Below are 72,089 nucleotides of genomic sequence, written 5' to 3'. Positions count from 1 at the left end.
GTCTTAGACTGCAGTACTGGCAGTGACCACCCCTGTATAAAAGGCCCTAGCAGGCTTCTGTAGTTTCAGTTTCAAGCTGCCTCCTGTTCAGTAAAGTACCTGTTAAACTGTTCTCCCGAAGTCCGTGTATTATTGAGGCGCGGACTTTACAACCTTCTCCGCACAGGAAAAGTGAGTATGACTTTCCCGTCTCCCTCAATCTGATCCCCATCGCCTCTCCTCACCAGCACTCCGCTTTGCTAACCTCTTCCTCCACATCCCACTTGACACTTACATCCCTGCACCCTTACCCATTGCCTCTCCCTCTATGGTCACATTCACTTAACTATTCGACCATGTAGCCCTCACACTCCCTAGCACTGTGATGCAACAACAACAACAACTTACAAAACACAGGGAGGGCCCTTTGTCTCCTTCTAAGCATCTATGCTATGGATTCTCTACACTCACTCCTTCATTCTCACTCAAACTCCATTTGTGTCCCTCATTGCAGGAAAAGAGAGCCCACAATAAGAGGGAAAGAGCCATGACAGGAGGAGGGCCACCCTCAGTAGTCCAGCTCACCGCCTGGGAGGAGGCGGCCCTGGAAATCGTCGGGATCGAGGAGGATTCACAAGTGGGGGACGGACAGACGGGCGCATCACAGCAAGCTGGTGACAATAGTTTGGCATCTCTCTAATTGACATTGCATGAGTCACTGATAATGACTCTGATGCTCTAACAGATTGACTTATGATCATCTGCACTATTCAATGTGCATGTAACCTTGACCTCACATCTCTCACTCTTTCTTTTACTCCCTCACAGGACCATCGAAAGCCCCCGTCCACACTGTCCAGGATGAAGAGCCTGAGCTTCCAGACTCCTGAGAGGAAGCTGCAACCTCTGAGGGCGCAGCATCAGCAGAATTCAGCGCACCCAGCACCAGCACAGACACTCACACCTCAGTGGAACCTTCGCGAGATAGAGTAATGTTGGCACCTGGTGTATCACAACTTACAAGTGAGCATCAGCAGATGGTGGAGACAGGGACAGCAGTGGAGGGCGCAGGGCACTGCCTGCTCGGCTCGGCTGCATGTCGAACCTGTGCCTCCGGGTCCATCCAGAAGGAGAGCGGCGCTTGAGCTCCAGGAACAGGTGCAGGAGTCTCTGGCAGGTTTTGTCTCCAGTGTCACTGCGAGTATGGGGCGGATGCAGGAGTCCATCACTAACATGAACAGAGCATTTGTGGAGGCATTGGCGCATGAACGCAGCACCACAAAAAGGATGGCAACGTCCGTGGAAAGGATGCCTAACTCTGTGGTAAGGATGGCTACCGTAGAGGAGAGGATGGCTATGGCCATGGGGGAGCTTAGTCGCCAGGGTCTTGAAAACATGGTCATTGTTCAGAATAGAATATCTCTTGAGGAGCGATGGTCAGTTATTGAGCATAGAAACCAGACCTTCATGGAAGTCCTCTGGAGTAGGATTTCCAGTGCAGAAATGGGTCCTCATGGCCCCCCTGAAGTGCAGCAAGGTGCTGTCAAACCACTTGCTAGTTCTGAAGTGGAGCTGACCCATGAAAGGGATGTTGGTGGCAGACAACAAGGAAGTGGGGGCTCCTCTCCAAGCACTCACATGACCATGCCATTGCAAAGCCCTCAGTCAGAGCCCCACCAGAATCCTCACCCAACTGAGATTGACGTCTCAGCCCCTGCACAGCCACAGGAGCAGCAGACTGTTGCCGAGCCCTCACAGGTTCGCAACCCCAGAGGACGCCCGCCAAAGGCGTAGAGGCAGGAGCAGCAAGAAAGTGAGCATCTGCTGAAGCCACAGGGGAAGCACCACGTAGGTTAACACATAAGAGGAAGATAATGCACAAGTAGTCACAAGGGTAGTCACTTGGCTGCTGTGATGTATTGTATTTGGACCAGCCATCCTTGTCATGGTATCATAAACAGATTTGATGGCCAGCTGTTGAAGTTGTGGCCTGTGTCATTTCGGAAATGGGACTTTTTTTTATTCATTGATGGGATGTGGGCGTCGCTGGCTAGGCCTGCATTTAGTGCCCATCCCTAATTGCCCTTGAGAAGATGGTGGTGAGCCGCCTTCTTGAACCGCTGCAGTCCATATGGTGTAGGTACACCCACAATGCTGTTAGGAAGGGAGTTCCAGGATTTTGGCCCAGCAACAGTGAAGGAACGGCGATACAGGTCCAAGTCAGGATGGTGTGTGGCTTTGAGGGGAACTTGTAGGTGGTGATGTTCCCATGCGTCTGCTGCCCTTGTCCTTCTAAGTGGTAGAGGTCGCGGGTTTGGAAGGTGCTGTTGAAGGAGCTTTGGCGAGTTGCTGCAGTGCATCTTGTAGATGGTACACACTACAGCCACAGTGCGCTGGTGGTAGAGGGAGTGAATGTTGAAGGTGGTGGATGGAGTGCCAATCAAGAGGGCTGCTTTATCCTGAATGGTGTCGAGCTTCTTGAGTGTTGTTGGAGCTGCACTCATCCAGGCAAGTGGAGAGTATTCCATCACACTCCTGACTTGTGCCTTGTAGATGGCGGAAAGGCTTTGGGGAGTCAGGAGGTGAGACACTCGCCGCAGAATTCCCAGCCTCTGGCCTGCTCTTGTAGCCACAGTATTTATATGGCTGGTCCAGTTCAGTTTCTGATCAATGGTGACCCCCAGGATGTTGATAGTGGGGGATTCAACGATGGTAATGCCATTGAATGTCAAGGGGAGGTGGTTAGAGTCTCGCTTGTTGGAGATGGTCATTGCCTGGTACTTGTGTGGTGCGAATGTTACTTGCCACTTGTCAGCCCAAGTCTGAATGTTGTCCAGGTCTTGCTGCATATGGACACGGACTGCGTCAGTATCTGACGAGTCTCGAATGGTGCTGAACAGTGTGCAATCATCAGCGAACATCCCCACTTCTGACCTTATGATGGAGGGAAGGTCATTGATGAAACAGCTGAAGATGGTTGGGCCTAGGACACTGCCCTGAGGAACTCCTGCAGTGATGTCATGTGATTGAGATGAATGACCTCCAACAACCACAGCCAACTTCCTTTGTGCTAGGTATGATTCCAACGAATGGAGAGTTTTCCCCTTGATTCCCATTGACTTCAGTTTTGCTAGGGCTCCTCGATGCCACACTCGATCAAATGCTGCCTTGATGTCAAGTGCAGTCACTCTCACTGTAAGGGGTTTTAGATCGCAGAGGTTTCTCTCTCTAGAGGCCTCTCTCTCTTGCACAGTAAAACCTTGAGTGGTTCGACGCACTCGCCCCTTAGATTCTATACTCTGGACTTTGGGGCAGGAACTACAATGTAGTGAAAACTCTTGTAGACCAAGTTTGATGAAACAAAATGAAATTTTATTGCATAAGGAAAAATAAATCAAATGCAAGCAGATAAGAGAGTACATGGGAGGGAAAAACACAAACAAATCATAATGACACAATACTAACTAAGGCAAATACAGGCATCTTACACTCTACAAAAATCATCATGAAATAAGGAAACACACAGAACATCGAGGGACAATAACTCATGTTAATTGTACCCTTAAATCCACCCCCTTATTAAACCTATCTAGATCTGATTGTGAAGGGCCAGAAACATGCTCACCAATCCAACTAGGAAGTGCAAGGTTTTGAACCAGTCTGTGTTTTGATCCCTTCAGGCGCCCCATCTTCTCATTTCGGCAACGGCCCGGGGATGGTCGATGATCTCCCGATGTGTTTCCCCGGGGCGGGACGCCGGCCCGAGCGGTCTTCTTGATGTTGGCTTAATTCTTCTTCCTCCTCCGATGGTGGAGAGGAGTTTGCTGATCTTCTCCCGAAGCGACTCCTCTTCACCCGCTGCCACTCGGTCGTGTGTCTCTCTCCGAGTGTATCCCTGTCTCCAACTGTAACTCGATTGTCTGTACAACTCCAACTCCTCCAGTTATACCTTTTCTTCAGAGGCTTCCACTTCCCGCCCAAAATCAGGTCAGTCTTTGTTTAACTTTTGGCGGGCTGGGAGCACAGCGGGGTAGTTATTATATTTTAAAATGTTTTAGATGGCCGGTAAAGGCCCATCTCTGGTCTGGAATTACCTTCTTTGTTTTTAATGTCCTGCTGATCTTGTTATCTAGTCCTTGGTGCTGTGCTCATGAATATGAAATTGTCCCCTTTTGTCTGGGTCAACATTTAGATGGCCTCTGTCTCCAGGCCGATCTTGACTGGATCTGCATCTAATCCATATGTATATGTGTGGGTCTGGTTTCGTTCTCTCAGAAACGGCTTCCAGAACTTACTGTGGGTTGAATCCACAAAGCTGTCTGAGGATTCGCAGGAACCATTTTAAAATGTCCCAATAAGCCGGTCACATGGTATGGTGGCCATTTTGTATGCCCCTTTTTCTGCGCTTCTTTTAAAACAGTCTTTAAAATCATGGCCTCTTCTGCCACTTGACCCTTATTAATACAAAGTCCAATTTTGCGAATCCTACACTCCCCCCTGATGATACTGTAACTTGCTTGAAGTATCATATTCTGGGTGAGAAAAATTTTCTGACTTTCCACAATCTAACCATCCCCAGTATTTACCTATCTATGACCCCATGACACCTGCATTTCCCATTTCAGAAAAATCTAATGCACTTTAAGCATCTATAGATGGCAATACCTTGGAGTTAAAAATCTAACAACTTACTTCCAGGCGTGGAGGGGGACCTTATACCCCTACATCACCTAGTGCATACACATTACCCTTTTAATAATAACATCACATCTAATAAGACTTCAATAATAAAATAAAATACATACGAAAATCACAATGCACATGAATACATATCAAAATAATACAGAAGACGGAGGGGAAACTTTAACTTTATACAAAGCAGCAAAATCTAAATGGGTGTCTCTTCTTCTACCCGCACATAATGCTCCCTCCATTCCCCTCTATTCTCGTACTTTTGCGAATGTTTGACCTTTTTACAGTGTACAACCAGTAAATAAACTACAATGATAACCTGGCACACTACAAGAATGTGGGAGGCTATCCTAATCCAGGAAGGGACTTCTATATTAGTGAACAGGTCCCACCACGGTGGGGTCACTATATCCAATGTGTCTGCCCCTATCTCTAAAGTCTTCTGCTCCAGTGTGTAGAAGTGTTTCTGTGAAACAACAGTGGCTTTTAATATCTTGGTGAGGTGTTCAGGGAGAGGGGGAATGATATATCCAAAATGTGCAACGAATCGCTACAGATCGGTGAAATTCTCTTTAACAGTGATGTGAACAGTGGAAGGTTCAGGAATGGGAACAATTCACTCTTGGGCCACTTGAGCTTCTGCCCTGGGCTTGAAACAGAAGCTGCTGTCACTGACCGGACACCAACCGTGCTGTCCATGCTGGTAGTGGGGCGCTGCAGTGGTGACACAGTATGTCCCACCTCCTATATATGCCACCTGCGGGGGCACATGGCCTTGTGCCATTGCCTCCATGGTGCAATTTATAGGCTTCGTGCCAGCAGTTCTGAACCCACACTGTGGTTTTAAATGGGCATTCAAGTGCTGGGGACACAGGATGATGTGTGCTCCCTGGCCCCGGCACCCGAGAGGTTGGTACCCGTCATCGCATGCTCCCATCGAATGACGTAAGGTGGGACCCCTGTGTAGCGAATGTGCGCACCCCCCTGAATGACTCCAATGTTCTCCACCCTGTATACCTGGGCGGGTTTTGCTGTCTTTCCCATCACCGGCATTCTTACCACTATACCCATAATGGTGTGATTAGACCGTCCACAGTCCACTGAGACTGGGTAGGCCTCTGAAGGTAGTCTGAGCTGGCACGGACTCAATGTATTCTCAAAAGGGTGGAGGGCTGCGAGGTGCTTGTTGCTGATCCAGGAGGGGACTAAACCTTGCTTTAAATCCTCCAGGTTACTGCGGCCCTCGCCCAGTAGCTACGCCCCGTATAGCACACAAGCTTCGTTCTGCGCAGCCTGGTCGGACGCATTCCGACCCTCCCTAATGAGGGCATTTACCATTTTGGCGTGTTTCTCCAGCTCAGCTATTATCTCTTTTAAGTGTAGTGTCATGGCCTGGCCCTCATGTAACTCAGAACCCACTACCTTATTCTCATCAGTCAGTATCTTTCTTAGCTGTGTTTTTAAACCATTGATTTGGGTTTGCAGCTCCACGTCGTCCAGTGTGTTGATGACGGAAGTTCCTGTGTTAAAAGCTGTGAAAATATCATTTACTGCACCCCTTCTTTGTCTCCCTACTCTGTCCAAGACCTCATGTGGTGTGGTGTACAATTCGGCTCCGTCGACATCGGCAAAGTCGAATTCGTAAAACTGTTTAAACATATTTGTTAACAGGACCTGGTATAATTGCTCCATTTCCCTGGGGCACCACTCTGGCAATCGTACCTCGGTGAGGTTTAAAATCACCGAAGCCACCACATAGTCGACCCCTTGGTACAGTACCTGACCTGTGGGTACCAATACCAATCCGTTCCCGGGTCCCTTTGTCATGGTGGGGCACCCTTCCTTGAGGGCTTTAGCTACTGGAATTGTGGGCAGGGGCTTGCGGGGTCGGGTGGTGAGCTCAGTGGCGTTTACTGGGATCTGAGAGTATGGGACTCCGCACGCCCATGTGCTGACGTTGTAATGTATATACCTTTAAGGGGGGGAACTACTTTTTACAGCTCATGTATACTGTAGTACCGGCAGTGACCACACCTGTCTATAGCACTGAGTAGTAATCTGTACAGTCAGTTCAACTGTGAGCCACGTTGAGTAAACACCTGTTGTACTGTTTCTGCTGCAGTCTGTATCTTATTATACCCAGACACAACAGACGTCCCACCTCATTCCTTGTCCAGCATCCTGCTGTTGTCTTTGTAAAAAGATGGAGATGCCTGTGGGGCAAGCGCGTTCTGAACCCCACTTACAGATGTAGATCCCCTCATCTGGTTCCCACCATTTGTCCCAACAGACACTCAACCCCCCATGAGTTCCCGTAATCATCCGATGGGTGTTGTTACCCAATCTCTCCCATTCCACAGTGGAGTTCTTCATGGTGCTGCTCAACTTGCGCAGCCACCACCAACGGTCCAAAGGTACATGTCCCAGACAGTTCAAGCAAATCTTCTTTCCCACGGTGACGCTGATCCTGGGTGCAATGATCCGCACCCTGGGGCACATCAGAGACGTTTCTCTGTACGCAAACCCCGTCTGGCTGGAGTATTCAGTAGAGTTCGACCCCAGCCAGCCTGGCCATCTTCCTTCATGGAAGTAGGCAGCAGTCTCTTCAGCGTCCCGTGGGCCGGTTCCATCAGTCGCGATGGAGCCTCTGTCCCCAGAGCACCCATAAGTGGTGGAGTCCTTAGTGTGGCCCCGATAGGCCCAGCTCCACCCAATCGTCACGAACGCGACGACGATCCTTCTCATCTTTCTCCTGGTTCCTGCAACAAATCACACAATATAGCCAGGCTCCCGAGAGATTCTGGCTTAGGTGACGGCATGATCGGGTCTTTCGACCTCGATCCAAAACAACACACATACTGGGTAGATTTAAAACTACTTAAACTCTAATCCCCTTAATATTGTAAACCAGGGTTGATCTCCCGGCTTGATGGTAATGGTAGAGTGAGGGATATGCCGAGCCATGAGGTTACAGATTGTGGTTGAATACAATTCTGCTGCTGCTGATGGCCCACAGCGCCTCATGGATGCCCAGTTTTGAGTTGCCAGATCTGTTCGAAATCTGTCCCATTTAGCACGGTGGTAGTGCCACACAACACGGTGGAGGGTATCCTCAACATGAAGACGGGACTTCGTCTCCACAAGGACTGTGCAGTGGTCACTTCCACCAATGCTGTCATGTACAGATGCATCTGCAACAGGTAGATTGGTGAGGACGAGATCAAGTAGGTTTTTCCCTCTTGTTGGTTCCCTCACCACCTGTCGCAGACCCAGTCTGGCAGCTATGTCCTTTAGGACTCGGCCAGTTGTGGTGCTACCGAGCCACTCTTGGTGATGGACATTGAAGTCCCCCACCCAGAGGACATTTTGTGCCCTTGCTACTCTCAGTGCTTCTTCCAATTGGTGTTCAACATGAAGGAGTACTGATTCATCAGCTGAGGGAGGGCGGTAGATGGTAATTAGCAGGAGGTTTCCTTGCCCATGTTTGACTTGATGCCATGAGACCTCATGGGGTCCTGAGTCAATGTTGAGGACTCCCAGGGCTACTCCCTCCCGACTGTATACCACGGTGCCACCACCTCTGGTGGGTCTGTCATGCCGGTGGGACAGGACATCCCCAGGGATGGTGATGGTGGTGTCTGGGACATTGGTTGTAAGGTATGATTCGGTAATTATGACTATGTCAGGCTGTTGCTTGACTAGTCTGTGGGACAGCTCTCCCAATTTTGGCACAAGCCCCCAGATGTTGGTAAGGAGGACTTTGCAGGGTCGACAGGGCTGGGTTTGCCGTTGTCGTTGTCGTTTCCGGTGCCGAGGTCGATGCCGGGTGGTCCGTCCGGTTTTATTCTTATTGTTTTTCGTAGCGGTTGTTTACAACTGAGTGGCTTGCTAGGCCATTTCAGAGGGCATTAAGAGTCAACCACATTGCTGTGGGTCTGGAGTCACACGTAGGCCAGACCAGGTAAGGATGGCAGATTTCCTTCCCTAAAGGACATTAGTGAACCAGATGGGTTTTTGCAACAATCGACAATGGTATCATGGTCGCCATTACTAAGACTAACATTTAATTCCAGAATTAAATTGATTTTAAATTCCACCAGCTGCCGTGGTGGGATTTGACCCCATATTCTCAGAGCATTTGACTGAGCCTCTGGCTTACTAGTCTAGTGACATAACCACTATGCCACCGCCTCATTGAGGGCTTAGGGCGACATGTAATTGTCAATATGGTGGTCAGAATGATAGGAATTGGCAGGTTCTTGTCCATTGTCGATGCTCTGGTAAGAAGGTGTGAGACAAAAATGTTTGTGCAGGCCAAGCAAATCTGGCGAACATGAGTGCATCCCTTGCATCCCGGGCAGCAATGTGGTCGCACTCTGGCGCCTTCTGGCCTGTGCAGTTTCAGGTGGGTGAGCAGCAGCTTGGCACTCCTGTTGTTGCTCCTGCTGTTGGTGCTACTTTTGTTCAGGGTGCTGCTGCTGCCGCGACTGGTTTTCATCTGAATCTGATGTCCAGGAGGAAAGGAAATAAATGGTTCCCATGCTTCTGCTATATACCTAAGTTGAGGAAGCGGTCAGTCAAGGTGGGGAGAGGGGTTTCCCAGGAGGTCAGACTGCAGGTGGGTGTCAGGCTCCAAACTTCCACAACAATGAGTAGGCCTGCTAAAAATTCCCCCAGACCTGAGACAACAAAGTTCTGCCACCTGCAAATGATGATTGCTGAAAACTCCTTTTTAATGGTGGAGCTGCAGCTCAACGTGCCCAAATTTTGTTCACCAACCTCTTGCATGGGACCTTATCGAAGGCCTTCCGATAATCCAAATAAACCACATCTACCGGTTCCCCTTTGTCTACTCCACTAGTTACATCCTCAAAAAACTCCAATAGGTTTGTCAAACAGGATTTCCCTTTCATAAATCCATGCTGACTCTGCCTAATCTTACTATTAGCTTCTAAGTGCCCAGTTATTGCATCCTTTATAATAGATTCCAGCATTTTCCCAACTACTGATCTGAGGCTAACAGGTCTGTAGTTCCCCATTTTCTCTCTCCCTCCTTTCTTAAATAGCGGGGTTACATTTGCTATCCTCCAATCTGCAGGAACCATTCCAGAATCTATAGAATTCTGGAAGGTGACAACCAATGTGTCCACTATCCCAATGGCCACCTCTTTCAAAACCTAGGATGTAGGTCATCCGGTCCTTGGGATTTATCGACTTTCAGTCCCATTAATTTTGCTAGTACTGTTTTTGTACTAATAATAATTTCTTTAAGTTCTTCATTCTCGCCACACCCTTGGTTTTCTCATATTTCTGGGAGGTTTTTTGTGTCTTCCTCCGTGATGAAAGATACAAAGTATTTATTTAATTTCTCTGCCATTTCCTCATTCCCCATTATAAATTCTCCCATCTCTGACTGTAAAGAACCTACATATACCTTCGCCAGCCTTTTCCTTTTCATATACCTATAGAAGCTTTTACAATCCGTTTTTATATTTTTCGCTAGTTTGCGCTCATATTCCATTTGTCCTTCGCTTCTGTACCTTCTCAACAAGGCTGGGCATTCACTTTGCACAGCTCTATGTGATTGATATCCTGGGGACCCTTCAACCTTGATTGTAAAATGGGATTTTTTCCCTGCCACTGCACCTGGACATATTAGGTGCGATTTTAACTTGAGGTACACAATGTGCATTGAGTGAGCAGAGCAGCACCCACCTCTCCCCCCTCTCCCACCCCGCCTGCTCGTTGTTACCGCTGTGAAGCCCGAACCTCATTTAAAGTTTACTTTCTAAGATGCCCTGCTGCAACTCACCAGTTATGAGATGGCGGGAAATCAGCCAACGCCCATCCTGAGCTAGGTGGCGGGTTGGACCGAGGAGCAGGGCTTGGGAGGGGTTGGCTGGGTGGAGGCAATCCTGGGGGAGGGGGATGCCAGAGCGTTTCTTTGGTTGTTTGCTCCTCTTATCCCTGCAAAAATAAAAGTCAAAAAGAAACTTCGGCCATTTTCTAAGCAGCCTCCAATGATCCCTTTAGGGACTGCTGGTTATGTCGCTCACTTCAGCCCACACTCCACCCATTTGTACCTCTAAATTGCAGTCAGGGTGCTATGTACGTCATAGGATCCTGATTAATTATTACATGTGGCCTCCCAGCTGAAACAGGTAGGTGCTCTGGACGCCCATCTCTGGACCCTACCCAAGATGGTGACAGTGAGAACACCAACATAAATGGGAAGGTAAGTGACCGGATGCCAGTTTCAGGCCATTACCGTCCTGTTTACGTCAGGTAGGGTGGCCTTAAAATCAGCCTTATTGGATCACTTGGGTGCGGCAAGCAAAGGAAAATCTGGGTGGGGAGGATCATCCAGGCACAGGGACAGAAAAATTATAAATGTTTGCAAAACTTCTGTGTATAACTTATTCGGATCAGACCCTTGACCCCTCCATCCTTCCAAACTACCGCCCCATCTCCAACCTCCCTTTCCTCTCCAAAGTCCTTGAATGTGTTGTCGCCTCCCAAATCCGTGCCCATCTTTCCCGCAATTCCATGTTTGAATCCCTCCAATCAGGTTTCCGCCCTTGCCACAGTACCGAAATGGCTCTCATCAAAGTCACAAATGACATCCTTTGTGACTGTGACAAAGGTAAACTATCCCTCCTCTTCCTTCTTGACTTGTCTGCAGCCTTTGACATTTTTGCCCGGAAATAAGGGTTCTAAATTGGGGGAAGGCCGATTTTAATATGATAAGGCAGGATCTGGCCAAAGTGGACTGGGAGCAGCTGCTTATAGGAAAATCCACATCAAAACAGTGGGAGACTTTCAGAAGGGAAATAGAGAGAGTACAACGCCAACATGTTCCTGTAAAGGTCAAGGGTGGGACCAACAAGCAAAGGGAACCTTGGATGACAAGGGATATACAAAAATGCATTAGAAATAAAAGGGGGGCGTTTGGCAGTTACAAAAGACTAAAGACAGAAGAAGCCCTAGAGGAGTATAAAAAGTGCAGGGGCATACTTAAAAAAGAAATTAGGAGGGCGAGGAGGGGCCATGAAATAACACTGGCGAGCAAAATAAAGGAAAATCCTAAGATGTTTTATAAGTATATTAAGGGCAAGAGGATAACCAGGGAAAGGGTAGGGCCCATTAGGGACCAAAGTGGCAATCTGTGTGTAGAGCCAGAGGATGTAGGCGGGGTTTTAAATGAATTTTTTGCATCTGTGTTCACTATGGAGAAAGACGATGCAGACATAGAAATCGGGCAAGGGGACTGTGACATACTTGAACATATTAGCATCGAGAGGGAGGAGGTGCTTGCGGTTTTAGCGGGCCAAAAAGTGGATAAATCCCCAGGCCCGGACGAGATGTATCCCAGGCTGCTGTGGGAGGCAAGGGAGGAGATTGCAGGGGCTCTGACACTAATTTTCAGAACCTCTCTGGCCACAGGGGATGTACCAGAGGACTGGAGAACAGCTAACGTAGTACCATTATTCAAGAAGGGTAGCAGGGATAAACCAGGGAATTACAGGCCAGTGAGTCTAACATCTGTGGTGGGGAAATTATTGGAAAAAATTCTGAGGGACAAAATTAATCTCCACTTGGAGAGGCAAGGATTAATCGGGGATAGTCAGCATGGCTTTGTCAAGGGTAAATCATGTCTAACAAATCTGATCGAATTTTTCGAGGGGGTGACTAGTGGGGTGGATGAGGGAAATGCTGCGGATGTGGTTTACATGGACTTCAGTAAAGCTTTTGACAAAGTCCCGCATAGGAGACTGGTCAAGAAGGTAAGAGCCCATGGGATCCAGGGTGCCTTGGCGCGTTGGATCCTAAACTGGCTGAGTGGCAGGACGCAGAGGGTGATGGTCGAAGGTTGCTTTTGTGACTGGAAGCCTGTGTCCAGTGGGGTACCTCAGGGATCGGTGCTGGGTCCCTTATTGTTTGTGATCTACATAAATGATTTGGATGAGAATGTAAAAGGTATGATCAGTAAGTTCGCAGATGACACGAAAATTGGTGGGGTGGTAAATTGCGAGGAGGAAAGCCTTCGGCTACAGGACGATATAAACGGGTTGGTCAGATGGGCGGAAAAGTGGCAAATGGAATTTAACCCTGAAAAGTGCGAGGTGATGCATTTTGGATGGACAAATAAGGCAAGGGAATACACAATGAGTGGTAGGACCCTAGGAAGTACAGAGGGTCAGAGGGACCTTGGTGTACATGTACATAGATCCCTGAAGGCAGCGGAGCAGGTAGATAAGGTGGTTAAAAAGGCATATGGGATACTTGCCTTCATTAGCCGAGGCATAGAATATAAGAGCAGGGAGGTTATGATAGAGCTGTACAAAACGCTGGTGAGGCCACAGCTGGAGTACTGTGTGCAGTTCTGGTCGCCTCACTATAGGAAGGATGTGATTGCTTTGGAGAGGGTGCAGAGAAGGTTCACCAGGATGTTACCTGGGATGGAGCGCCTCAGCTATGAAGAGAGGCTGGACAGGCTGGAGTTGTTTTCCTTGGAGCAGAGAAGGCTGAGGGGGGACCTGATTGAGGTGTACAAAATAATGAGGGGCATAGATAGGGTAGATAAAGAGGAACTTTTCCCCTTAGTGGGAGGGTCAATAACAAGGGGGCATAGATTCAGGGTAAGGGGCAGGAGATTTAGAGGGGATTTGAGGAGGAACTTTTTCACCCAGAGGGTGGTTGGAATGTGGAACTCAATGCCTGAAAGGGTGGTGGAGGCAGGAACCCTCACAACATTCAAGAAGCATTTGGATGAGCACTTGAAATGCCATTGCATACAAGGCTATGGACCAAATGCTGGAAAATGGGATTAGACTGGACAGGGATGGATGGGCGGCGCAGACACGATGGGCTGAAGGGCCTCTTTCTGTGCTGTAAAACTCTATGACTCTCTATCTATGACCACCCCATCCTTCTCCAATGCCTCTCCACTGCTGTCCAGCTGGGTGGGACTGCACTCACCTGGTTCCATTCTTATCTATCTAATCATAGCCAGAGAATCACCTGCAATGGCTTCTTTTCCCACTCCCGCATCATTACCTCTGGTGTCTCGACATCATCCGAAAACACAGCATCAGTTTCCACATGTACGCTGATGACACCCAGCTCTACCTCATTACCATTTCTCTCAACCCCTGCATGGTCTCTAAATTGTCAGACTGCTTGTCCAACATCCAGTTCTGGATGAGCAGAAATTTTCTCCAATTAAATATTGGGAAGACCGAAGCCATTGTTTTCAGTCCCCGCCACAAACTCTGTTCCCTAGCCACTGACTCCATCTCTCTCCCTAACATCTGTCTGAGGCTGAACCACGCTGTTTGCAACCTTGGTGTCATATTTGACCCGGAAATGAGCTTCCGACCACATATCCGCAGCATAACTAAGACCGCCTATTTCCACCTCCGTAACATTGCCCGTCTTCACCCTTGCCTTAGCTCATCTGCTGCTGAAACCCTCATCCATGCCTTTTTTACCTCTAGACTTGACTATTCCAATGCACTCCTGGCTGGCCTCCCACATTCTACCCTACGTAAACTTGAGGTCATCCAAAACTCGGCTGCCCGTGTCCTAACTTGCACCAAGTCCCGTTCACCCATCACCCCTGTGCTCGCTGACCTACATTGGCTCCTGGTTAAGCAACGCCTCGATTTCAAAATTCTCATCCTTGTTTTCAAATCCCTCCATGGCCTCACCCCTCCCTATCTCTGTCATCTCCTTCACCCCCACAACCCCCTGAGATATCTGCGCTCCTCTAATTCTGCCCTCTTGAGCATCCCTGATTATAATTGCTCAACCATTGGTGGCCGTGTCTTCTGTTGCCTAGGCCCTAAGCTCTGGAATTCCCTGCCTAAACCTCTCCGCCTCGCTACCTCTCTTTCCTCCTTTAAGACGCTTCTTAAAACCTACATCTTTGACCAAGCTTTTGGTCACCTGCCCTAACTTCTCCTTATGTGGCTCGGTGTCAAATTTTTTTGTCTTTTAATACTCCTGTGAAGCGCCTTGAGATGTTTTACTACGTTAAAGGCGCTATATAAATACAAGTTGTTGTTTTTGAAAATTGAAAACTGAGGTATCACACCACTTAATCTGAAGAGTCATGCATTAACAAAAACAGAAAATAGTGTAAGTAAATCACAAATGTCAGCGTCTGAAAAGAGAAAGGCTAGTTTAATGTTTCGGGTGGAGCTCGTTCTAACAAAGAGTCTCCACCAAATTCACTGACTTGCTTTTTCACTTTCAAACACTGACACATCTGTGAATGCTTACAATGTTCCCTGGTTTTATTTCCAGTAGTTTTTTTTTTACCCCTTTTAACCAAAAAATGTATTGCTTATATAGTAAAACTATAATTAATATGGGCCTAAATCGGCTTTCTAAATCTAAAAAGGTTGGTGAACTTTGACCAGTTGTATTGAAAGCTCCCTATTCATTATTTGAGAATTGAATTAGTCTTTCTTCCTTTTGGAAATGTCTTTCTCCCATGAGCAATGGAATCTATTGCTGAGAAACACGAAATTTAAAAAATTTTCTTCCAAAGAAACAGATTTCCTAATTGCAAATAGGGAATCAGACCTGAGTTTAATCACAGGATCATTGCAGTTAAGGAAGAATATTCATCCCATCTTATTCATCCACAGAAAGACCCTAAAGTCCTTTCCATTTCAGCATCCAATTGTTTCTTAAAAGACTGCAGGGTTTTTGCCTCCACTCTCTTTCTCGACGGCTATTCCATACATTGATCACTCGTTATGTAAAGAATTTCCTGACTTAAATTTACCTTTTACTAGTTTGAATCTTTGTCCTCTTGTCCTATTCTGGTTATTTATCTTAAAGAAATATTACAGATTGACCATTTCTACTCCCTTAACTGTCTTTGATTCCTCTTTAAGATAATGGCTCAGATGCCAAGTTTCTCCAGTCTTTCCTCATACCTCAGACCTTTGACAATAGGGTGTGGGGGCTGGGGGTGGGGTAGAATTTCTGCCTGCCACTATCCAAGGGCTGCTGCTTTGCATAGTGCTGGGTGGGACAGTAAATCCCTCCAACAGCAATCAGGTACATCTTGGCAACGTTCCCGCGAAGCCATGCAGCCACGCAGCTGTCTGGAGGTCACATGCAGGCTTTTCAATGGGCGATTTCGCGCATGTGTAAAATTTTGAATGGGTTGTGTAGCCCGTGCGCAGACCTCACACCTGAACAAAATTAGGGGGTACATTGCATCTGAAGGTGAGGGGAAGATTCAAAAATGGGATGGACCAGTGGATTTATGAGCATGTACACCTTTCTTATATATTTCTATTTATTCTTCAATGTTTCCACCAATGACCATATTCTTCATAAGAGATCTGAAAAATAGCTGTTTAGATAGAATGCTGCTCATGCAGACCCAAGTTAACAGTTCCCTGTACCCCTAGCAACACTGACACCCACTCTCCTACCCCCATTATTCTCCCTGTCCCTTGTACTCAGCAGCCCGGAGACAGTCAGTTGGAGATGACAGGTAGTGTAGATAAAGAATTGACATATGATGAGACACAAAGAAAAAGGAAGCCATTGGATGTAGTGAAGAAGTGGAGTCCGATGTAGCTGAGTAGAGGTTTAAGGAATCTCAACCCTTGGCTACAAATCATGCAGATGCAAATCTCAGGGGTCTTGCCAAGAAACAACAGATCCTAGAAGTGCATCAAATCTATATGGGGGTTCTGCGCAGTCTCCAACTCAGATGTGTAACAGATGGCTTGCTGTGTGCCAAAATCATGCAGTGTATCCGCTGAATGTGACATCTGCAGGAATATTTGCAAATCTTCCTCCCTGCAAAGGAGCCCGTAACAAAAAGTAATCCTGGCCTGTGTCCATCCCGGGACTGGAGCGGGTTTGAGGCCACAGCCTCCTCCATCCCAAAAAGCTCATCATGGATTGCAGCATCTGTCTACATCTCACACCCCAGACCCTCAGATGGCACATGGAAGAAGTATTAAAATAGAACAGGGAAAAGTTGATACAGTCACAAGGGTTGTGCATGAGGAATAAACCAAGTAATGTTTTTAAATGGTTGTAATAAGTCACTGGAATTACTGGTGCAAAGACTGGTTGGTGTTTGGTTACCTTGTAGGACAATCGGGAACAGATACTGTGCTGATGTTGAGGCTCGTGATTATGATGTGATGGCTGACTGTGAAGAGCAAGAATTTTATTTCGACAATAGAGAGATCAGTGAGAGTAGACTGCTCTGTGATGGGCTGAGGCTTCCAAAAAATCTTAATTTATGCATTTGTGAAGGTATCCCAAATGAGTTTAGCTTTCAGCTGTCTAATAGCAGTAGCCACTACACCTGCTTTATGTTCTTCATGGGCTTTGTCTTCAGCATCAGCAGTGTCATCTTCAGGCTCACTGACATCCTCTGGGTCATCGACCACCAGTCCTTTCCTGATGACAATGTTTTGAAGCACACAACATGCTACCACAATTCACAAGATGGTGCCTGGCGCATAATGCAGGGCATCCCTGGACATATGCAGGCGTTTTAAACATGTGTCAATCCCAAAGCCTTGCTTAATTTTCATTCTTGTCTTACTGTATGCTTTATTGTAGTGTTCCTCTGCAGCACTCATGGTCCTATGAAGTGGCATCATGAGCCATGGGAACATGGGAATAATGGGTAGCTGCTGTCACCCAGCAGTTATTCCTACCCCTTGCCCCTGCTGTTAAAATAGAGCTGGGACACTGGACTGGCGAAATATAAAAGTACCATGAATGTTGTCAGCACACATTGTGAATTCAAATGAAAGAACCTCTGCAGCTCATTGCAGACAACCTGCACATTCAGGAAATGGAAGCTTTTGCAGTTGATATAAATATGGGGGTTAACATTTAGGGTCTGCAAAGACACATGGGTGCAATCAATAGCACCCTATAAAAATGTATTGCCTTCTCAGTCACTTGTCTGGGGTCACTGTCAAGATGCCCTGGCAAAGAGAGCATTGGTTACTTGCCTTATAGTGGAATGTGCAGTCAATTGGCTCCCTAGAATGTTGATCACTTTCTCTGCCACAATAAGAGATGTCCATGCTCTGGATGCAATGACGGAGCTTCTCCAAAGCTTCATGACTGAAGCATAATGACCTCTAAAAACACAGCTCATGTGAGAAATGTTGAAAAGTGCACCAGGGTCAATACATCCTTTTGATGCGTACTGCTGGGATTGCCTGGGTCTCCTCTGGTGCTGCCTGATTAATCTGGTTGGCCTCGATGTGTTAATAACTTTTAATTGCAAAGCCATTAATGGGAATCTCACCAGAAGCACTTTCTGATGCCTATCTGCCTAATTATTAATTCATTCAATCTGGTTATTTGTTAGCCCCATCATCTTGTTTGGCTGGAGCCAGACAGGTTAAATGGCTAACCCTTATGCTTTTTGAACTCCACTGCAATGAACAGCTGTACTTGGCTGTGTTAACATTGTTTTGATTCTCTTTATCCTGGGAATAGATGAGATTTGAACTTGTGTATCCCAGTTTTCTTGGCAGAGGGTTGATTTACAGTTTGATGCCCTGGCACAGGTACATATTGAGTTTAACTCTGCCAGTTTTATTTTGTATCACTGTACTACATTTCATGTGATGGTGATTCATATAGAGCTCCATGGGTTGTTATGAATAAGAGTTACAATATAGACTCTGGTACAATTTTAACATTATCAGTAGGGTAAGTGAAGTGTTGCATCTTATTACTTTTTAACCCGAGAGGGACCATATGTTCAATTTTCTGTCAAGATAGGGAAAATGTTGTATTGTCTGGTTCTACTACTTATTTGTTACTTTCTTAATAAATCTGTGCTGTAGTTTATAGCATTTCCAATTTTTGAAATCTAAAAAATACAAGAGGGCTTGTATCATATCTAGTAAGCTACAATAGCAAAGGTTTCTGTTCTACCCATGGGCAATGGTACATTACCAGATACTGCGTGTAAAGTCACTCTGGCTCATAGGGAGCAGGGGTTCCTGATGGGAGTGGTCTTTGATCCAGGGCACAAGAGAAATATCGGAGTAAAACCCAAACATTACAGTACTTTCTGGTAGTCATTTGCTAAAAGTGCAGTTGCAACCAAAATTACCATACGTCTTCTGGCAGTGAGCATGTGATGGCATTATTATATACAGGCAAATAAACCTTAAGGTTATCTAATGATCCTGTTCATGGGGTTGATTTTAACCCTGGCGAAAACCAGGCAGGTAGGCAGTTAAAACTGGGCAGGTTGGTTACCCACTCAGAACTTGCCCCTTTCCCGCTATCGATGATCTTAACCTGCAGGGTTCTGCAGGCGGCTGAGATGCTTGCCTAAAGCGGGCATGAGCCTCACGAATCTTTGCAAATCAGTGCCCAGTTGCATCAGTAGGACCCCGATTGCACTTTTATCTGGGCCTGAGCGGGGAGGCTGCCGTGGATTTCCCACCAGTGAAAGCAGATCAGCAGCTGCCAAGAAGAACGACGAGGCCCGAAAGGCAGGTCATTAACTTTCTTTCATGCAGCCAGTAGGAGCTGGCCCCCTCCCCACCACTTACCTCCCAGTCTTCGTTAGCCAGTAACTGCTCCGCACCCTCTTCCTACCCATTCTGGGCAGCAAGTGGACTGGTAGCATTTAAATGAGGCCCAGCGGTTAGAATCGCTAAAGTCCTCCTGCTGCGGCTGGCGGGCGGGTAACTAACTGATTAGAGTGGTTTCTCACCAGAAACTAACTCCAAGTTAAAATCCCTCCCTCCCCCCATAACAATATTTTCATTAGGGAGAGCTAAGTAACGAAGGATCCTATTCCTCAGCTTCTGTTCCTTGTACTAGTAAGTTTCTTATGAGACCTTATCCAATGTCAAGTCCAAAGTGAAATATCCTTCTCGTAAGAACTCTCACTCTTGCTTTTCTCCAGTATCAGGTTAGGCCCTAACACTACAGTTGCAGTGTAAATGCACCTAAAGAGAGAAAGGACTTGGAAAAAAAAATTAAACATTAAAAAGGAAAGTTCTTATTTTACATGAATACCCAACTGAGCCCTCCACTAGTTCTGATGAAGGGTCATCGACCTGAAACGTTAACTCTGTTTCTCTCTCCACAGATGCTGCCTGACCTGCTGAGAATTTCCAGCATTTTCTGCTTTTATTTGAGCCCTCCACTAATGAGTTATGCAGCCAGATCTTGATGGAGTATTTTCTGTGTTCCAGGTAGCCTGTCTCTTGTCTATGGTTGTAAAGTATTTTACTTATACAGGTACTAGAAAATTAACCTTTCTTCACCTGTACTTGCCCAAGTTGGAACTCTCAACCCACGTAAGTAAATTGCATGCTGATGCAGCAAGGAGAATTGTATCCTGGGAGAGGGGAAATCGGTTGCATTTATTGAAATAAACATTTTTAACCACAGTGTCAATTCTTCACCTGTGAGTAACCCGATTTTAAATGACTGAAAATGATTTTTAAAAACAATACAGAACTATGTGCTAGTTATATTGGGGTGCAGTAGTCAGTTTATTAAATTAAAAACAAAATTATATTCAAAAGCTTTTAGAACGTGCCTATTAGTGTCCTTGCGCTCAAAAGTATCAGCTTAATTTTTAGAGCCATCTCGAAGGCCTGCAAATGAGCCCAATTAGTGGAAACTCCCAATGGTGATTAATTCACCCTGGGGTGTGGCCAGTTTTATGGGCAGGGCCTGCTTCCTAGCATGATGTTTTTTAAATTAGCGCAAAAGATTGTAGAAGCTTGATTTGCAGTGAACGCCATTTGCGCTTAAAATTCCACAATCTTTTGCGCCAATTTTGGACAAATTACGCAAAATAACCAGCCCAACTGGGCGGAAACTCTACCCCACTTATTTTGCTCCAAGACTCCAATACAGTGCTGAGGGAGTTCTGCACTGTCGGAGGTGCCGTCTTTCGGATAAGACGTTAAACCGAGGCCCCGTCTGCTCTCTCAGATGGACGTAAAAAATCCTATGGCACTATTTTGAAGAAGAGCAGGGGAGTTATCCCCGGTGTCCTAGCCAATATTTATCCCTCAATCAATATCACTAAAACAGATTATCTGGTTATTATCACATTGCTGTTTGTAGGAGCTTGCTGTGCGCAAATTGGCTGCTGTGTTTCCTACATTACAACAGTGACTACACTTCAAAAAGTACTTCATTGACTGTAAAGCGCTTTGGGACATCCGGTGGTCGTGAAGAGTACTATATAAATGCAAGTCTTTCTTTTTTTTCCAAGGTACACCTCAACTATTAATCCAATCACAGAATAAGGATTTTCTAAAGGTCATGTAGAATGATTCATGAGAAGATCATTCAAGAAAAGTACTAGCAAAGGGAACATTGCGATCAGTAGAAAGTGAAAATTGAAAGGCAAGGATCATCCAAGTATTTGTGATGGTCAAGAATGCTGCAAAGCTATAATTTAAAATCTAATGTGAAAACTTTCTCTTTTTTGGGAGGCGAGTTTGGTTATAATCCTGGCACTTTACAAAATGAAGCTCGAGGTCTTCATTTTGTTTATTTCTTGATTTCAAGCTGAAGTTTATGTTTAAAATATATTTTTTTTAAGTGAAGAAGCAGTCATCAAATGAACATTTTCAATTCCATATAGTCAGTGCAGGATAACGAGTACTTCTCAATGAATTACAAGAGGCAGAGTGGGCATTGTAAGGGGGAAGCACTGACAGTTTAAGGGCAATTTTCTGATAGTTTATATAATCAATTGTATATTTACCAGTTTATGTAATCAATCATAAATTTACCCAAGGTTTGGAAGTCAGAGTGGAGGTTGTGCTGGCTAGATCTTTGCCCATAATGAGCTGCCCAGCAACAATTGCTCAAAAACAGGCAGGAACTTCATTACAATATCACTAAATCCAAATACTGATAAATGAAAGCAGATTGAATGTTTTGGTTTTGCCACTGAGACTTTGCTGTGCTTTAACCATGCCAATAAAAAACAGGTTGCTAGGTTCTGTCTTGATTGCACTGAAGATTTAAAACAATTTTAGTTATTAACTGGGAGGAACAAACCACATTACACGCCTCAAAAGGCATGTGTCAGCAATGGAAGTTTAACATTAATACAGAGAAAATGTGATTTAGTTGAGCCTCTGAAGCTTAAAATTAAAAGGCATTCCAAAAACTATGAAGTTATATTTTAATTGTTAATAATGTAATTAATTATAAATAAATGTATTCTATTGTCCCGTTGTTTTAATTTCTACATTGTTTTATATCATATTGTCAAGGAATTTAATCTATGTAGAGGCTGTGAAAGAAGCTTCTGATATTCTTCATCAGTTCTGTAGTGGGACTGTGTTTCTGTTCGAACACAGTCTCGTGAAACTGGTAAAATATTTCTTAAAAATACTCAAACTTCCGTTTTTGAGATGTGTCAATCTTTTTGGTTTCGAAAGCTCTGGAGAAACAATTTCTGACACACAATTGTCTGTTCTTTCCGGGTTTCAGTGTTCAACATAGTCATCTGTCTAAAGTCACGAAGAGGGCTGAAAAGCCTCCTGCCCAGCCTTCATTTCAATAGCTCAGCGGCTCCAAGATGCACAGATACACGGTGATTAATGCCGGTTTTATGGTCACGTTCTTCTGCAGACTAAGCATCCTTTGATCAACGAGTTTTCTTTTTCTCGCTGGACATGTTGATAGTTGGATTTCCCGTTGACCATTATTTCTGTACCTCCAATCCTGCTCAAAGAACAGAGACTCCTCATTTCTGACTTGTGGGCTTTCGCCAAGAGTCGAGGACCCATTTTAAGTGTGGACCTTTGGAAGGTGGGCAAGGAGTATCTGCACCTTGATGACTATGGCCAGAAGGAAATGATGCTTTCCGAAATCCTGTCATCTTGACCACGGCCTCGGAGTCACCTCCAGACCTGTAACAGTAACTGGCTTCTCAAACTTGATGATCTCCAATGTCCAGCCCTGGTTAGAATTGTTTGACCTTTCTGCATATCCAGAGATGGAAGGCGATCCGATGCCACCAAGATATTTCAAAGTGTTCTTTGCTCCTTTAGGGATTTTCGCAGGAGACGATCGATGAAAGGATTTGATCAGCAATGTTTTATCTGATCGTTTGGATAATTGTTTTCTCCTGTTGAATTGTTTAAAATACAGACTCCCCAGACCCTTCACTGTACACTCCACATGGGTCTGGTCTGGTTAAAATCTTGTAGTTACAGTAAATTTATACACATAGCAAGGCGCCGATTGAACCGCTACTCCTGAGGTGTGTTGACTTGTTCCATCTACCGAGTGAATGGTCTTTGCATTTCCGAATTATTCATACCGAGAACCTGGAAGTGGGATTGGGGAGAGGAAGAAGGGGGGAAGAGGGAGAGGAAGGGAGGAGGGGGAAGAGAGAGGGAGGGGGCAGTGAGGGAGGGGAAGAGAGAGAGTGAAGGGCAGAGAGAGAGGGGAAGGAAGAGAGGGAAGGGGAGAGAGCGGGATGGGGAGAGAGAAGGGGAGGGAGAGAGGGAGGGGAGAGAGGGAGGGGAGAGAGGGGGAGGCGGGGAAGAGGGAACAAGGGAGGAGGAGAGGGATGGGAGTGGAGGGGAAGGAGGAACAGGGAAGGGGAAAAGAAAGAAAGATTTGTATTTATATAGCGTATTTCATGACCTCAGGATATCCCTAAGTGCTTTAGAGCCAATTACAGAGAATTACAGAGAATATACAGCACAGAAACAGGCCATTCAGCCCAACCGGCATTTATGCTCCACTCAAGCCTCCTCCCATCCTTCCTCATCTAACTCTATCAGCATAACCCTCTATTCCCTTTTCCCTCATATGGTTATCTAGCCTCCCCATAAATGCATCTATACTATTCGCCTCAACCACTTCCTGTGGTAGCAAGTTCCACATTCTCACCACTCTATGAGTAAGGAAGTTTCTTCTGAATTCCCTATTTGATTTCTTGGTGGCTATTTTATATTGAAGGCCTCTCATTTTGCTCTTCTCTACAAGTAGAAACATTCTCTCTATGTCTACTCTATCAAATCCTTTCATAATTTTAAAGTCCTCTATTAGGTCACCCTCAGCCTTCTCTTTTCAAGAGAAAAGAGACCCAGTCTGTTCATCCTTTCCTGATAGGTATAATCTCACATTTCTGGTATCATCCTCGTAAATCTTTTTTGCAGCCCCTCCTGTGCCTCTATATCCTTTTTATAATATGATAGCCAGTACGGTACACAGTACTCCAAGTGTAGTCTAACTAAGGTTCGATACAGGTGTGGTAAACCACTGTATTGTATATTGCCACCTCTGGGTGGCGCTGTGTATGGAGGCATGCCTCAGCTGACTCCACCCACCACTGTGTGGGTTTCGTTCAGACTTGTTCAGTCACTCACGAAGAAGCATGGTCTCTTCTTAGCTAATAAAAGCCTTATTCATCTCTTCTTTCGACTCATCATCTCTTCTTCGACTCATCACCTTTTATGAAGTAATTGATAAGCGTATCAATTTTATTAGCTAAAAGTTAAATGGCGACACCTGAGGAGCAACAACAGCAACGGATACAGCAGACATTGCTGAGAGCCCTCAGACCACCACGCCTGGACCTCGACCCTCAAGATGTGGGTGCATCAGCCAAGTTTGAACACTGGCTGAGCTGCTTTGAATCCTTCCTCGCAATTTCACAGGTTACAGAGGAGGATCACAAACTGAAAATTTTGACCGCCCAGGTGAGCCATCAAGTATATATGCTAATCCGGGACTCTAATACGTACGTGGCGGCCCTCGAGCTACTAAAAGGGCAATATACGCGCCCAGTGAACACAATTTACGCCCGACACCTCTTGGGATCCCGCAGGCAGCAACCGGGAGAATCGGTAGGGGCATTTGCACGGGCGCTACTGGCACTCTGCAGAGACTGCGATTGTAAAGCGGTAACGGCTGTGGAGCACGCGCAGGGACTCGCCTGTGATGCCTTCGTCAGGGGCCTCCAGTCAGACCACACCCGGCAGAGACTGCTAGAAAGCAAGGAACCCGACCTGAAGACGGCCATTGCCCTTGCGCTCTCGTTAGAGGAGGCCCACCGAAACCTCGAGGCATACCCCCGTAACGGCGCCGAGACATGGCAATCGAAACCGTGGGACACGGGACCGCCGCCCCCGGCACCAACCGCTGCAGCGACCCAACCGAGACAGCAGCCTCCGGTAAGAACTGCTTCGATGCCCAGTAACCAGGCCCAAAAATGCTATTTCTGTGGCCAGTTAAAACATCCCAGAGCGCACTGCCCAGCTAAGACAGCTACCTGCTCGGGCTGCGGGAAGAAAGGCCATTACGCTAACGCCTGCAAGGGGAAGCCAGCCAGCAGCGCAGCGTGCGGGCCGTGGGAGCAGCCATCTTATCCGCCATTTTGTGTACCCCCGGCCGCATGGCATCCGCCGCCATCGTATCCAACGCACTCAACCGCCATTTCGTCACCGGAACCGACCACCGTCTCGGCGGATGACTATAGTGACTCACTAAGCCACATACTGGCCTCCGTGACGCTGGATCAAGGCCACCCTCACCATCTATCCAGCTCCATGATGGATATCGCAGTAAACGGCCGCGCCACCAGTTGCCTGATCGACAGCGGGAGCACAGAGAGTTTCGTCCACCCCGACACGGTACGTAGCCACTCCCTCACGATTCTGCCAACGCACCATCGCATTTCTATGGCGTCCAAGTCCCAGTCAATGGACATCAGCGGCTACTGTGTGGTGACCCTGTCAGTAGGGGGCACTGAATATCAAAAATTTAAACTGCTAGTCCTGCCCCGTCTTTGCGCTGCCGTCCTGCTAGGGTTGGATTTTCAGTGCCACCTTAAGAGTGTCACACTAGCATACGGTGGACCCCTCCCCCCACTCACAGTCTGCAACCAACAACTTTTAAATCGCCCGCTGCAAACCACCTGCAGCCTTTCCACATTAAAAGTCCCCCCCCCTCCCCTGTTCGCTAACCTCACCCGCGACTGTAAACCCATCGCTACCAAAAGCAGGCGGTACAGTGCCGGGGACAGAGCTTTTATCAGCTCTGAGGTGGAGCGGCTCTTGAAGGAGGGCATTATCGAAGGTAGCACTAGCCCCTGGCGAGCCCAGGTTGTAGTCGTTAAAACCACTGCAAAACGCCGCATGGTAATCGACTACAGCCAAACCATAAACCGGTACACCCAGCTGGACGCGTACCCCCTCCCTCGCATATCTGATATGGTCAATCAGATTGCGCAATACAAAGTATTCTCCACCATCGACCTTAAGTCAGCGTACCACCAGCTGCCCATCCGCCATGAGGACCGCCAGTATACTGCCTTCGAGGCAAACGGCCGCCTCTACCACTTCCTTAGGGTCCCCTTCGGCGTCACCAACGGGGTTTCGGTCTTCCAAAGGGAGATGGACCGAATGGTTGACCAGAACGCGCTGCGGGCAACCTTCCCCTATTTGGATAACGTCACCATCTGCGGCCACGACCAGCAGGACCACGACGTTAATCTAGCAAATTTCCTCCGTACGGCCCAACGGCTGAACCTAACGTACAATAAGGAAAAATTTATGTTTCACACCAAGCGCCTGGCCATCCTCGGCTGCGTGGTGGAGAACGGAGTCATCGGGCCCGACCCCGACAGAATGCGCCCCCTAATGGAGCTACCCCTTCCCCACTGCCAAAAAGCACTGAAGAGATGCCTGGGGTTTTTCTCCTACTACGCCCAGTGGGTGCCCCTCTATGCAGACAAAGCCAGGCCCCTCATCAAAGCCACCTCCTTCCCCCTGACACCAGAGGCGTGTGCAGCCTTCACTCTTATCAAGAACGATATCGCGAAGGCCGCAATGCACGCGGTGGATGAGTCCATCCCCTTCCAAGTGGAGAGCGATGCCTCCGACTTCGCCCTAGCCGCGACCCTTAACCAGGCGGGCAGACCCGTGGCCTTTTTCTCAAGGACCCTCCAGGGCCCCGAGACGAGACACTCCTCCGTCGAAAAGGAGGCCCAGGCTATTGTAGAAGCGGTGCGTCACTGGAGGCATTACCTGGCCGGGAAACGATTTACCCTGCTCACTGACCAGCGTTCAGTAGCTTTTATGTTTAATAATAAGCAGAGGGGTAAAATCAAGAACGACAAGATCTTGAGGTGGAGAATCGAACTCTCCACCTACAATTATGATATCTTGTATCGGCCAGGGAAACTCAATGAGCCCCCAGATGCCCTATCACGTGGTACATGCGCCAACGCGCAGAGTGATAGGCTGCAGTCCCTCCACAATGACCTCTGCCACCCGGGGGTCACCAGGTTTTTCCATTTTATCAAATCCCGTAACCTGCCCTACTCCATCGAGGAGGTCAGGACCATGACCAAGAGCTGCCAAATCTGCGCCGAGTGCAAACCGCACTTCTATAGGCCGGACAGAGCAAGCCTGATCAAGGCCACCCGCCCCTTCGAACGCCTGAGCGTCGATTTTAAAGGGCCCCTCCCCTCTGCTGACCGCAATGTGTACTTCCTCAACATAGTTGATGAGTACTCCCGTTTCCCCTTTGCCATCCCTTGCCCAGACATGACCAGTACCACGGTCATCAAGTGTCTGAATGACATCTTCGCTCTGTTCGGGTTCCCCAGCTATATACATAGCGACAGGGGCTCATCGTTCATGAGCGACGAACTTCGGCAGTACCTGCTAACAAGAGGTATCGCCACGAGCAGGACCACCAGTTACAACCCCCGGGGGAACGGCCAGGTGGAAAGGGAGAACGCGACGGTTTGGAAGGCAGTCCTCTTAGCACTAAAATCTAAGGGCCTTCCGACCTCCCGCTGGCAGGAGGTCCTCCCTGCAGCGCTTCACTCCATTCGGTCACTGCTTTGTACTGCCACTAATGCGACCCCTCATGAGAAAATGTTCGTTTTCCCCCGGAAGTCTACATCGGGAACCTCGCTACCGGCATGGTTGACTTCTCCTGGGCCCGTCCTACTGCGGAGGCACGTGAGGACGCATAAAACGGACCCCCTGGTCGAGCGGGTGCACCTCCTACACGCCAACCCCCAGTATGCCTGGGTGACATACCCAGACGGGCGGGAGGACACGGTCTCCATACGAGATCTCGCACCCTCGGGTACCCCTGAATTACCACCGTTATCCCCCTTACCACCGTTATCCCCCTTACCACTGTTATCCCCCACCACCCCTCCCAACCCAACCCCTGCAGACGGCATGCCAAAGCCCCAGGAATCTTCGCCAACCACCCAGACACCAGACCCGACGTCGGATGCTGCAACACCACCGCCGCCACCACGACGATCAGGACGTCAGACAAGGCCTCCTGATAGACTTAACTTGTAGTACCCTTCACCCCGCCGGACTTCACATTAAACAAGGGGTGAATGTGGTAAACCACTGTATTGTATATTGCCACCTCTGGGTGGCGCTGTGTATGGAGGCATGCCTCAGCTGACTCCACCCACCACTGTGTGGGTTTCGTTCAGACTTGTTCAGTCACTCACAAAGAAGCATGGTCTCTTCTTAGCTAATAAAAGCCTTATTCATCTCTTCTTTCGACTCATCATCTCTTCTTCGACTCATCACCTTTTATGAAGTAATTGATAAGCGTATCAACAGGTTTAGCATAACTTCTCTGCTTTTCAATTCCATTCCTCTAGAAATGAACCCTAGTGTTTGATTTACGTTTTTATGGTCTTAGTAACCTGCGTTGCTACTTTTAGTGATTTGTGTATTTGTACTCCCAGATCCCTCTGCTCCTCTACCCCATTTAGATTTTTATTTTCCAAGTAATATGTGACCTCCTTATTTTTCTTACCAAAATGTATCACCTTAATTCATTTGCCAATGATGTACTTTTGAAGTGTAATGTAGGAAACGTAGCAGCCAATTTACGTTAACATTTAGAACATAACAGGGATCACAGTAGCCCGTACACACTGGGCATTCATGTACCAAGTATTTCAATGACCTGAATTCAGACATCCTGCCAATGAAAGTGAGCAAAGGGGCTTCTCTGGTCACTGAACATTTCTCCTAAATACAAACAGCAATGTGAATATGACCAGATAATCTGTTTTTGTGATATTGAGTGAAGGATAAATATTGGCCAGGACATCGGGGATAACTCCCCTGCTCATCTTTAAAATAGTGCAATGGGATCTTTTACACCTAGCAGACTGGCCTCAGTTTAACACCTCATCTGACAGGCAGCACCTCCCACAGTGCAGCACTCCCTCAGTACTGCACTAGTCAGCCTAGATTGTTCCTCTTTTGGTAGCACCAATCAAAAATAAACAAATAAACTGTAACTAATAGAACTTTAAATAAATGTTAACAAATCAAATCAGAATTTGGTTATCCAAATCAATTATGCACTCCAGTCCCTGCGGCGCCCACCGGTCGCGGAAGTCCTCGAGCGTGCCGGCGGACACCGCGTGCTCCATCTCCAGGGCCACCCGGGCGCGAACATGGCCGCGGAAGAGAGGGAGGCAATCTGGCCGGACGACAGCCTAGATTGTTCCTCTTTTGGTAGCACCAATCAAAAAATAAACAAATAAACTGTAACTAATAGAACTTTAAATAAATGTTAACAAATCAAATCAGAATTTGGTTATTCAAATCAATTATGCACTCCAGTCCCCGCGGCGCCCACCGGTCGCGGAAGTCCTCGAGCGTGCCGGCAGACACCGCGTGCTCCATCTCCAGGGCCACCCGGGCGCGAACATGGCCGCGGAAGAGAGGCAATCTGGCCGGACGACAGCCTAGATTGTTCCTCTTTTGATAGGACCAGTCAAAAATAAACAAATAGACTGTAACTAATAAAACTTTAAATAATCCTTAGCAAATCAAATTAAAATTTGGTTGTCCAATCCAATTATGCACTCCAGTCCCCGCGGCGCCCACCGGTCGCGGAAGTCCCCGAGCGCGCCGGCGGACACCGCGTGCTCCATCTCCAGGGCCACCCGGGCGCGAACATGGCCGCGGAAGAGAGGGAGGCAATCTGGCCGGACGACAGCCTAGATTGTTCCTCTTTTAATGGACCAAATAAATTAAACAAATAAACTGTAAATAAACCTCTAAAACTTTAAATAAACCTTAGCAAATCAAATTAAAATTTGGTTGTCCAATCTAATTATGCACTCCAGTCCCCGCGGCGCCCACCGGTCACGGAAGTGCTCGAGCGCGCCGACGGACACCGCGTGCTCCATCTCCAGGGCCACCCGGGCGCAAACATGGCCACGGAAGAGAGGGAGGCAATCTGGCCGGACGACAGCCTAGATTGTTTTGCTCAAGTCCCTGGAGTGGGACTTCTGAACCCATGACCTCTGACTCAGGCGAGAGTGCTACCAACTGAGCCACGGAGGGAGGGGTTTCTCTGACAACTCTGAGTCACCTCACCAAGGCCGCATTTGAATAATGCTGAACGTATCTCCTGCGCTACCCCTTTAAGACTGGTTAGCCGCCCCCACGACTCACGTGTGTCCTGTTGGGTTAAACCTGCTGCCGCTGGTCCATTCGGGCCAATACTGTATTCAGAGCTGTGGTTCCAGTCCCGTTTTCACAAGATGTCCTTGGCGGAAGATACTGTTGCTGGTAAAGGTGAATGCAAAGATTCTAAGGTATGGTTGTATGTGTTTTTTTTACGAGATTGACCAAAAGCATTTGTCTCCTTGGTTGCTGACTTGGGTTCTTTGTATTTAGGAGAAATGTTCAGCGACCAGAGAAGCTCCTTTGCTCACTTTCTTTGGCAGGATGTCTGAATTCGGGCCGTTGAAATACCTGGTATGTGGATGGCGACTGTGATCCCTCTTCTGTTTTAACTTAGCGGTAACTGGAAGTCTAGGGGTTTCTCCCCCACCAAATCCCAAATTCGAATGTGTTTCCTTGTACTTAGTGCAGTCAACTACCACGTGCTATGTGTCGTTTTGCCCTGTATATTAAACTGTATCCGTTTGGAATGCAATGTAACTGGATTACAATGTAACTTATCATTTTTACATGTTCCTCAAAGCTCCTGTTTTAAGTCTTTTATAAGGAGTCTCCCATCTGTTTTTTGGGGATAATTATTTTGTTCACAATTTACTGTTGGGGTTTTGGAATATCTTCAGCCCTGATGACATCTGGGTGACAAACCTGAAAAAGTCGGTGAAGCTGTAAAAGCAGCTGAACGTATATAACGCCCCCGGTTAATGCTGCTAACTGGCAAAGGAGAATTCTTAATCCTGATTGCTACCCATTAAATCCTGCTGAGTAATGTCTGTTGGCTAAGAAGGAGGTTTGGTTTAGCAGTAATGATCTCCATGGTCCAGGAGCCTGTTGATACTGCAGGCTCACAGGTGGAAAATGGCTACTTGGTTGTGGTATTGGAGGGTTGCTAGTGTTGTGTGAAACCTTTTATCAGCAATAGTCGATACTTTTTTGGGGCGGGGGGGTTGTGGTTGAGTGTAGAATCTTCTTGGGCAGCCCCTTGGAACCGTGGATGACTTGCTTCCTGATGCGCTATCAATGACTCAAAAGACTGAGGTTAAGCGAGTAACTAACAGGCTTTTATTAACAAGAGAATGAAGGTGTGCCTCGAGTGGTCGACCAGTCCAGAATACAGAGGGACTGTGGAGCAGTCACCTTTATACCTGGACTCGTGGGAGGAGTCAGCCGAGGCATGTACAGACATGTACACAGTGGAATACAAACACCCACACAGGCAGGTATAACAGTGGTTTACCACATTCACCCCTTGTTTAAAAATGAGTCCGGCGGGGTGAAGTGTATTAAAAGTTTGTGTATTGGAGTCTCTCCGGAGGTCTTGTCTGCCGCTGTGATCGACGTGGCGACGGCAGGGGTAGTGAAGCTTCCGGCGTCGAGTCCCGCGTAGGCTGGGGCACTGGTGTGTAGTCCTCGTGGGTGTCGAGCGGGTCGCGGGGCCCAGGCGTGCCATCTGCTGGGGTTGGATATTGGATCGTGGGGGGGGGGTGGTAGTGGGTTACTGGGGCCCCCGAGGGTGCGAGGTCTCGTATGGAGACTGTGTCCTCCCGCCCGCCTGGGTACGCAATGTAAGCATACTGGGGGTTGGCGTGGAGGAGGTCGACCCTCTCGACCAGGGGGTCTGTTTTATGGGTCCTCGCGTGTCTTCTCAGTAGGACCGGCCCTGGGGACGTCAGCCATGGCGGTAGCGATGTCCCCGATGTGGACTTCCTTGGGAGGACAAACATTTTCTCATGAGGGGTGGCGTTAGTGGCAGTGCAGAGCAGTGACCGAATAGAGTGGAGCGCATCGGGGAGCACATCCTGCCAGCGGGAGGTCGGAAGGCCCCTAGACTTTAAGGCTAGCAGGGCGGCCTTCCAAACTGTCGCATTCTCTCTTTCCACCTGTCCGTTCCCCCCAGGGGTTGTAACTGGTGGTCCTGCTTGTGGCAATACCCCTAGCGAGCAGGTACTGGCGGAGTTCGTCGCCCATAAACGATGAGCCCCGGTCGCTATGGATATAGCTGGGGAAACCGAACAGGGTGAAGAGGTCGTTCAGACATTGAATGACCGTGGCACTGGTCATGTCCGGGCAGGGGATGGCGAACGGGAAACTGGAGTACTCATCAATAATGTTGAGGAAGTACACATTGCGGTCAGAGGAGGGGAGAGGCCCTTTAAAATCAACGCTCAGGCGCTCGAAGGGGCGAGTGGCTTTTATCAGGTGAGCCCTGTCTGGTCTATAAAAGTGCGGTTTGCACTCAGCGCAGACTTGGCAGTTCCAGGTCATGGTCCTGACCTCCTCAATGGAGTAAGGCAGGTTGCGGGCCTTGATGAAGTGGAAGAACCTAGTGACCCCCCGGGTGGCAGAGGTCATTGTGGAGGGCCCGCAGTCTATCGATCTGCGCGCTGGCGCAGGTGCCATGCGATAGAGCATCCGGGGGTTCATTGAGCTTCCCGGGCCGGTACAAGATCTCGTAATTGTAGGTGGAAAGTTCGATTCTCCACCTCAAGATCTTGTCGTTTTTGATTTTGCCCCTCTGCTTGTTGTTAAACATAAAAGCAACTGAACGCTGGTCAGTGAGCAGGGTAAATTGTTTTCTGGCCAGGTAGTGCCTCCAATGACGCACAGCCTCCACAATAGCCTGGGCCTCCTTCTCAACAGTGGAGTGTCTGGTCTCCGGGCCCTGGAGGGTTCGTGAAAAGAAGGCCACGGGTCTCCCCGCCTGATTAAGGGTAGCGGCCAGGGCAAAGTCGGACGCGTCGCTTTCCACCTGGAAGGGGATGGACTCGTCCACTGTGTGCATGGTGGCTTTGGCAATGTCTTCCTTGATACGGTGGAAGGCTAAGCGGGCCTCTGCCGTCAAGGGAAAAGAGGTGGACTTGATCAGCGGACGGGCCTTGTCCGCATAGTAGGGGACCCACTGGGCGTAATAGGAGAAAAACCCTAGGCACCTCTTCAGGGCCTTGAGGCAGTGGGAGTTCCATAAGGGGACGCATCTGGTCGGGGTCGGGACCGATGACTCCGTGTTCCACAACACAGCCAAGGATGGCGAGGCGGGTTGTGCGGAATATGCACTTCTCCTTGTTATACGTCAGGAGTTGGGTGGTGCAGAGGAATTTTTCGAGGTTTGCGTCATGGTCCTGCAAGTCATGGCCGCAGATGGTCACATTGTCCAGATATGGGAAAGTGGCCTGCAACGCATTTTGATCGACCATCCGGTCCATCTCCCTTTGGAAGACGGAGACCCCGTTGGTGACGCCAAAGGGAACCCTAAGGAAGTGATAGAGGCGGCCGTTTGCCTCAAAGGCAGTATACTGGCGGTCCTCAGGGCGGATAGGGAGCTGGTGGTACGCTGATTTCAGGTCAATGGTCGAGAAGACGCGGTACTGCGCGATCTGGTTGACCATATCAGCAATGCGGGGGAGTGGGTAAGCGTCCAGCAGGGTGTAGCGATTTATTGTCTGGCTGTAGTCGATGACCAGGTGCTGCTTCTCGCCGGTCTTAACGACCACAACCTGGGCTCGCCAGGGGCTGGTGCTGCCCTCAATAATCCCTTCCTTCAGGAGTCGCTCCACTTCGGTTTTAATGAAAACCCTGTCCCCGGCACTGTATCGCCTGCTCTTTGTGGCGATGGGCTTACAGTCGGGGGTGAGGTTAGCAAACAGTGGGGGGGGGGGGGGGTGTGTGACTGAGTGTGGAGAGGTTGCACCTGGTGTGCGGCGGGCAATTTGGAAGCTGCTGGCTGCGGACTGTGAGTGGGGGGAGGGGTCCACCGTACGCCATCGTAACACTCTTTTGGTGGCACTGGAAATCTAACCCCAGTAGAACAGCAGCGCAGAGGTGGGGCAGGACCAGAAGTTTAAAATTATCGTACACAGTCCCGTCTACTAAGAGTGTCACCATGCAGTAGCCGCCAATGTCTGCCGACTGGGACTCGGAGGCCATTGAAATCCGCTGGTGCGCAGGCAGGACGGGGAGAGAGCAACGCCGCACCGTGTCGGGGTGGATGAAGCTCTCCGTGCTCCCAGAGTCAAAAAGGCAGGTTGTTTCATGACCATTTACCTTAATGTCCATTGTGGACCGGGCCAGTTGTTGCGGTCTCGCTTGGTCCAGCGTAACGGAGGCCAGCGTAGGGGTCGGTGTGTCGCTGCGGGTATCAGATGAGGCGGTGTTGGGGGCCTGCTGCGTCCTGGCTGGCGTCCATGATCCCCATGTGGCTGGAGGCGTCCAAAATGGCTGCTGTTCCGGTGGTTCGCACATGGCTGGGGAGGCCCAAGATGGCGGCCCACACGTGGCGCTGCTGGGGTTCGGGGTGGCTTTGGCCCTGCAGATGCTGGTGTAGTGTCCCTTCTTCCCGCAGCCCGAGCAGATCGCATTTTTCGCCGGGCAGCGCGCCCTGGGGTGTTTGGCCTGGCCACAGAAGTAGCGTTTCTGGCCTTGGGACACTGCTGCGGTAGTTGGGCCGTTGCTGGGATGTGGCTGGGGTGGCACGGTGCTATGAGACGGTCCTACCGTGTCCCAGGCTGTCGTTCCCCCGCGGCGTCCACAGTGCAGAGGAGTAGGCATCCATGCCCCGGTAGGCTGCGTCCAATGATAGTGCGAGTTCAGAGGCCTTGTTGAGGTCGAGGTCACTCTGCTCCAACAGCCGCTGTCGGGTGTAATTGGACCTGCGGCCCGCTACAAAAGCGTCCCGGATAAGTTCCTCTGTGTACACAGCGGCCTTTACATCCTTACAACCACAGGCCCGGCCAAGCACAGACAGTGCCTGAAGGTATTCCTCGGTCGATTCCCCAGGTTGTTGTTTACGACTCCCCAGGAGGTGCCTGGCGTACACCTCGTTCACTGGGCGCGTGTACTGGTCCTTGAGGAGCTTGAGAGCAGCCGTGTACGAGGTTGCGTCCTGGATGACTGAGTACGCTCGGTGGTTCACTTTGGAGGTCAGGACATCCAGTTTGTCCTCATCCGATTTGACCGTTGCAGCGGAGGCGATCAGGAATCTTTCAAAGCACCTAAGCCAGTGAGCAAACTTGGTGGATGCGTCCGCCTCCCGATGGTCTAAGTCCAGGCATGCTGGTGTGAGGATCTTCTCCATTATAAAAAAATCTTGTTAATAAAATTGATGCGCTATCAATGACTCAAAAGACTGAGGTTAAGCGAGTAACTAACAGGCTTTTATTAACAAGAGAATGAAGGTGTGCCTCGAGTGGTCGACCAGTCCAGAATACAGAGGGACTGTGGAGCAGTCACCTTTATACCTGGACTCGTGGGAGGAGTCAGCCGAGGCATGTACAGACATGTACACAGTGGAATACAAACACCCACACAGGCAGGTATAACAGTGGTTTACCACACTTCCACATTAAGAATGAGTTCTCAGGTGACCTGAGTCCAATGTGGAACCTACAGTCTCTTGTCACAGGTGGGGCAGATGGTGGCTGAAGGGGCGGGTAGGTGGGGTGCTTGGGTTGACGTGCGCTCCTTGCGCTTGGCTTCCGCTTGCTCCCGGCGAGAGATTAGAGGTGTTCGGTGCTTTCCCGGATTCTTCTCCTCCACTTTGTGCGGTCTTGGGCCAGGGATTCCCAGGTGTCGGTGGGGATGTTGCACTTTTTTCAAGGTGGCTTTGAGGGTGTCCTTAAGCGTTTCCTCTGCCCACCTGGGGCTCTCTTGCCGTGTCGGAGCTCCGAGTAGAGCACTTGTTTTGGGAGTCTCGTATCGGGCGTGCAGACTAAAGGTAAAATGATAGAATAAAGGTGAGACGATAGCTGTCTGAGGTGCCTTTTTATATTGCATACAGAAATTCAAACTTTTTTCAACATTTTGAAGTAATTACATAAAATCAGTTAGCTGTCTCTTTCTGAAAATGATTGGCGTATATCTTGACTTGATACTATCTGCTGTTTTCTTCACTGTTTAATGAAGGTTACTCTGTAACCTCCAGTAATCCTCTCCAGCTGTAAGTCCTGCATATGTTCTCTGCTGCGGACACTGGTTTGTTCATTGATGGTTGCTCCATCAGCCCAGTGCTATGGAATGCCCCAATCCCCTTATTTTACCACATCCCTAGCTACTTTCAGAAAGCACCAAAAAAAACTAACCTTTTTTCTTCTCTTTCTTGCTCTCTTTCCCTCCCCCACTCCTTGGCACCATTTGATTTATTTTGCCCTGCAAAGCTAGCTGATGTCTTTCTATATGGTGTGTGTATATATATTGTCTTTCTATATGGTGTATATAGATGTGTATTGCTACTTTTACAAATGCTGAATTAACTGCATTTCCAACAATTTGTTCCTATGTTTGAATGACAAAGTTGTAAATTAGCAAATCAATTTCATGTCCTCTTCCTTATACTTCAAGGTAGTGTTCTCCAATCTGTTGGCCACTAGCTACATGTAGCTAATTGGGAATCCAGAAGTGGCTAATTGCATTTCTGTTAAATGAATAAACAAACAGTTGGGCATTTGATCTCTATTCGTATGCAAGCGTATATCTGTGTACTTTAACCTTTTTGTGCATTTGTTGATTAAAGTGGTGATGAAAAAATGTGCTCAGACTTTTGATCAAGTGCTTTACTCCCCTGGTTACCAAATGGTAGATGTTTAGTAAATATATATGTGATGTCCATTTATTTGTATTGTGTATGTAATGCATTTTATACTCAAATTAGTGCATGTGGCTGAAAGAGTGTGGCTTGTCAGCAATTTTGTATTGGACAAGACTACTTTAAGATTAATTAGGAGACACTTTGTGAAAAACTGTCCTGTGCATGTTTTGGATGATCATTATTGCAGGTAATGGAAGCTCCAATATATTTAAGCATATTTTTAAGGATTGATGTCTTAATGGACACTGCATTCTAATTACTACCAGCAATCTTGCACAATTTTGTTCATGGGGAGCAACCTAGATTATCTTGGCTTGAAAGTCATTTTTAGTGGAATGGGCTGACGAATATACAGTCCTTGCAATTGCTTCTCACCAGTTGGAGGCAAGTAATGTGAGAACGAGGTACTATCCCACTTTTAAGGCTGTTTAATTTGGTAATAGATTTTAATAGTGACCCAATGGTTAAGACAGTGAGTAGCTGATCCATGTACACCAGAAGGTCCCAAGTTTGATTCTCTGTCTGTAGTGAATTAACTGTGAAGTAGCCTCCTGAGTCACACATGAAGAATGGTAACTTGGATTAGCTACTGGAGGGCAACCAGTGTCTATTGAACTGTACCCCAGAATGAAATTAATTACTCCGGGGAGGCTCGTGATGAAAGCTGGCAGAGAATGAATGATGTTTGGTACCTAGTGTAGGTGTGAAATATATGGAATACTTTGCTGTATCAAAAATAGTACATGGGAGTGCAGGATGCCATATATTCCGTGAGATTCTATGCAAGTGGGGGGTGAGTTGAGTTGTGGTTGGGAGCAAACCGTACCAAGCCTGTTGAGTGTTGTGCTAGATAGTGTTGTCCATCTTTGTTCTGAAGTAACATGCTGCTCTTCCATATTTAATTCTGCTCTGGGCTTTGCCTTGTAACAATTGTGTAATGAATTAGAGCTCGGATCCAAAATCCTATACATAAATTAGATCGGAGTGTGTCTGTATTTTGTAGTTTGTTTAATGGATAAAGAAATCGTGTGTTAGACTATCTCTTGGAGGGTAAATTTTCTAGAGTCTAGGTTTTTTTGGGGGGCGCTGGTGGTTAAGAGGTGGAGAAAGCCAAGTGGAAGGTGATTGCAAAGTGCACTCGACTTCCCATTGCTAAATATCAAGCTACAATGAGCAATCTTGAGGTTGCACAATGCATGGACTTGTATGGTGTCTTTTTAAAGTAGGATGTTTCTGGGCAGTTAATGGCATTGAGGGCTGAGCAGCAGATTCCTGCATGGTTATCTCTCTCCTGCTGTAGTGTTTTTCAAATGGGTTCTGGAGACAGCTAAAGTTTCTGTTTTTTCTAGTTCAGCCTGATTCGGAGGTTGTCAACTTGGGCTACTTTCTCTGCACAAGTGGAGGAAGTGAAAGCGACTGACTCAAAGGTGCTCACAGGAAGACGCTGGGTCATGGGAAAGAAACGCCTAAGCAGATTAGCACGGTTTGTGTTTACTGTAGCACCCTGCAGACTGCAGCAGATGCTCGGCTTCCCTATGGCCAGCAGTTTGGGCCAAGGTGAAATTTCAGATGGTAAGAATTCTGTGTTATTTAAAGTGACTTTAAAATAATTTGGTGACTGTATTCTAATCAATTATCTAATTGTTTAAAGCATGATTTCTGTTCAGCTTCCTGAAAGGCTTTGAGCTTTAAGTAAATTATGTAGATTTTTATTAACTTTTTTTTAGAAATATTTTAATTTTTTTTTTTAAATGACTAATCTCAGGCATTTGCAAATACCTTTTTTGGAGTAGAGGAATAAATGGGGAGCTATGCTGCAATCTTCAAAGTCTCCACACAATTGGAAGCATGTTAGTAGATCACTGTCCCTGCTGATCCCCAATAAAATGTTCAAACCCTGATTATTTTTTTTTTTTTTTTAAAAGAGCTTGCAATGACTGACTCGAGCATGTATGGTTCACTTTTTTGATCAGTAGTATGGAATAAATGGTAGCTGATGTGATGTAGTACCTGTGTTCCTTTGTGACTGCAAGCTAGCTAAACTACTGAAAGCCTATTTGATAGCCATATGAGTCAAGTGATATGTTGGTGTGATGTGATCTCACTAAGTAGACTCTACTTCGTGTTAGTTGGAAATAGCCAGATGTCTGAAGTGTAGATTTTAGCAGGATTTTGGGAAGGAGGTGCTTGGTCCTCTTAAAAATTGCAGCAGAACTTGTGTGCTAAAATTGCACATAAACCAGTTTGCATCTTTTTACTCTGCCTGTGCTGTGCCCCATCCCCAGTTGGGAAGCAAGATAGATGGGCATCTTGCTCTCAAGCAGCCACCAATGCCGTGTAATTAACTGTTTATCATCAATGCACAAGAGTGTCCAGAGATGGGTTTTTTTTTTTGTCCTATCCTAGGTGTGCAACCAAAATAGAAGCTTGTACTAAAAGGAATATCTTGCCACTGTGTGTTACAGCATGTTGGAAACCTAGTGCTATGTTACTATTGTGACCTTGTTCTTCAACCAAATGCTGGTTCAAGAAATTTTGTGCCACAGAAAGGAGTATTGAGGTTTTTATTTAGTCTCGGTTGAAATTTTGCCTACTGTTTGTGTGTAAAAGGAACTCCTTCAAAAAAAAAAAAAGTTTGGATTCAACTCTTAAAATCACGAATAAGGAAATGCCTTTTGTGTTAACTACACTTCACCCACAGCCTCTGTGGTGAGCAGTTTTTCACTTCTACAAAGTTCTGTTCAAATTTGCAAAGGGGGAAGGAGATGATTGAATGTAGTTCATTTTATAACTAAATTTAACAATTGTTCTGTAGAACAGACACTACTGGTATCTGATAAGGATTCCAGTAAAACCGCAGTCGATCTGAAAAAATCTGGTCATTCCTAAACAAACAAGTTGTTTAGGACCAGTGTAGGCACCAAGTGCATGTACTATGTGCTGTTTGTATCCTAGACGGACTTGTGTTCCTGGTGTGAAGTCTTGCAATAACTTGTAAATGATACCAGGGATATTTATCTAGTATTTTATCATTAGCTGGTGAATTTGGTTGGCTATTTTTGCAAACTAGTTAATTTTACAGCCCTTAAGTTATCTTATGATTTGAAGGTGTGAAAACTCTTTTTAGAACTAGCACTAGCAATGTTAGTATGTATTTTTAAACTGCTCCCATTTTACAATATAGTGCTCCTTTCCTCTGGAATGCATAGAAGAAATTTTGGCTAAATGTTCCACTTATTGCATTTGAAATATAGGGTGTATGTTTGAAAGTTTTGTACATGTAGGGCTGAAATACAAGATTGGTACTAACGATGAATACTTGACTGTAGCTTTCTTTCCACATGAGATACAGTGCTTCAAACTTTAGTGGGTTACCTTTCTCTTCTTCCCAGACCCCACTTTGTTTGAATATGCTTTGCTGTATAAGAATGAGGAGTAGGCCATACGGCCCCTCGAGCCTGCTCCACCATTCAATAAGATCATGACTGATCTTCCAACTCAACTCCACTTTCCTGCCCGATCCCCATATCCCTTGATTCCCCTAGAGTCCAAAAATCTATCTTTCTCGGCCTTGAATATACTCCCATGATTCAGCATCTACAGACCTTTTGGGGTAGAGAATTCCAATGATTTACCACCCTCTGAGTGAAGAAATTCCTCCTCATCTCAGTCTTAAATGGCCAACCCCTTATCCTGAGACTCTGACCCCTAGCGATTGCTGCACCTAGCATAATTAATGAAGCTTATTCCTGGAGGCCCAAACTTGACTTAAGATAGCTGTATCTTTTAAAGTAACTTTTCATGGCACAGGCAAGCGTTGAAACAGTGCTATTTAAGTGCTTTCATGTGTAACTTGTATTGCCTCAAAGGGGCAGTACAGATCTCCACCTAAAGTCTTGAAATTGGAAAGATAATTCTCCTTTCCATAGATTACAAATTCAGGTGTCTGGTACAAAATAAACTTGAATTGTAAATCTAATTAGCCAATGTTTGTCCGAGTGCAGTCATTTTAGAATTGAGTTTTGCTTCCTTTGGCCTGCATATGGAACAGCTGTCTGTTGCAGAGAATCTTTGTCTGAATTCCAATAAATTTGACTAAATGCAGTTTATTACATGCATTCTGCACTATAACTTCATAATTCATTTTAGAACTAAGAGGATCGCCAAATAAACCACATGGCAAAGGAAGCAAAAGGAAACAAGATGATGTAGATGAAGAAGAACTCTGCTGGATCGAATCTTTGTCCTGTGACCTACCAGAAGATGATGATTTAGTGGAGGATCCCACTTATGAGGTATTGATGCACATTGCAGTTAATGCTGTAGGATTATTTTTAATCTTCAAAGTTGTATTGGACCCTGTGGTTATGCACAACCACCACCAAACTGCATACATTTGCTTTCTCCTGAGGGCGGTATATTGTGTTGGGAGTATGGCCGAGACCGCAATTTGGGTATTGAGTGAGGGGCATCTTAGCTGACCTCTGTCCTCAAATGATATCCGCACATTGCAGCGGGAGCACGGTCAGTGGATTGTAACTTGGAATGGGAACTCTGTTTTCCCTCCTTTTTAAATAAGATACACTGACCATTTGTGATGCTTCAGCTTGCGCTGCCATTGAGATAATCTATTGTAACATAGAGCAAGGAGGAAATCTGGACCACCCAATGCCTTTACCCAGAAGCATAAAGGAGACTACCATTCGTAAAAGTACATCTGACTTTGGTGCCTTAGCTTTGATCAAGTTTGGCTTGAACATTTCTGGTTTTATCTGGCCTTCAGAAAGCCGAAGCCTGGTACTGTAGTGGTTACGATACTGGTCTAGCAGCCCAGAGGTCATGAGTTCAAATCCCACCATGCCAAATTGTGAAATTGAATTCAATAACTCTGGTAACTTGTGGGCAAGTGATGGGAAAAATAAGTTTTCCGATTTGTAGTAAAATCCAACTAATTCACTAATGTCCTATGGGGAAGAGAAATTGCCTTCCCCACAGCCCAATCTGACCTACATAAGTCTAGTTACACACTGTAATTGATACTTGATGTCCTTTGGTCCAACGAGGTATGGCCAATCAATATTGTCCTACCAATGTAACTCGCATCCTGAGGACAATTTGTTTTAAAAAAGGAAGCCCTTTTTCCCTCCCTTTCAAATGATTTAGAGCAGTATGATTGTGCTGCAGCCAACTCCTAGAACATTTTTACAAAAGCCTGTTTTTTATTAGTCACGTTTACCAGCTTGCAATATTCCCTCAATCTCTTTAGACATTTGTACCATTTACTTTTTACATAATGGCCTTCTCCATGCTGCACCTTTTTTAATTTAATTTTTTTTTAGTGAGTTTACTCGCAGGGAAACATAGAAACATAGAAGATAGGAGCAGGAGTAGGCCATTCGGCCCCTCGAGCCTGCTCCACCATTTAATGAGATCATGGCTGATCATCCAAATTCAGTACCCTGTCCCTGCTTTCTCCCCATATCCCTTGATCCCTTTAACCTTACGAAATATATCTAACTCCTTCTTGAATATATTTAATAAATTGGCCTCAACTGCCTTGTGTGGTAGAGAATTCCACAGGTTCACCACTTTCTGGGTGAAGAAATTCCTCCTCATCTCTTCCTAATTGGCATACCCCTTATCCTTAGACTGTGACCCCTGGCTCTGGACTCCCATGCCATCGGGAACTTCCTTCCTGTGCCTAGTCCTGTTTGAAACTTATAAAATTCTATGAGATCCCCTCTCATTCTTCTAAACTCTAGCGAATATAAGCCTAATCGACCCAATCTCCATATGTCATTCCTGCCATCCCAGGTATCAGTCTGGTGACTCTTCGCTGCACTCCCTCCATGGCAAGAACATCCTTCCTCAGATAAGGTGACCAAAACTGCACACAGTACTCGAGGTGTGGTCTCACCAAGGCCCTGTACAACTGCAGCAAGACATCCTTGTTCCTGTACTCGAATCCTCTCGCTATGAAGGCCAACATACCATTTGCCTTCTTAACCGCCTGCTGCACCTGCATGCTTACCTTCAGCGACTGGTGCACAAGGACACCCAGGTCTCGTTGCACTTCCCCTTTTCCCAATTTATTGCCGTTCAGATAATCTGCCTTCCTGTTTTTGCCACCAAAGTGGATAACCTCGCATTTATCCACATTGGGCAGATGCAGTATAATCACCCAACCTGTCCAAATCATACAGGAGTTTCTCTGCATCCTCCTCACAGCACACACGCCCACCCAGCTTTGTGTCATCTGCAAACTTGGAGATATTGCATCTAGTTCCCTCGCCTAGATCATTAATATATATTGTGAATAGCTGGGTTCCTAGCACCAATCCTTGTGGTACCCCACTAGCCACTGCCTGCCATTCAGAAAAAGACCCATTTATTCCAACTCTTTGCTTCCTGTCTGCCAACCAGTTATTTATTCAAGTCAGTACCTTACCCCCAATCCCATGTGCTTTACTTTGTACGCTAATCTCTTCTGCAGGACCTTGTCGAAAGCCTTCTGAAAGTCCAAATACACCACATCCACTGGTTCTCCCTTATCTATTCTACTAGTCACATCCTCCAAAATATTCCAGTAGATTAGTCAAGCATGATTTACCTTTTGTAAATCCATGTTGACTTTGTCTGATCCTGTCACTGTTTTCCAAGTGCTCTGCTATTACATCTTTTATAATGGACTCTAGCATTTTCCCCATTACCGATGTCTGGCTTACTGGTCTATAATTCCCTGTTTTCTCTCTATCACCTTTTTTTAAATAGTTGGGTTACATTAGCTACCCTCCAATCCATGGGAACTGTTCGAATCTATAGAATTTTGGAAGATGACCAGTAATGCATCTACTATTTCTAGGGCCACTTCCTTAAGTACCCTAGGATGTAGGTTATCAGGCCCTGGGGATTTATTGGTCTTGAATCTCGTCAATTTCCCTAACACCATTTCCCTACAAATACTGATTTCTTTCAGTTCCTCCCTCTCATTAAACCCTATGTTCCCTGACATCTCTGGAAAGTTATTTGTGTCCTCCTTTGTGAAGACCGAACCAAAGTATGTATTTAATTGGTCAGCCATTTCTTTGTTCCCCATTATAAATTCCCCTGATTCTGACTGCAAGGGACCTACGCTTGACTTCACCAATCTTTTTCTCTTCACATATCTATAGAAGCTTTTACAGTCAGTTTTTATGTTCCCTGCAAGCTTACTCTCATACTCTCTTTCCCCCTCTTAATTAATCCCTTTGTCCTCCTTTGCTGAATCCTAAACTGCTCCCAATCCTTGGGTTTGCTGCTTTTTCTGGCCAATTTATATGTCCTCTCCTTGGATCTTATGCTATCCCTAATTTCCCTTGTTAGCCATGGTTGAGCCACCTTTTTTTTGTTTTATTTTTATGCCAGACAGAGATGAACAAATTCTGTAGTTCATCCATGCGATCTTTAAATGTTTGCCATTGCCTATCCACTGTCAACCCTTTAAGTACTGTTCCCCAATCCATCCTAGCCAACTCGCGCCTCATACCATTGTAGTTTCCTTTATTTAAATTCAGGACCCTAGTCTCTGAGTCAACTACTTCACTCTCCATCTTAATGAAGAATTCATCATATGATCGCTCCTCCCCAAAGGGCCTCGCACAACAAGATTGCTAATTAATCCTTTCTCATTACATAATGGCATGGCAAGAGAGCCCCAGGTGGGCAGAGGAAACGCTTCAAGGACACCCTCAAAGCCTCCTTGGAAAAAGTGTACAATCCCCACCGACACCTGGGAATCCCTGGCCCAGGACCGCACAAAGTGGAGGAGAAGCATCCGGGAAGGCGCCGAACACCTCGAGTCTCTTTGCCAGGAGCAAGCGGAAGCCAAGCGCAGGCAGCGCAAGGAGCGCACATCAACCCAAGCACCCCACCCACCCGCCCCTTCAACCACCGTCTGCCCCACCTGTGACAGAGACTGTAGGTCCCGCATTGGACTCATCAGTCACCTGCGAGCTCATTTTTAATGTGGAAGCAAGTCATCCTTGATTCTGAGGGACTGCGTAAGATGATGATTACACAATACCCAGTCTAAGATGGCCTGATCTCTAGTTGGTTCCTCGACATACTGGTCCAGGAAACCATCCCGGGAGTGGAAGAATGTACCAACAAAAGCAGCAGTTAACCTCCTTGTTTTGAGTGTTTTCTGTCTTTTTTTAAAATCTAACATTTTCTTTGGCCAGCTTGTGTCACCTCACCCATAAAGGAAAGCATACCAGATACTTTTTAATAAGAAAATTAGACCTAAGTTCTGTTTTACATTTTATGCTTGTTAGCAATCTATGGCACACAATATTAAGACAGGAATTGTATTTCCAAATGTTCTATCTTGTGGATAGAGTGCCTCAGAGGACTGAGGTCTTAACTTGGCCAGGGCACATCTAACCTTTTTGTACTTCATTTAGTTGTCTTAGAGGGACCCTTCTCTGTCCAGGCAAAGAATAAAATATATGCATAAAACACACTTATTCCAGTAAAGCAAAACAAAGTCAGTCAGCTGCAAATTACTGTAGGCTGAAGTCACTATTTCTCTTTGTCATGAAACATTTTTGTAGTGCTAAAAATGAATTCAAACTAGTGTTGACTACAGTCACCGTCATTAGTTTCCTGAAGCATGCAAGATGGTGGGAGAGAATGGTTGGTTGAAAGGAAGGAGGCAATAACCTTCACACAGTACTTCTGATGGCCATGGTTATTGCCTGAGTTATTGTCTCTGTAGTATTTCATTGCATGAGAAATGCACCTGATGTTTGTTCTCTCTTCCCTCCCTTTTTAGTGAATTTTAATTTCTATCACAGTAAGGGTGTTAGTGGATTTTACACTTTTGTAGCCTAGTGTTGAAAGCATTATTTATTTCTGTCAAGTAAATGTATGTTTAGATGCCAAATTCAACTGGTTCTTGGGCCTTGGCTGGACTTCCTATTAGTGTGAATATTTCCATTTTGCACACCAGCCATTCTTGTGATGTCTCTTGAGTGAGGTTGCCTATTGGTGTCAAACTAGTCCGTTGTGCTGTCGGACCTGTATCTATTGGGAACTGGGTTAAGACTAGTTCAACTGAGGTTTCCCCCCCCCCCCCCCCAACATGGACTCTTACAAGTCAACCAAGAAACAGGATGCCTATCCCATTAACTTGACTTGTACAAAACACGCTGCACATTTTTAATTTAATGCTTAAATGGGCCTGGCATTATTAGGACAAAATTAGTGACTTTACTTGCAGGGCGTGGAAGAAGTTACCAAACCAAAGCAGCAGTTACACTCCTTGTTTTGAGTGTTTCTGCTTTTTTTTTAACCTAATGTTTTCTTTTGGCCAGCTTGTGTCGCCACCCCCATAAAGGAAAGCATACCAGATAAATTTTAGTAAGAAAAATGAGGCTTGACCCCCCCCCCCAAAGTGATGCTGAAAATAACTTGATCCCAATTGTGGCTAAATGGTGCAGCACACTGCTCCCCGACCCTGTGGTTGGTTTCTTGTGCCACACTAGGTAGGGCAACCAACAATCTCTCCAGGCATAAAGTAAAATTGTAAATTTCCTCTTATTGCTACCCACTCAGTTTCTTGGAACTGGCCAATGTTCATGTTGGACCAGGAGAGCACATAAGACACTTGCCTGCTGGGCTATCCTGATGCTAACCAGCTCTAGGTTTGCATTAATACCACCTTCTTGCCTGATGGGAGCAGATTGCTTCCCTAATCAGTATTAAGAAATGCTTGGGACATCTGGTGCTAGAGGTGACCCATGGTTGCTTTCTATCCTGCACCTGCCCCAGCTTTGAGTTCAGGTCTTTTTTGAAACTTGTCTCTTGATGGGATGCTTTCTTGCAGCTGAGTGTGTAGGAACTTTTAAACCTCTTTTTGTCAGTCTCTCTGGCTATGTTGGAATCTTGAACTATGTGAAATGTAGTGATGTGCAGGGATCCATGGTGTTCTCCTCCTAAGTAAGGGGCAGATAATGTGCTTTCCCACTCCATTGCCACTAAGTGACACTAGTAGATTAAACACACCCATTTCTCAATTATTGGACTTAGAGCAATATAGAGCCTGCATTTGGTCCTTACAAAACCTTCCTTCTCTCAATGGCTGACTCTGGCACTAGGGACAACTGAGTCAGAATCTGTCAAGAGCAGGTTAATGATTCTGGTATCACTTTGTACCTCACCTGGCTTGATGACTATCCTATTTTATGAAAGAAGCATAGAATCCTCTGCTATCTTCATTGGAATATACTGTTCCCCCTTTTCTTCCCATCCCCCCTCCAAACCTCAGCTTCCTGTGAGATTAGTGTTTGTTAATTTTGGAGCGGGAAGCTAACTTTCTGGTTGCTGGCTTTAATCTAAGTGGATGAAATTGAGGTGCTGGTTGTGGAACAGAATTTTCAGTAACTGAGGTGAAAGTTCCTACCTTTGCAGAGCACAGCCCATCAAGTAGAGGTGGATCAGGAATAAGAACATGATGTGGTTCTGAGCCTCTTTAAGGGATATTTCTTTTAACTTGGGCAGTTGGTCTGTCTTTCAGTCTGAATTTGAGTATTTCTCATTGGGTTGATTGCAGTACCTTGTTTTACAGCTATTTGCTTTTTTTTTTGTTGTAGTCTGTAGTCCATTTCCATAAGCACTTCTACTTTCTGGCAGGTAGAAAATCTAGGCTTCATTGAGAGATGCTTTTAAGGTGTAGTCCTACCTGGTGGGCTTAACCTGAAGCAAGTCCTTAAGAGACTGCCTGACCTGACCTGAGTTTCTCCAGCACTTTCTGTTTTTATTTCAGATTTCCAGCATCTGCAGTATTTTCTTTTTGTTTTCCTTAAGAGCATCTGTGCAGTTGCTGTATACGTCCACATACACTCATTAAAGCAATGTTGTTTGGATTGGTTGTGTTTGTTAAAACTACACTTTAACAGGTATAAGTGATTTTGTTTTTGCTCCTTTGCAATGGGCTTTCCTCTTTTTGTATTGATTTGTTAGCTTCCAGCAGTGTATAAAGAAAGTAGGAAATAAAAATGCAGAATGGCACAACTAACTGGAAAACTAAAACAGTCTTCTCCACAAATGAAGAATTTATTTTTGAATCTTTGGCTTTCTAAAGGATGTGCTATTGTTTTAATCAAAATCAAAGTGGACATTCCCCACACAAACTTATTTTGCTTTGTTAGCTTCCAGCAGTGTATGAAGAAATTAGGAAATAAAAAGTAAAGATTGCCTACCTGCTACATAGTCTGCTATCCCCATGCCGTTGCTAAGAATTGTTGCAATCCAATTTTGTCATTTTATTCTTAGAAGTTCATCAAAATAAACTTTAAGTGGGACTATAATTGTATGGTCATGTCAAACTCTTAACACTTGTGTAGGCTCTTGCTGAGTGGGTATTCCTTCAAACTTGTTGCATTCTTTTGAGGCAAATGTGACCCACTTTTCCAATCATTTCATATGTGATTGAACTGTTCTATTACTGCCTTCTATATATCCAAGTCTTGCATGTCGACTGTCGCATGCCAATGAGTGTAAAAGATCATCCGTTGCACTTTTCTGATTGGCTTAAATAGCCACTGTGGGTTCAGTTAACTCTGAAAATGCTCAATATCCAGATAGAAAAAGCTGCCAATTGCAAGTGAGGAACTCAATCCAATTGTTCAATTTGGGCTACAAGTTGGAAACCAGCAAAATAAGTTTGTGTGGGGAATGTCCACTTTTGATTTTGATTAAAACAATAGCACATTCTTTAGAAAGCCAAAGATTCAAAAATAAATTCTTCATTTGTGGAGAAGACTGTTTTAGTTTTCCAGTTAGTTGTGCCATTCTGCCCTCTACTAGTTAAGGTTTCACTTTGTGTTGGTAATTGATTCCATTTTCAAACTGACATTCTGCATTTGCAATTATATTTAGCCGAGCAAATACTACACTGATTCTGATGAAGTCAGTGAGGAACACAGGGAATGTAATGATACGGAGACAGACCTGGAAGTAGAAGAGACTGGAGACCCTGGCTTAGTAAGGCTGAAAGAATCTCCTTGCCATGAGGAGGTAAGAGCTAGATAGTTTGCAAAATGAAATTTGACTTTTTGGGAAGATTGTCTCATTGGCAATTAAATCTATCCATCATTCGACATACATTTTGGAATAATTGAAGTTGGAGAAATATGTTCAAGATGTTTCACATTGCTATTACCCTTGAGACTCCTCTTCATTGTAGGTGTTGTTCCTTGTCTGCCAGTTTAACATTTTGTTTGTTTGTAGCCAGTCATGTTTAAAGGGTAACTGTATTCTGCAGATCTGTCCCATAATCCTAATTTCTCTTAAAATTATATGGAACTGTCTTCATCGGCAGGGTGTTCAGAACTGCTGTTTAGAGGTGGCCTGAACTGCCTAGTGTGGTGTAACACTTCATTCCTGGGATCTGAGTACACAGTTGGACTGAAGGCAGCCCTTCATACCGTAAGTGCTGTGCAAAGTGACTCTTCTCAACATTCTCTCAATCTGCTTTGCATAACACTTGCGTATAAAATGTTACAAGGAGTGATTAAAACATCTGAGTGATTAAAACACCAATGATGTTTCCGAGTAGCATTGACTTTTATGGCACGTTTACTTTAAGTGAGTTACTGCTTCAAACATTTTCAGTAACTGCTAGATTTGATGCATGCTACTCTGGCTGTCTTCCAACAATGTTGCAGCATTACTGAGAACCATATTTTGTTCCGGACTTTATTTTGCCTTTCCCTTTACAGGGCTGGTATGCAAATACTGGCCTGCATTTCTCCCCTCTGCTCCCACTCTCTCTTCCCCCCCCCCCCAAAAAAAATATTTGTGCAAGGAGGGTATTGCTGTTACATTCCTCTTGTACCGTATGCCTGAATTTTTCTAAAGTGCCTCATGAGACACCATATCAAATGGCTTTTGAAAATTGATATAAAATACCTTTGCAGCATTCCCTTTATCCAGATTGGTCACTTAAAAAAAAAAGACAAAAGTAAATGTGTCAAACGCTACTTGCCTTTAACCAATCCGTACTGGCTGTCTTTGATTAACTCATGCATTTCTAAATGTTTACTAATTTTGTCTCAAGTTATGGATTCTAAGAGTTTTCCCACAACTGACATCAGGCTAACAAGTCTATAGTTAACCTGATTTATCCTTCTCTCCCTTCTTGAACAGAGGGGTTACATGGGCTGAGAGACTGAACAGTAGCTGTATTTGCACATTTGAGAATTGAAAAGTTGTAGCTAGCAGAAGGGAGAACGAACATTTATCCCATTAATCTGGGCTGCATTTGGGCTTTGAGCTGACTGGATTGTTTGCAAAAGGCTACCATCTTGCCTCCTGAATGCAAGGTACTTAAGAAATTTAAGATGCAGATATTAAGCTAAATACTGAATAATGTAATTTCTATACACTCTAGGAGAAAGAAACTGGTGCACCTTGCATTGATTCTGAGGAACAGATCAATTCAAGAGGTAAGATTTTAAAATCTCTTGGCATCAATACTTATTTTGCCAATAGCAATTGCTTTTGACTAGGTAATAGAAAACACCAGCCTGTTCCACTCTACCATTGACTGAATTAAGTTCTAACACTACAATTCTTAATGGGCTGTAATTTGCAGCCCCTACGGGTGTGTACGCGCCCATAAGGGCCACGCAAGTTCCGGGTTTAGGCATGTGAAGCGCATGCGCTAAAACCCGGCAATTGCGATCTGTCAAGAATCTTTTTGACAGATCGTCCACATTCCTGGGAAAAGAGCATCCGGGCGGAGAGTTGGGCTATTCTGCCCAGTGAATTCCCATGAAATTCTTACGCCTGGTAAAAGCAGGCGTAAGCCCTGCTTTTACCAGCATAAGTTTTTTTAATAAAAACAGAAATTAAATTTTATCAATTTATAAATTTAAAAACCTGTGAAATAAGGTAAGTTTACTTTTAGCCCCTTAAAACATGTACATTAAACATGTACATTTATTTTTCAAATTAAATTTTTGTTTTAAACATTTAAGTGCCATTTTAATTAATTTTAAATGTGATTTTTTAATTTATTTGCAGTGTAGAGGTATTTTTTTGGGTATTCCCATTCATACTTATGGGGTTTCTGTACATTTGGAGTCTCCATAAGTATGAATGGGGATTCCCTTCTTTCATTTTTTGAGCCGGCCCATGTGACCCCAGGGGTGCTTGCGAATCGCCTGCGCCCCTGTGATACGTGGGCCTCTTCTTAAAGCCAGGGGTCTTGTACCTTGTTGCATATTCAGCCAGAAGTGCCGAGTGGATGATCCATATCGGCCTACTCCGAGGTCCCCACCATCACAGAAGCCAGTCTTCAGCCAATTTGATTCACTCCAAGAAACGGCTGAGCGCACTGGATACAGTAAAGGCTATGGGCCCCAACAACATCCTGGCTGTCGTGCTGAAGACTTGTGCTCCAGAACTAGCCGCGCCTCTAGCCAAGCTGTTCCAGTACAGCTACAACACTGGCATCTATCCGACAATATGGAAAACTGCCCAAGTATGTCCTGTCCACAAAAAGCAGGACAAATCCAACCCGGCCAATTACCGCACCATCAGTCTACTCGCAATCATCAGCAAAGTGAAGGAAGGTGTCATCGACAGTGCTATCAAGCAACACTTACTCACCAATAACCTGCTCACTGATGTCCAGTTTGGGTTCCACCAAGACCACCTGGCTCCCGACCTCATTACAACCTTGGTCCAAACATGGACAAAGGAGCTGAATTCCAGAGGTGAGGTGAGAGTGACTGCCCTTGACATCAAGGCAGCATTTGACCAAGTGTGGCATCAAGGAGCCCTAGTAAAACTGAAGTCAATGGGAATCGGGGGGAAAACTCTCCAATGCCTGGAGTCATGCCTAGCACAAAGGAAGATGGCTGTGGTGATTGGAGGAAAATCATCACAGCCCCAGGACATTGCTGCAGGAGTTCCTCAGGGCAGTGTCCTAGACCCAACCATCTTCTTCAGCTGCTTCATCAATGACCTTCCCTCCAACATAAGGTCAGAAATGGGGATGTTTGCTGATGACTGCAGTGTTCAGCGCCATTCACAACTCCTCAGATAATGAGGCAGTCCATGTCTGCATGCAACAAGATCTGGACGACGTTCAGGCTTGGGCTGATAAGTGGGAGGTAACATTTGCGTCGCACAAGTGCCAGGCAATGACTATCTCCAACAAGCGAGAGTCTAACCACCTCCCCTTGACATTCAACAGCATTACCATTGCCGAATCCCCCACCATCAACATCCTGGGGGTCACCATTGACCAGAAACTTAACTGGACCAGCCACACACATACTGTGGCAACAAGAGCAGGTCAGAGGCTAGGTATTCTGCAGCAAGTGTCTCACCACCTGACTCCCCAAAGCCTTTCCACCATCTACATGGCACAAGTAAGGAGTGTGATTGAATACTCTCCACTTGCCTGGATGAGTGCAGCTGCAACAGCACTCAAGAAGCACGACACCATCCAGGACAAAGCAGCCCGCTTGATTGGCACCCCATCCACCACCTTAAACATTCACTCCCTCCACCACCGGCATACCGTGGCTGCAGTGTGTACCATCTACAAGATGCACTGCAGCAACTCCCAAACCCATGACCTCTTCCACCTAGAAGGACAAGGCAGCAGGCGCATGGGAACACCACCTCCAAGTCACACACTATCTTGACTTGGAAGTACATCGCTGATCCTTCCTCATTGCTGGGTCAAAATCCTGGAACTCCCTACCTAACAGCATTGTGGGAGTACCTTCATCACTGACTACAGCGGTTCAAGAAGGCGGCTCACCTTCTCGAGGGCAACTAGGGATGGGCAATAAATGCTGGCCTTGCCAGCAACGCCCAGATCCCATAAGCGAGTGTAAAAAAGAATGTATTGCTGGTTTCCAGAGACTCTTGTAATGGAAGGGATTTATGGTATCAGGATGAGTAGTTTAATTTTTAATTGGACATTTGAGCCTTTGCTCCTCTAGAACCTTAATTTACTGCATTCGGCCCATAATATCTGCTGGCTCTTTGCTAGAGCAACTCAAATCTAGTCTTGCTGCCCTTCTGTTCTCTTTTCCCCCCACCCCCCCCCCAGTATAGCCCTGAATTGTCTTCCGCTATTCCCCCTAAACAATGAAACGGTGCCCGGTGTGAACTACTCACTAGTAAAGCATCCCAGGCTCCAACAGCTCTCTGCGTAAATACATTTCTCTCAGCCCCCCTCCTCACCCTTGGTGACCATTTTAAAATTGATGACCCCTTCCCTTCTTCCAACACTTCCTCCTTTTCACTGACTCTCCAACCAAAGGAAGTGGTCTATTCTCTCTCCACCCTGCTACTAATATCCTTTTGATCTTCTCTGCTCACGTCTCGCATCATAACTATTGCTTCCAAAGACTGGCATCATCCTGGTGACTTAATGCTGCCCACTCTCTCTGGCTTTAATGACCTTTTCTGTAGTGGGGGCACCTCAACATGCATGCAGTACATTGCTTCTTTCCTTTTGTAATCTGTGCTACTATTTATAAAATCCAAATTTCTGTTTGTCTTTTTTATGGTGCTATCTACCTATACTTATTCTTGGAGCATTGAACCCCAAGGTGCCAGCACATCCTTCAGTGTCTTTCTGTCAAGTACATACTCTCGCTCCTCGTTTCTCATTCAGCTAAACCTTTTTTTTTTCTGTCCTCCCAAAGTCTTTGCAGTTCTGCTTGCTGTTTGCCGTACTCCTTCCAGAGACCAGATGTCATTTCCAGTATTGTGAATGTATATGTTGCCTGAGGAAATTTTTTTTTTTTAAATGGAATGAACTGGTTTAGCTGGGAGTCTGTTCACTTCTCTCTACCAAGAATAGTGGGGAAGAGAAAACTTCCTTCTCATCTTGGACTGCAATTTTATCTAAATTTGATCTCCAGTAGTTTTGCAACTCTGGTAACAGACTTCAGATACTGGAATAAAATCCAGAAATGCTGAAAATACTCAGCAGGTCAGGCAGCGTCTGTGGAGAGAGAAACGGTTAACGTTTCAGGTTGGTGACATTTCATCATGAGATACTGGAGCACAGAATTTTTCAAAGGGCTTGGATGGGGTGAATAGGGGAAGATTATTTCCTCTGGATGAAGATACAGAGCTGTGGGAAGTCGGCAGGATAATGGGAATAGTTTTGGTTTACTCCAAGAACTGGCACAGATACAATGGATCGAATGGTCTCCCTCTGTGTTGTAAACCGCTAATGTTCCTGTGATTCTGACTTCGTAAATTAGTGAAGTTTTGTTGTATTCGGTAAAGCGCTTTCACTGAAAAGGCAGTAAGTGTTTTGTTTTTACAATGTGCAATGCCTTGCATTTATCCATGTGAGGGGTGGGGAGAGAATCCTAATGGGTCCAAATCCCTCTGAATGTCTGCCATCAGTCCCTTTGTATGACCCTGTTTAATTGTATAGCCTGATGTTAGTCAAGTACTTTTTTTTTTCTCTGTTGTATATTTGTGAATAGGAAATGAGCCCTAGTGTACATTGGTGAGCCAGGGTTATTCCTGTTGCCTTGTGTGTAGTTAATTGTATAAAGCTTGCCTTAGACTTCATATGAAGTCTATCAAATGCACTTTGAAATTCCAAGTGAATCATCACTAATCTGACCTTGATTCTGCTTCCCATTGTGGGTGTTGGTTAATCTTTTTTGCTTCAAGGTACTGCTTGCTGTTCTGTTTCTTTGGTGTAGCTCTGGAGCACATTTTGTTTGCTTGATTTTCTGACGTGTATCCCATCTTAAGGTTTCAGTAAGTGAATCTATTGCATCAGCTCTTAAATTTGACCCTTATACTGTAAAACATGTCTTATTCTTAGATTTCTGTGGTAAATGACTAGATCTGGCATTTTCTTGGCTTTGCAATTAAAGCTGTTGTGGATTCACCTGGTACCTTTCTGATCTTATTTCAATCCGATTTAATCCTTTTTAATAAATATCGTGGTGGTTCTTAGGCAGAACTGAGGATGACTTGCTTCCACACTAAAAAATGAGTTCTCCGGTGACTGAGTCCAATGCGGGACCTACAGTCGCTGTCACAGGTGGGGCAGACGGTGGTTGAAGGGGTGGGTGGGTGGGGTGCTTGGGTTGACTTGCGCACCTTCCGCTGTTTGCGCTTGGCTTCCACTTGCTCCCGGCGAAGAGACTCGAGCTGTTCGGCGCCTTCCCGGATGCTTCTCCTCCACTTTGTGCTTTGTGTGGTCTTGGGCCAGGGATTCCCAGGTGTCGGTGGGGATGTTGCACTTTTTCAAGGAGACTTTGAGGATGTCCTTAAGCGTTTCCTCTGCCTACTTGGGGCTCTCTTGCCATGTCGGAGCTCCGAGTAGAGCGCTCGTTTTGGGAGTCTCGTATCTGGCATGCGGACGATGTGGCCCGTCCATCGGAGCTGATCGAGCGTGGCCAAAGCTTCGATGCTGGGGATGTTGGCCTGAGCGAGAACATTGATGTTGGTACGCCTATCCTGCCAATGGATTTGCAGGATTTTGTGGAGGCAGCGTCATTGGTACCTCTCCAGTGCTTTGAGGTGCCTGCTGTACATGGTCCATGTCTCTGAAGCATACAGGAGGGCGGGAAACTGTTCAACTTCCTTCACCTCCAGTCCAGATCCAAGGTCGTCCCATCCTCTGTCATCGAATTACAGTATGCAGACGATGCTTGCGTCTGCATACACTGAGACCAACTATCTTGGGGTTACCCTTTGGGGCACCACCTTCGCCCCCAAAAATGTTGGTGCTCCCTGCGGCCAATCTTCCCAGGTACTGCCCAGAGAGGGAGGAGGGGCACAACTGGAAGCACCCCACGTCCCTCTTGGGCGCTGCGAGCCAATATCGGGGCGCTACGTGCCGCAGCGCCACGCTACTGCAGGCCTTCCTCCCCTTATTAAAGGGGAGGGGCCTGGCGCAGCACGTCCCGGTGCCCAGCTGGGCTACCAGGGATTGGGAGTGCTGGCAAACGAGCTGGGCACTCGAGTGCCGGGCTCACGGAGAGCAGCCGGCACCCCGTGGGGGGGCTTCACGGGGGCCGGGGGCAAGTGCGCCAATCAACTAGCGCCGCGCCCAGATGCTAGTTGATTTGTGCCTAGTTAAGGGAGGTGCAAATCAACAGAATTTAGCCCCCCTTTGTCTTTAATGCATTCTATATATGATGGGATACATAAAAGTACTGTAGAGTTAGGGGTTAATACTAACTCTTGATTGAGTAACTATTCCTGAGTGTTTAACAAAAAAATGCTAATCTTGGGACATGAGCTGAAAGTAGCACAGATGGAAAGGAGTTTCTGTAAACCTATTGGCATTCCAGTAGGTATATTAAAAATACTGTGCTTGCTGAGGCAATCTGCAGTTTGACTTGAGGTCTGTTGGTGTAAGTACTACTGCCTAATGGGATGGGCGACTGAAAGCTAAGACCATCTCTTTCCAGCTGGCTCAACTTAGTGAAATTTATATAAAGCTCCAAGTGTGATTTTTAAGAACATTTATACGGCAATCTAAAAACTGGAAATAAACATCAGATCTAGTTGTATCTGAAAGAAAAGCAAAGATAATTGAACAAGTTGTTTTTTAATATTGAAGTGCTGGCTGTGACCATGTTTCCCAGAAAGCATTGAGGAGAGGAGTATAAATGACTCCAGTTTTAGTTGACTTTCCGTGAACTACTTGGCTGAGTGAATAATGACATTAATTGTTAACCCAGTTCAATCAAATTAATTGAATGGCAACAATGGACAAATGTGGTTATACTTGTTCTTTGTGAAGCTTTGCTATATGAATTTTTGATGGCATAAATTGCCACTTTAGCCCTCTTACAATCTATAATTGGCCTGTATTCACAAATGTTAGGCCAGATTTTATGGTAGAAATAACGGTGAGGCTAACAACACTCACCGTTGTTAACATGTAAATCGGACTAACTTCCAGATGTTGCACATGTGCAGTTAAATGCATAAATCAGGAAGGTGCTGTCCGAGGTGCCCTGCTCCTCGAGCTGCGTGAGAATGGTATCTCACCAAGAGACATGGCATTGAAATGCATGGCACGGCGTGAGGTTGCTTAAAAAGTTGGGGCTTGCCCATTCTAGTGTAAGTAAATTTTTAATGGCATAGTAAGCCTGGCACTGAAAATTAACGTTAACAAGTGTGGAGTCTCAATCCTTCAGATTTTAATTATTGTTGATTGAAAGAGAAAGAAATATATTTTTTCAATCCACTCTTTCCCTTTCTTTATTTTGCTTTCTGTACCTGATTTGGCATTGAATTAAATATTCTAATGGACACTTCCTGGATTAGCATCTGTGCTGTTAATTAATAAATCTTCAGTCAGATTGGTTAAGGAGCTGCAGTTGCCTGCCCTGTTCACAGGTCCTTGATGCTCTGTAAGGAGGCTTTGCTTTTTCAATAGTTGGCTGAGAGGATCTTCCAGTGTAAAAAGGCCACAGAAAGTCTATGGGGAAAGTGTAATGAAAGGCTGGCCCCGTTCATTCGCTGCTGACCACACAATCCAGCCCATTGTCTTAGTCACCTGCTTAACTTCATACCAAGCGTCTTGAGAATGAGGAACTGAGAGAAATTAGATTTGTAAAAAAAAAAATAGTACTGAAGAAATTAATGGGACTGAAAGCTGATAAATCTCCTGGACCTGATGGCCTACATCCTAGGGTTTTGAAAGAGGTGGCTATAGAGATGGTGGATGCATTGGTTGTCATCTTCCAAAATTCCATAGATTCTAGAACGGTTCCTGCAGATTGGAAGGTAGCAAATGTTACCCCACTATTTAAGAAAGGAGGGCGAGAGAAAACAGACAAGTTAGCCTGACATCAGTAGTAGGGAAAATGCTAGAATCTATTAAGGACGTGGTAACAGGGAACTTAGAAAATAATAATAGGATTGGGCAGAGTCAACACTGATTTATGAAAGGGAAATAGTATTTGACGAATATTTGTTTTTTGAGGTTGTAACTAGTAGAATAGCTAAGGGGGAACCAGTGGATGTGATGTATTTGAATTTTCAGAAGACATTTGATAAGGTGCCACACAAGAGGTAATTAAACAAAATTAGGGCTCATGGGATTGGGGGTAATATACTAGCATGGATTGAAGTTTGGTTAATGGGCAGAAGAGAGAGTAGGAATAAACGGGTCATTTTTGGGTTGGCAGGCTGTAACTAGTGGGATACTGCAAAGATCAGTGCTTGGGCCTCAGCTATTCACAATCTGCATAAATGATTTAGATGAGGGGACCAAATGTAATATATCCAAGTTTGCTGCTGATACAAAGCTAGTGGGAATGTAAGTTATGAGGAGGATGCAAGGAAGCATCAAGGGGGATATAGACAGGCTAAGTGTGCAAGAACATGGCAAATGGAATATAATGTAGAGAAATGTGAGGTTATCTACTTTTTTGGTAGGAAAAATGGAAAAGCAGAATATTTTTTAAAAGGGTGAGAGATTGGGAAATGTTGGTGTTCAGAGGGACCTGAGTGTCCTTGTACACAAATCACTGACAGTTAATATGTACAGCAAGCAATTAAAGCAAATGGTATGTTGGTCTTTATTACAAGAGGATTTGAGTATAAGAGTAAAGGGCCTAGAAATTCACTGGGGCGCCAGTCTCATCAGGGCGCCGGAAGTACCGCCCCGGAAGGAGTCGCGGCCGTCTGCCGCAAATTCACTTTCAGCACCCCAGACGGAAGCACGGTGCTACTTGAGGCGCCCCGCAACCCTCTTGGGGCGCTGCAACTGAAAATCGCAGCGCAACGTGCCGCAGCGCCCCACGCTGTGGCACGTTGCGCTGCGGTACTGCAGGCCTTCCTCCCCTTAAAGGGGAGGGGCCTGCTGTAGCGCACTGAGCGCGAGTGCCGGCAAAAGAGCCCGGCACCGAGAAGTGCCGGGCTCTTGGGACACAGCTGGCACTCTGCCGGCGGGGGGGTGTTCAGGGGGACGGCGGCGCGGGGAGGTGCTGGCAGGCGGCCAGCAAAAAAAAATGGCCGCCCCACACCTCCGCGCCTCTACTGCTGCAGGTAGGCCCGCCTGAACCGGTCGCAAATTGCGACCAGCGTTAAAGCAGGGGGCGCTACTAAATTTCACGTTCGGGGCGATGCGCACACCGATTAAGTCATCGGTAGCGGCGCAGCGCTAACGGCTAGCGCAGCCATTAGCGTCCCGCTAAATTTAGCGGGAGGCGTGGCCAGTGGCGCAAAACCCACTAAGTGCCCTCTTAGGGCGCTAACGGGTGGCGCAGCCCACTTAATTTCTAGGCCAAGATGTCTTACTGCAATTATATAGGGCCCTGGTGAGACCACACCTGGAGTATTGTGTACAGTTTTGGTCTCTTTTTACGGAAGGATAGAGGGATTGCAACAAAGGTTCACCAGACTGTTTCCTGGGATGGGGGGGTTGTCTTCTGAGGAGAGATTGAGTAGACTAGGCCTATATTCTCTGGAGTTTAGAAGAATGAGAGGCGATCTCCTTGAAACATACAAAATTCTTACAGGGCTTGACAGGGTAGATGCAGGGAGAATGTTTCCCCTGGTTGGGGAGTCTAGAACCAGAGGTCAGATTTTCAGAATAAGGTGTCAGCCATTTAGGACTGATGAGGAGAAATTTCTTCATTCAGAGGGTACTGAATCTTTGGAATTCTCTACCCTAGAGGGCTGTGGAGGCTCAGTCGTTGAGTATATTCAAGACACAGATCGATTTTTGGGATATTAAGGGAATCAAGGGATATGGGGATAGTGCAGGAAAGTGGAGTTGAGGTAGATGATCAGCCACGATATTGAATGGCAGAGCAGGATCGAGGGGGCTGAATGACCTACTCCAGCTCCTATTTTTTTATGTTTCTATTGATGTAAGGGGAGTTGAAATACAAGTGCTGTAGCATTAATTTACAAGTTCCTACAGGCCTGGAGTGTGTACTTTTGTATTTCCACATCTGTTTCAGTAGATGTAGTTGGTGCATGTTAACCGGCTGTGATTTCTACCTGCCATTAAAGGAAAAGCTAAAATGTGCCTGAAGTAGTTCTCACGCAAGTGGCTGGTTACCAGTTCAATCATGTGGCACTTGGGCCAAATGTTTTTTGTAATTTTACGTAGATTAGTGTACCATTTAGCCAGGGTCTTAATGTATTGTAAAACATTCAAATGTTTCCTTTTGCCTCTAGTAAATTCTAACTTTTTTTTGTTTGCAGATTGAGAAGCTGAGATTGACTGACTTTCTCCCTAAATATTTGACGCAACTGGACTTTTGTACATTCAGTTTTGTATATTGTGCTTTAATAAAAATTGAATTCATGATTAAGCTGTTCAAAGGGTCAAATTGAAAGCTGCTTTTTTTGCTATAATAACTAACCTATCCAATACCCTTCTGTCTGGCTTCCCACCTTTGTAAACTTCAGCTCATCCAAAACTCTGCTGCCTGTATCCTACTTCGCACAAGTCCTGTGTTCACTTGTCGTCCCTGTGCTCGCTGACCTACATTTGGGTCCTGGTCTGGCAACTACTCTTAAAATTCTCATCATTGTTTTCAAATTTCTCCATGGCCTTGCCCATCCCTATCTCTAACCATCTTCTGCCCTACATGCCTCTGAGATCTCTGGCCTCTTGTGCATCCCTGATTTTAATCGCTGCACGATTGGTGGCTATGCCTTCAGCTGCCTAAGTCCTAATCTCTAGCGTTCCCTTCCAAAAACCTCTCCCCTCTACCATGCTACTTAAATCCTACCTCACTAGCCAAGCTTTTGGTCACCTGTCCTAATATCTGCTTATGTGGCCCAGAGTCCAGTTTTATTTGACGGTTCTGTGAAGTGCTTTGGGATGTTTTACGACACTAAAGGTGCTATATAAATGTAAGTGGTTTCTGACGTAATTCTCACTAGTATATCCTACACCAAATATGTACAGTCAATGGTAAACCTGAATTGATGTAAATCTGGTCTCTTAACTGTACTGCCAGATCCACTGCTTAGTTTTAGAACTGGGTCAAACAGTTGTGCTCCATGTTGGAAAGCAGAACACTGCCCATGTGTGCAACTGTCTGTCTGGCTTACAAGCAGTATTTATACACTAACATACAATCAGTTTTAATGTTGTGAACTGTCTTAAAACAACCAGTTTAAAGGCATTCCACTTTTCTTTTAAATGTTGGTTTTGTACCAGTTGCAGTTTCACTACACCCTGTGTGAAGGAGGTTTCTGCCACCTGCCCCTCCCCTGTAGGGGTCTCACCTGCCAAGTCCTTAACTATTAATGGCTTACTGCAGTGATTCAAAACAAATGTCAACGGTAATTTGCAAGAGTTTTTTTTAACTAAGACAGTTTTTATACTTGTCTTTGTTTTGTTGTGCTTTAGAAGGGTCACAGCCTTAACAAAAAATCTTATTCTAAACTAGCACCATTATATCTTTTGTATGTGATATGACAACTCTTGGCCCCCAACCAAAATCGCAATCTTAATTGATTCGACTGGTTAGAGCAGTGTTGCCCAATAGAAATTTCTGTTCACCACATGCACTTTTCTAAAGCAAGAGCTTGCATCTATAAGGTGCCTTTAACAACCTCAACGTGCCAATGAAGTATTTAAGTGTAGTCAGTGTTGAAACGTGGCAGCCAACTTGCATGCACAGTCCCACAGACCGTATTGATAAATGTCCAAGTAACCTGTTTTTTTGTGATGTTGGTTGAGGGATGAATGTTGTCCACGACACCTGGGGAGCTCCTTTTCAACATAGTATCATGTGTTTTGTTGCGTCTCACCTGAAGGACATCTCCTCCAGCAGAGCAGCACTCCCCAAGTACTGTTCTGGAGTGTCAGCCCAGATTAAATGCTTAAGTCTCTGAAATGGGACTTGAACTCGCAGCATTCTGACTCTGAGACGAGAGTGCTCCCACTGAGCGAAGGCTGACACTTTTTGAAAACACCTTGCATACACTCTCCATATAGGTAGTGGACTTCACATGTATTTAGTTAACCATCTACCACCTCCAATAACCAAGGAAGTAAAGCACCCGCAATGATCAAAAACATTTGCACACAGCTTTTTGTTTTAACATTTTACCAGCAAATGCACAAAAGTTGAAGTACACATGCATGAGTGTGAGAGGCCATGCCTGATGACGGTGACTCTTTTTATTTACTAATCAGAAATGCCTTTAGCCACTAGTGGCTATTGTATTGAACAACTCTGCGTTAGCGGGAGGCTGGGAGTAGACCGTGTCAAAAGTGTTTGTGTCATAAGTTGTTGGCAGAACTCTTAAATTAGACCTATTTAAGAGTTCTATTAGGCAGAGTTGCCCTTTCTCCAGACCCTGTTGTAGAGGAGTGTTGTGTATAGGGCAGAAATGTTTACACGTCATGAGTTGATGCATACCTGTTGGTGGGAGGTGCTGGCAGCGGCTCTCTTGCTGGAATTTAAGAACATAAGAAATAGGAGCAGGAGTAGGCCAATCGGCCCCTCGAGCCTGCTCCACCATTCAATAAGATCATGGCTGATCTGATCCTAACCTCAAATCTTCTATCACTCTCCATCCCACCCGAACCCATGTGATCTCCCGGGAGAGGCGAAAAACCAGATATAAAACCCAATGGCCAATTTGGGAGAAAAAATCTGGGAAATTCCTCTCCGACCCATCTAGGCAATCAAAACTTGTCCAGGAGATCACTCTGTCCCTATATTTTCTACAGTACTTACCTTCTGTAAAGGCGATCTCCACCCCAGCCAGGAACAGGAATAAAACCATCTCCTGAAATCTAACACAGAATTAGAACACAAGAAATAGGAGCAGAACCAGGCTACACGGCCCCTGGGCCTGCTCCACTACGCACAGGGCCATGACCATTCCGAAACTAGACTCGTGTCCAATTTCCTGCCCGCTCCCCGTAACCCTTAATTCCCTTCTAGGAAACTATCTATTTCTGTTTTAAATTTATTTAATGATGTAGCTTCCACAGCTTTCTGGGGCAGCAAATTCCACAAACCTACCACCCTCAGTGAAGAAGTTTCTCCTCATCTCAGTTTTGAAAGAGCAGCCCCTTATTTTAAGATTATGCCCCCTAGTTCTAGTTTCACCCATCATTGGGAACATCCTCACCGCACCCACCCGATCAAGCCCCTTCACAATCTTGTATGTTTCAATAAGATCGCCTCTCATCTGAACTCCAATGAGTAGAGTCCCAATCTATTCAACCTCTCCTCATATGACCACCCCCTCATCCCCGGGATTAACCGAGTGAACCTTCTTTGTACTGACTAGAAAGAAAAGACATACTTGCTCAAGTATGGACACCAAAACTGTATGCAGTATTCCAGGTGCGGTCTCACCAATACCTTGTATAACTGCAGCAATACCTCCCCTGTTTTTATATTCTATCCCCCTAGCAATAAAAGCCAACATTCCATTGGCCGCCTTGATCACTTGCTGCACCTGCATACTAACTTTTTGAGTTTTGTGCACCAGGACCCCCAGATCCCTTTGTACTTCAGTACTTTCCAGTTTCTTGCCATTAAGATAATAACTTGCTCTATGATTTTTCCTGCCAAAGTGCATAGCCTCACACTTTCCAGTATTGTATTCCATCTGCCAAATCTCTGCCCACTTACTTAGCCTGTCTGTCACTTTGCAGGTTTTTTATGTCCTCCTCACTCACTACTTTCCCTCCCATCTTTGTATCATCTGCAAATTTTGATATGTTACACTCGGTCCCCTCCTCCAAATCATTAATATAGATTGTAAAGAGTTGGGGACCCAGCACTGACCCCTGCGGAACACCACTAGTTACTGATTGCCAGTCTGAGAACGAACCATTTATCCCAACTCTCTGCTTTCTGTTAGAGAGCCAATCCTCCACCCATGCCAGAATATTACCCCCAATCCTGTGATTTTTTTTATCTTGAGCAATAATCTTTTGTGTGGCACCTTGTCAAATGCCTTTTGGAAGTCTAAATACACTACGTCCACTGGTTCTCCTTTATCCACCCTGTATGTTACTTCCTCAAAGAACTCAAGCAAATTTGTCAAACATGACTTCCCCTTCATGAAACCATGCTGAGTTTGTCCTATTAAATTATGTTTATCCAAATGTCCTGTTACTGTCTCCTTAATAATGGACTCTAACATTTTACCAACCACAGATGTTAGGCTAACAGGTCTATAGTTTCCAGCCTTCTGCCTACTACCCTTTTTAAATAAGGGTGTTACATTAGCAGTTTTCCAATCTGCCGGGACCTTTGCTGAGTCCAGGGAGTTTTGGAAAATTATTACCAATGCATCCACAATCCCTACCGCCACTTCCCTCAAGACCCTAGGATGTAAGCCATCAGGTCCAGGGGATTTATCCGGCTTGAGTCTCATTATTTTACCAAGTACCACTTCTTTAGTGATTTTAATCGTATTTAGCTCCTCCCCCCCCCCCCCCAGAGCCCCCTGTTTGTCCAGTGTTGGGATATTCTTAGTGTCCTCTACCGTAAAGACTGATACAAAATATTTGTTCAGTGTTTTTGCCATCTCCATGTTTCCCACCATTAATTTCCCGGTCTCATCCTCTAAGGGACCAACATTTACTTTAGCCACCCTTTTTCTTTTTATATAACTATAGAAACTTTTGCTATCTGTTTTTATATTTTTTGCTAATTTACTTTCATAATCTATCTTCCCTTTCTTAATCAATATTTTAGTTATTTTTTGCTGTCTTTTAAAGACTTCCCAATCTTCTATCCTCCCACTAGATTTAGCTACCTTATATGCCCTTGTTTTTAGTTGGATACTATCCTTAATTACTTTACTTAGCCATGGATGGCTATCTTTTTTCTTTTGCACCCTTTTTTCCTCAGTGGAATATATTTTTTTTGGAAGTTGTAAAATAACTCCTCAAATGTACACCACTGATCATGTACCATCTTACCCTTTAATCTATTTTCCCAGTCCACTCTAATCAATTCCGCTCTCATACCTTCATAGTCTCCTTTATTCAAGCTCAGCATGCTTGTTTGAGATCCAACCTTTTCACCCTCTAATTGAATATGGAATTCAACCATGTTATGGTCACTCATTCCAAGGGGATCCTTTACTAGGACATTTTTAATAAATCCTGTCTCATTACACAGGATCAAATCTAAGGTTGCTTGCTCCCTGGTCGGTTCAGTTACATACTGCTCAAGAAACCCATCCCTAATACACTCAATGAACTCCTCCTCAAGGCTGCTCTGCCCAATTTGATTTGTCCAGTTAATATGATAGTTAAAATCCCCCATAATTATAGCTGTTCCCTTATTACAAGCCTCAACTATTTCCTGATTAATACTCCGTCCAACAGAGTTGCAACTGTTCGGAGGCCTATAGACTACGCCCACTAGTGGTTTTTTACCCCTTATTATTCCTTATCTCCACCCAAACTGTTTCACTACCCTGCTCCTTTGACCCAATATCATTTCTCTATTATAGTGATTCCTTCCTTTATTAACATAGCCACCCCACCTCCCCTCCCTTCCTGCCTGTCCTTCCTGATTGTTAAATAACCTGGTATGTTTAATTCCCAGTCATGGTCACCCTGCAGCCATGTTTCTGTAATGGCCACAAGATCATACCCATATGTAGTTATTTGTGCCGTTAACTCATTCATTTTGTTACGAATGCTACGTGCATTCAGATAGAGAACTTTCAAATGTGTTTTGTGACACTTAGGCCCCGATTTTCGGGCAGCTGTCGGGCGGCTTTTCATGCGGCCGTGGTCCGAAAATCGCGGAAAAGGCGGGTTGGGACCCCTTCCCCCCGCCTGATTCCCCGCCCCGTCTGACTTTCAGACTGCCGTTTTCACGCGCCCCGCTTCAGTCCCGCCCGCCGCTGGCAGGACTGCTCGTCGGAGCACTAACGAGCAATTATCTGCTTGTTAAAGTGGATTTTCCTGTGCCGTTGCGACTTTGGGGCTTTCCCCACCTGAAACCCGCCTGCGGAGAACCCTGCCGATGAGAGCTGGCGTGAAAACAGCTGGCTTGTTTGCTTGCAGCAGCAGGTCGCTGAGGGCTGAAGATATTTAAAGAGGCAGCATTTGCAGGCTGCAGGACCTTGTTGATCAAGGCTTGGGGGAACTATTTGGAGCCTTAGGAGCAGCTGCAGAAAGTTGGAGCCTCACACTTCTTCAGTGTGAGCTCCTGGGAAGCCCCTCTAACCACCCTAACTCAGGACGACCTCAACCGAGGCATCTGCTAGAAGCATGGGAGACCTTTGGCACCTTCCCTTCCTGGCATTAGAGGATCTCCAACAGCAGAGGTAGCAGCAGCAGAACCAGGAACAGCAGGATGATTACCAGGAGCACCAGGCTGCTGCTCACTCACCTGAAGCTGCACAAGCCAGAAGGGGCCAGCGCTTGGAAGTGGCTTGAGAGCACCTTGCTGCGCTTTAGGGGGCCAGTGGGACCCGTTTCTGCACTGGCAGTCCTACTCAGAAGGACTTCCATGAAGATCTGGTTTCTCTGTTCAACAGATGGCCAACGCTCCTCAAGAGATGTCATTCTCTTATGAGCACTCGCCATGTTTTCCCTACCCTGGCGACTTATCTCCTCCATGGAGGTTGCCAACCTTTCCATGGTGCTGCGTTCATGCACCAATGACTCCACAAAGGCTCTGCTCATGGTCGCTATGGACTCCTCCATTCACTCCACACTCGCAGCGACCCTGGAGACAAAACCTGCCAGAGACTCCTGCATCTGTGCATGGAGATCCATCACCTCTTCTCTTGCGGATGGACCCAGAGGCAGAGGGTCGAGATGCAGCACAGCTGAGCTGAGCTGGCAGAGCCCTGCGCCCTCCGACGAGGACTCTCCACTGCTGTCCCTGTCTCCAGAATCTGCTGAGGCTCACTTGTCAGCTGTGAAACACCAGGTGACAACACTACTCTATGTCCCAAAGGTCCCCCTGAGGTGTGAGTGTCTGCGCTGGTGCTGGATGCGCTTACTTCTGCTGATGCTGCACCCTCAGAGGTTGGAGCTTCCTCTGAGGAGTCTGGCTGCACAGCCTCTTCCTCCTCCACAGTGAGGACGGGGGCTCTGGATGGTATTGTGGGGGAGTAAAGGAAGGAGTTAGAGATGTAATGCCAAGGTACCTCTGGTGACTCCCAGCGAGTTGGCATCTGCTGACACCTGCATCCATGCAGCATTGGTCTCAGTGGGAGGCCTCTTCCTCCCTGACCTAGGGAAGAGGACCTCCCTGTGGGCCCTAACCCCATCCAATAATGCCTGCAGTGAAGCCTCGTCGAATTTGAAGGCAGCTCGGGGTATGGCACTGGCCACAGCTGCTGCAGGCTCCTTATGCCATCCTGTATGGTTCATTTGGAAGCCTTCAGAGGATGCAGTGCTTGCCATGGACCTTGAAAGCACCATGAATGATGACGTCATACTGTGGGGATTGCTGACTCGATTTAGACAATTAGCAAGGCTTCCCACATGCTGGGACTTAATTGGCCAATTGAGGGAAAATTGCGTGGGGCTGGCTGACACTTTTTTATGTGTCAGAAACCCCACATTCGGGGAAATCCGACCATTTCCCACACAAGCCGAAAATCGGGGCCTTAGTTCCTGTTTTTTCCCCTTTTACTACTTTACCTTTTACTCCATACCTTCTGTCCCTTCCTGACATGTTCTGTTTTTTAATTTCCCCACTGCTACCTAAGTCTATGACCTCCTCCGTTGTCATTTTTGTTATTTGCTCTCTGGAAACCTTCCCCCCCACTAATTGGTTTAAAGCCTTCTCTACAGCCCTAGTTATATGATTCGCCAGTACTCTAGTCCCAGCACTGGCCAAGTGGAGTCCGTCCCAGTGGAACAGCTCCCTCCTGTCCCAGTACTGGTGCCAGTGTCCCAAGAAGCAAAACCCATTTCTCCCACACCAGTCTTTGAGCCACGCATTTAACTCTTTAATTTTGTTTATCCTAGCCAAATTCGCTCGTGGCTCAGGTAATAATCCAGAGATTATTACCCTTGAGTTTCTGTTTTTTTAATTTGACCCCTAGCTGCTCATACTCCTTTAACAGAACCTTCTTCCTTGTCCTATCCACGTCGTTTGTACCAACATGGACCACGACAACTGGATCCTCCCCCTCCCACTGCAAGTTTCTTTCCAGCCCAGAAGAGATGTCCTTAACCCTGGCACCGGGTAGGCAATACAGCCTTCGGGACTCCTGCTCTTGACTGCAGAGAACCCTATCTATCCCCCTAATGATACTATCCCCTACCACTACAACATTTCTTTTTACTCCCTCCACTTGAATGGCCCCCTGTACCACGGTGCTGTGGCCAGGTTGCTCATCCTCCCTGCAGTCCCCGCTCCCGCCCTCACAGGGAGTAAGAACCTCGATCCTGCTTGACAAGAGCAAGGGCTGCGGCTCCTTCAACACTACATCCTGGATCCCTGTACCTTCCTCACTCATAGTCACGCCGTCCTGTCCCTGACCACGGACTACATCTGTAGTAATTAATTTCATAGGTGTGACCACCTGAAACAAAGAGTCCAAGAACTTCTCCCGCTCCCTGATGTGTCGCAGTGTCTGAAGCTCAGCCTCAAGCTCTTTAACATGGAGCTTGAGTTCCTCTAGCAGCAAACACATTGCAAATGTAATCACCGTGAGCCTCAATGGGGTCCACCAGCTCCCACATTTTGCAACAGTGACACATCACCTGTTCACCCATATCTGTAATTAATTAAATTTCTTATTATTAGTTATGAAGACCCTCTGCCCTGATATAGATGATATTACACCACTATTTAATAGGACTTACCAACTTAAAGGTATAGAAGAGAAAAGAAAGAGGACCTACCAACCAGCTGATCACCAACTTTCCTCGTGAATGCTGTCTGGGGGGCCTGTCCGGTTGAATTGTCTCGCTGCTCCACGTCCTCAGTGTTGGATTAGCCTGAGAGAGGGAAGCAAAACAGAGCAAAAAGCACCCCCTCACCTCCCACTTGCCCGAACTCCCACTTACCAAACTCTACTTACACTCAATGCGACTGCACTCAGCGCTACCGCACTAAGCCGGCCCCTTTTTATACCTGGATTCTACTTCCGGTTTAAACTCCCCAACAGCTTAATTTACTCTATATAAAAAAAATTTCACTTACTTCAAATAATTCACTTTTTTACTCACTAAAATTCAGTAAATGCACTTAAAAGACTTTTTCTGCCACTTACCAAAGTCTGCTTAAGCTCAATGCAACTTGCAAAGTGTTGTTGGCTCTTTGGAAGTATGAGATTTTGAGGTACCTGAACACACTGGATCTGGCTAGGTGAAGTTGAATTTCAGTTAAGACAGTAACTTTGTGAAGAAACTGGTCTACTCGGCTCCAGCAGGCTCAAAGAACTTGTGGCAAGCATGATTGGTTGAGAGGGCTGATGGATCTGGTGCGATCTTTCTAGATTGATGTTTGATTATGGAGTACCCCTGCTCACTGAGCTGTGATTTTTTTTATGCTGCTGCTGACCTCGCGCTGACTGGATTTCCCTGGGACAGGGAAATATTTCTGGGGTCAGCCTCTGGTGGTTTCTGTTGAGAACTTTCACCGGGGAATCAGAAAATGATGTTGCTATGGGATTAAATGCTTGCAACAGCTTAAAAGACTAAGCCTCGGCAGGAGTACTGCATTGCAGGAAAGGGAAGCCTTGCTGATAGTGGTACGGAGGGTAGCTTCTGCATAGACAGCTCAAAGGTGCGAGGCTGCCATAGAGGTCCTATTGCAGGAAATGAAGATGAGGAGGAATGCCCTGTTAAGGGGTGGTGCAGGAACTAGCCTGAAGTACTGCCTATGTACAGTGCAGGGAGCTGACCTTGGCAGTTAGAGCCTTTGCTGGACGTGGCAATAACCGCCAATCAGTCCTGTAGAAGGAGGAAGCCCTGAAGCTCCAAGAGCAGCCAATTGGGGAAGGAGTTGGAGACATGAGGACAGACCAACTGCAGGTTCTTCTTGACACTGTTCCAGCTCATGGTACAGGACCAAATGTAACCTTTCTGTAAACACCGAGTGGCTTGATAGCACCACTACTGGCTGAGTCCTGAAGGACATAGCTGCCAGACTAGGACTGCGGCAGGTGGTGAGCAAACCAACCTGAGGGAAAAACCTACTTGACCTCGTCCTTGCCAATCTACCTGTCGCAGGTGCATCTGTCCATGACAGCATTGGTAGCGATGACCACCGCACAGTCTTTGTGGAGATGAAATCCTGTCTTCATACTGAGGACACCATCGTGTTGTGTGGCACTACCACCGTGCTAAATGGGATAGATTCAGAACAGATCTAGCTGCTCAAAATGGATATCCATGAGGCGTTGTGGGCCATCAGCAGCAGCAGAATTGTATTCCACCACAATCTGTAACCTCATGACCTGGCACATCCCTCACTCTACCATTGCCATCAAACCAGGGGACCAACCCTGCTTCAACAAGGAGTGCAGAAGAGCATGCCAGGAGCAGCACCAGGTGTACCTAAGCATAAGGTGCCAACCTGGGGAAGCTACAACACAGGATTACATGCATGCTGAACAGAAATGGCATGCTATAGACAGAGCTAAGCGATCCCACAATCAACTGATCAGACCAAAGCTCTGCAGTTCTGCCACATCCAGTCATGAATAGTGATTAAACAACTAACAAGAGCAGGAGGCTCCATGAATATCCCCATCCTCAATGATGATGGAGCTCAGCACGCGAGTGCAAAACACAAGGCGTTTGCAGCCAGAAGTGGCAAGTGGATGATCCATTTCGGCCTCCTCCTGAGCTCCCCACATCACTGAAGCCAGTCTTCAGCCAATTTGATTCACTCCATGTGATATCAAGAAACGGCTGAGCGCACTGGAAACAGCAAAGGCGATGGGCCCTGAGAATGTCCTGGCTGTCATGCTGAAAGCTTGTGCTCCAGAACTAGCTGCGCCTCTAGCCAAGCTGTTCCAGTACAGCTACAACACAGGCATCTATCCGACAATGTGGAAATGTGGAAACTGCCCAGGTATGTCCTGTCCACAAAAAGCAGGACAAATCTATTCCAGCCAATTACCACCCCATCAGTCTACTTGCAATCGTCAGCAAAGTGATGGAAGGTGTTGTTGACAGCGCTATCAAGCGGCACCTCCCCACCACTGCTCAGTTTGGGTTCCGCCAAGACCACTCGGCTCCAGACTTCATTATAGCGTAGGTCCAAACATGAACAAAGGAGCTGAATTCCACAGGGGAGATGAATGTGACCATCCTTGACATCAAGGCAGTATTTGACTGAGTGTGGCATCAAGGAGCCCTAGTAAAATTGAAGGCAATAAGAATCGGGCGGGGGGGAGAGGAGAAGCTCTCCACTGGCTGGAGTCATACCTAGCACAAAGGGAGATGGTTGTAGTTGTTGGAGGTTAATCATGCCAGGCCATCGCTGCAGGGGTTTCTCAGGACAGTGTCCTTGGCCCAACCATCTTCAGCTGCTTCATCAATGACCTTCCCTCCATCATAAGGTCAGAAGTGGGGATGTTCGCTGATGACTGCACAGTGTTCAGTGCCATTCACAACTCCTCATAATTAAACAGTCCATGGCTGAATGCAGCAAGAACTGGATGACATTCAGGCTTGGGCTGATAAGTGGCAAGTAACATTCGTGTCGCACAAGCGCCAGGCAATGACTATCTCCAACAAACGAAAGTTTAACCACCATCCCTTGACCTTCAACGGCATTACCATCGCCAATTCCCCCACCATCAACATCCTAGGGGATCACCATTGACCAGAAACTTAACTGGACCAGACACATAAATACTGTGGCTACAAGAGCAGGTCAGAGGCTGGGTATTCTGCAACGAGTGTCTCACCACCTGACTCCCCAAAGCCTTTCCACCATTTACAAGGCACAAGTAAGGAGTGTGATGGAATACTCTCCCCTTGCCTGGATGAGTGCAGCTCCAACAGCACAAGAAGTTTGACACCATCCAGGACAAAGCAGCCCACTTGATTGGCACTCCATCCATTACCTTAAACATTCACTCTCTCTACCACCGGCGTACAGTGGCTGCAGTGTGTACCATCCACAAGATGCACTGCAGCAACTCGCCAAGGCTTCTTCGGCAGCACCTCCCAAACCCATGACCTCTACCACCTAGAAGGACAAGGGCAGCGGGCGCGTGGGAACACCACCACTTCCAAGTTCCCCTCCAAGTCACACACCATCGTGGCTTAAAAGTATATTGCCGTTCCTTCATCGTCGCTCGGTTAAAATCCTGGAACTCCCTCCCTAACAGCACTGTGGGAGTACCTTCACCACACGGGCTGCAGCGGTTCAAGAAGGCAGCTC

The 72,089-nt window shown here is 46.2% G+C and overlaps 1 protein-coding gene across 2 annotated transcripts; it reads left to right on the top strand.

Moving 5' to 3' along the window:
- Nucleotides 1-30,086: 30,086 nt before the first annotated feature.
- org (oogenesis-related gene) lies at nt 30,087-60,123 on the top strand. Of its 2 annotated transcripts, XM_086006030.1 has the most exons (7): nt 30,096-30,307; nt 30,390-30,470; nt 38,103-38,325; nt 40,903-41,048; nt 48,673-48,810; nt 50,186-50,240; nt 59,977-60,090. In XM_086006030.1, the coding sequence occupies exons 1-7, from the start codon at nt 30,254-30,256 to the stop codon at nt 59,979-59,981; spliced, it is 702 nt and encodes a 233-aa protein (XP_085862156.1). In that variant the 5' UTR covers nt 30,096-30,253; the 3' UTR covers nt 59,982-60,090. The 2 variants fall into 2 exon arrangements, with proteins under 2 accessions (XP_085862155.1, XP_085862156.1); XM_086006029.1 differs by lacking the exon at nt 50,186-50,240 and having other exon boundaries at nt 30,087-30,307; nt 59,977-60,123.
- The last annotated feature ends 11,966 nt before the right edge of the window (nt 60,124-72,089 follow it).

The sequence above is a fragment of the Somniosus microcephalus genome, chromosome 13, assembly GCF_052327205.1.
Source record: "Somniosus microcephalus isolate GS21.2 chromosome 13, FLI_Smic_1.0, whole genome shotgun sequence".
Taxonomy (NCBI): Eukaryota; Metazoa; Chordata; class Chondrichthyes; order Squaliformes; family Somniosidae; genus Somniosus; species Somniosus microcephalus.
This window is presented reverse-complemented; position numbering and strand designations above follow the sequence as displayed.

Bases quoted from the DNA above. Each gene is read 5' to 3' on its own strand.
- org (XM_086006029.1), top strand. From the start codon at position 30,254: ATGTCCTTGGCGGAAGATACTGTTGCTGGTAAAGGTGAATGCAAAGAT. The intron at 30,471-38,102 runs GTATGTGGATGG...TGTTTTTTCTAG, and splicing joins TCGGGCCGTTGAAATACCTG to TTCAGCCTGATTCGGAGGTT. The intron at 41,049-48,672 runs GTATTGATGCAC...AATTATATTTAG, and splicing joins TGGAGGATCCCACTTATGAG to CCGAGCAAATACTACACTGA.